We start from the raw sequence: 72,089 nt of genomic DNA, 5'->3' as shown, positions 1-72,089 counted from the left end.
AGTTTTTTAACAACATTTATGATTTCAACATTGGATTTTCCTCTCAATTTCAATTCTTCCCGGTCAAAGTAATTTCCGGGTTTAAGATAAGTTCACCTTAGTTTCAAATATTTTCTCTCTTTTATACACCAGGGAGCAGTTAAAATAATAGATTTGACCCTAAAGGTGACTGGAAACAGGCACTTTCCATCAATCAATACAGTGTCCCTTTGGAAGACGAAAAAAAAATTGGCCATTAATCATAGCCATTTCAGTTTTTTGTTTATTTTAAAACATACCACACGTGTGTGAAGGTACAGTAGTTAAATAATAGGAATTATACTGCAAATTAATAAAGATCAAATTAAATATACACCATAAAGAATCAGAATATATTGTGTGGAATAGTATTATAAAATTACATAGGGAGATTTGATAAGACATTTTTCGAGTGAAATCCCGATAGCTGAGTTTTATTGAGTAAGCTTGCAGGAATAACTGTAGGCTATCTTCCTGTGTCCCGTTAGGACCGAGATGTCTGCCCATGTTGCAAGCCGTAATGTCTTCTTTCTTGGGCCCACTCTGTCACGGCAGTTAGTTTCAAAAGATGATTAAATTAAATAATGTATTAATAATTATTAGGATGGTATTCATTTGAATAAACGCCTCTCCAATAAAACATCACTTTGAATAATAACACCCCCCCCCCCCCCACAACCAAACTATCTAATAAACGTCCATCCACATATTTATAATAACACAATTATACTATTTGTAGTAGAATTCACCGCACTGTTATCTGCAATTTACCAAGCATTTGTTATTCTTTTTTACCACTTTTCATATCTATGAGAGGATTTCATTTGATTATAAATGTTACCATATTATTAGAACTAAAAAATTTAACATATATCCCTCGAATAAGCACCTCCCTCAAATGACCTCCACCTCCCCAAAGGGCCCTACTAAACAATAAAAACTATACTTTAAAATGTTATTAACCATCTAAAACACTGTGAAACAAAGTAGTTTAGTTTTACGAATGTCAAGCATTTTCAATAATGGTAACCGACAGAAAATGTATAAGGAGAACATTATCATTCCGAGAACCATCGTCTACACTTCCTAGAGGGAGAGCGAGCGAAGCGAGCTCACCCTCTAGTTATCTTTAATTAAGCTATATTGCGTAAAAACAATGGAAAAGGTTGAACCGTGATGAGTAGAGAAATCGTTTAGGAACTTTTTATATAAATAGAAATAATAGTTGAAATGAATGACATTTTTTTTGGAAACGATAAATTTCTTTGCTGTGGAAGTATTCACCCATTAGGATAGACCTATATTAATTTTGTGTGGCAAAAAGATAAATTGTCTAGGTAGCTAGCTTTACAGTGTACTTTATTCTTTTTTAATATTTGCAGACATAATTGTCAGCGAAACGTTGGGGCCTGTCATCCAAGGACTAAAACCAATATCCAGTTTCTGTGGGAAGACAAATGCACAAGGAGACGATGCTACGAAGGCCAGCATCAATGATTTGGCAGTTAAGCCAAAGGTTGAACGTCCTCGGCACAGGATTAAGCTACCAGTTTCACCCAAACCAGCAAAGAAAAGTTCAAAAACGATGGCGCATTCAATCCAAGGTGATGACAATTTTGTAAACGAGGACAAGTTAAAAAAGCCACCCAAAATAATCGGCTGGGCGAAATTCTTTGGCAACATCAAAACAAGAGGTGTATCTGTAAAAAATAAGAACTTTATGCAGGACAACAATAGACAGGTACTGTACGGGGTTCTAGGACACCTACCCCCTAGACAGTTACCCCCCGGATGTTTACTACCCGGACAACGACCCCCGGACAACTACCCCCCGGACAACTACCCCCTTAGGAAAACTACCCCTTAGGATAACTACCCCCCGGATAACTACCCCCGGTCAACTACCCCCGGTCAACTACCCCGCCTCCCAATCCAAAAGTAGACAAATATATAGGACCGGTTTCTGTAAAAATGAAATCATCTGTTTTTAACGGGTGTTTCGAAACTAGAGACCCGAGACCAGAGACCTGACATGAGACCCACTACGAAAAGGGAGACCTATATTTGGGTCTCCCTTTTCGTATATTAGGGTCTCCCTTTTCGTATAGTGTTGTCTCTCTTTTCGTATAGTGGGGTCTCCCTTTTCTTATAGTGGGTCTCCCTTTTCGTATATTTGGGTCTCCGGGCCCATTTTGTATATTTGGGTCTCCCTTTTCGCATATTTGGGTCTCCCTTTTCGTATATTTAGGTCTCCCTTTTCGTATATTAGGGTCTCCCTTTTCGTATAGTGGGGTCTCCCTTTTCGTATAGTGGGGTCTCCCTTTTCGTACGTGGGTCTCCCTTTTCGTATATTTAGGTCTCCCTTTTCGTATTGGGTCTCGGGTCTCTGGTCACGGGTCTCTAGTTTCGAAACATCCGTTTTTAACCGATTATTCTGTTTAACAGCACGCTAGACCCTAGATGTGCTAGATTTAAAGTACCGTATTTATTGAAAAAACGGCCTGGGCTGTTTATTGTTTAGGTGGTTTTTAGGTGGACATTTATTGGAAGAAAGTTGTTTATTCGATGGGAGGGGGTATAATCTAATGGAAATAGACGCCGATTATTCCATATGATGTTTCATGGGAGTGACATGGTCACCGTTTATTTGAGGGGAATTTATTTAAAGATCGCCGTTTATTCGGTGAGTGAACATTGAGGTCAAATATCAAAAGTGATATTATTCTTCAAGTGTACAAAAATACATATATGACAAATTTGAGACAAAAATTAATTCTTTTAAGACCAGTGGTTATCGAACCATTGTCCTGACGCAAAAATTATTATTATTATTAGCGAACCCAGTCTTTACAGTAAATACAGGGAGTACTATATAATACGTTCGACTATCCTATGATCATGTGTGACAATCTTCAGTTTATACCAGGCTATATTTATGTTCAATCTTTTACTTTTGTTTACAATAATGAATAGTAATTCGTCAAAGTAACGAATTAAAATATAGTTATTAATTCCTATTATACACTGTTGCAGAGTCAGGTTGTTGAATGGTCTGGGTGGTAGTTGTCCGTCCGGGGGGTAGTTGTTCTAAAGGGATAGTTGTCTGGGTGGTAGTTGTCCAGGGGTTAGTTGTCCTAAAAGATTATTTTCCCTCGGAGTATTGTCCAGGTCCAGGAGGTAGTTGTCCTACGGGGAGTATTGTGTCAGAGGTAGTTGTCCGCGGGGTAATTACATGGATTAAGCTACCAGTTTCACCCAAACCAGCAAAGAAAAGTTCAAAAACGATGGCGCATTCAATCCAAGGTGATGACAATTTTGTAAACGAGGACAAGTTAAAAAAGCCACCCAAAATAATCGGCTGGGCGAAATTCTTTGGCAACATCAAAACAAGAGGTGTATCTGTAAAAAATAAGAACTTTATGCAGGACAACAATAGACAGGTACTGTACGGGGTTCTAGGACACCTACCCCCTAGACAGTTACCCCCCGGATGTTTACTACCCGGACAACGACCCCCGGACAACTACCCCCCGGACAACTACCCCCTTAGGAAAACTACCCCTTAGGATAACTACCCCCCGGATAACTACCCCCGGTCAACTACCCCCGGTCAACTACCCCGCCTCCCAATCCAAAAGTAGACAAATATATAGGACCGGTTTCTGTAAAAATGAAATCATCTGTTTTTAACGGGTGTTTCGAAACTAGAGACCCGAGACCAGAGACCTGACATGAGACCCACTACGAAAAGGGAGACCTATATTTGGGTCTCCCTTTTCGTATATTAGGGTCTCCCTTTTCGTATAGTGTTGTCTCTCTTTTCGTATAGTGGGGTCTCCCTTTTCTTATAGTGGGTCTCCCTTTTCGTATATTTGGGTCTCCGGGCCCATTTTGTATATTTGGGTCTCCCTTTTCGCATATTTGGGTCTCCCTTTTCGTATATTTAGGTCTCCCTTTTCGTATATTAGGGTCTCCCTTTTCGTATAGTGGGGTCTCCCTTTTCGTATAGTGGGGTCTCCCTTTTCGTACGTGGGTCTCCCTTTTCGTATATTTAGGTCTCCCTTTTCGTATTGGGTCTCGGGTCTCTGGTCACGGGTCTCTAGTTTCGAAACATCCGTTTTTAACCGATTATTCTGTTTAACAGCACGCTAGACCCTAGATGTGCTAGATTTAAAGTACCGTATTTATTGAAAAAACGGCCTGGGCTGTTTATTGTTTAGGTGGTTTTTAGGTGGACATTTATTGGAAGAAAGTTGTTTATTCGATGGGAGGGGGTATAATCTAATGGAAATAGACGCCGATTATTCCATATGATGTTTCATGGGAGTGACATGGTCACCGTTTATTTGAGGGGAATTTATTTAAAGATCGCCGTTTATTCGGTGAGTGAACATTGAGGTCAAATATCAAAAGTGATATTATTCTTCAAGTGTACAAAAATACATATATGACAAATTTGAGACAAAAATTAATTCTTTTAAGACCAGTGGTTATCGAACCATTGTCCTGACGCAAAAATTATTATTATTATTAGCGAACCCAGTCTTTACAGTAAATACAGGGAGTACTATATAATACGTTCGACTATCCTATGATCATGTGTGACAATCTTCAGTTTATACCAGGCTATATTTATGTTCAATCTTTTACTTTTGTTTACAATAATGAATAGTAATTCGTCAAAGTAACGAATTAAAATATAGTTATTAATTCCTATTATACACTGTTGCAGAGTCAGGTTGTTGAATGGTCTGGGTGGTAGTTGTCCGTCCGGGGGGTAGTTGTTCTAAAGGGATAGTTGTCTGGGTGGTAGTTGTCCAGGGGTTAGTTGTCCTAAAAGATTATTTTCCCTCGGAGTATTGTCCAGGTCCAGGAGGTAGTTGTCCTACGGGGAGTATTGTGTCAGAGGTAGTTGTCCGCGGGGTAATTACATGGGGGGGGGGGTAATTCTCCGGGGGTAATTGTTCCTAGGGGGTAATTGTCCGGGGGGTAGTTGTCCAGGGGATAGTTGTACTACGGAGGTAGTTGTCCTAAAAGATTATTTGCCCTCGGAGTATTGTCCAGGAAGTAGTTGTCCTACGGGGAGTATTGTGTCAGAGGTAGTTTTCCGCGGGGTAATTGTCCGGGGGGTAATTGTCCGGGGGGTAATTGTTTCTAGGGGGTAATTGTCCGTGGGGTAGTTGTCCAGGGGGTAGTTGTCCTAAGGGGTTGTTGTCCTAAGGAGGTAGTTGTCCGGGTGTATTTGTCCGGGGGGGGGGGGTAGTTGTCCTAAAGGGGTAGTTGTCCTAAGGGGGTAGTGGTCCAGGTGGTGGTTGTCCGGGGGGTAGTTTTCCGAGGGGTAAATTTCTAGGGGGTGAATATCGGGATACGACTGTACGGACATACAATAGTACCATTTCTTTTTTTCTGTTATTCATAGGATTTAGTACATCTCTCACAATCAACATGATTTTTCTCAACTGGTAACCAGATCCTAAATTGATTTTTTATTGCCTCATTCGACTGTTTTATGAATTTTATATACATTTTACAAGTAATTTTACATAGTGTAATGTAATTACATTTTTGCGTGGTAAACAATTAACGATTCTTTCCTAAGAAGAACATGGTTATTTTTTAGTAGACATCCCAGTTCCAGGAAAATCAACTCAAAATATGACAGATAGTTTTGAAAGTTTTTTTGAGAAAATAGTTGAAGATATACCGAAGAAGTAAAAACCATCACTTGCTGGTGATTAAAGCGATGATGAGAGCGATGATGAGGATGAAATATTTTATGATGCACTTCCAGGTACTTATTACAATCAATCTAATTATTTCTCTTATTTTCACAAGTTTTTTTAAAACCCTACATGGATGTAATAATGTACAAAACGTTACAATGTTTGCATTTTACAGACTTGAATGACATTATTGATGTAAATCAATGCATCAGTGGTTCTAAAGATATTTAAAATCATGTGCAAGAAGATGTAGAAAGTACAAGAAAGGTCAGTGAACTGGATGTTAGCATCAAGGCAGCAGCTGCAGCCATTGAGATCTTTGGCAATAACATACCTCTTGACGATAGTACCCCAGATGTTGTCGTGGTCACTAAAAAAGCGAAGTATTACATTGGAGATGTTGTCCCTTATAGCCTTGCCATCATCAATAGGGACAAAGTTAGCAAATAGTGTAATCTCAAAAAACATCGCCACTTCCAATGATATCACCAATGGCATTGACAAAAATGCAGTGGATGAGTACATCTCCGGCATTATCTCAACCAGCATGAAGACTGTCGATGTAATAAACACCTTGATTGACAACACTATCTCTGAAATTGATATTGACGACACTGTGTTCAACTACAAGATTGACAACAATGTCTCTGATGTCAAGATTGTTGACACCTTCCCCGATGCCAAGATTAAATACGCCGTCTCAAACGCCAAGATTGACAAAACTGCCTCTGATGCCAATATTGATGACCCTCTCACCGATGGCAAGATCGACAACACCATCCTTGATGTTGAAATTGACGACACCATCCCTGATGTTGAGATTGACATCAATGCAGTCAGACAGGTCTCTGAAATTATTTGCTACAGCATTTATGTTGTCACCATTGACAAGGCAGATGGAAAGAATAATAAGACTTTCGAAAATGCCGTTCCAAGCTGCAAGCCAAGCGAAGGTGATTTATTTTATTATATAAAAATAAACATACATTTTATTATGTTTTTTTATTTACTAATACAAATAGTACTATATTATTAAAAACAAAATGTCGACGTTGTATTAATTCCTTTTAGACAATTTGGCTGGCGATTCCCCTGCTAACCAGAATTCTACAGATGTATTTTCAGACGGCTTTTTCGCAGACTTCGACGAGGCATCCGTAATATCGGTCACCACAGAATACTGGCAGAGGAAATCCAGGATGCTACAGTTAAAGATATTGACAGATGCCATTGCCAATGATGCCAGTTCCAATGACACCAGCAATAAAATGCGAGCAATGGCAGTGATCTTGAAAAAAAGATCGTCAGCAAATGATAAAAAAAGACAGAGTTTCAGTTGACAATACTTCACGCCACATGTTCCTCTGTGCATTGTTATGCTACAAACACTAATCAACGAGCAATATAATACAGAATCAACTACTTATCAATATTACTGCAAAACCATTGGATTTTATAACTCTATATTATGTTTTATAACCAGAATGATACATATTATGTCTCATATTATATCAAATGCTTCAAAGATTTCAAAGATTTTCAAAATATTGCATCTGCGTTTATTATTTGCCTTTGTATTCATTCACATCTGGGACTACACATTTCATCAGTTGATGCTCGGGTTGATTATGAACATGGTGATAATAATAATAACGAATAATTATGATACACACATTATATCTAGAAATATAGATGACAATGTTGCAACAGAAAATGAAAAATAATAAATCTAACAATAGCTCAATAAATACATTAATTTATCTTTAAACAAAATAAAAGGATGTATTATGATATAAAGATGCGTTTTAAGTTCTTTTAAAAAAAAAGCAATAGATTGATTTAGTAATATGTCGAGGGAGAGAATTTTAAAGAGAAGTAGTAGAGAACAAATACGACCTTTGTCCATATGATTTGGTGTGTTCTTATAGGAACAACCAGTATGTTTTGTTCAGCCGAACAAAAACAAGCAAGAGGGGTGTAGGAGGAAAGAAGATCAAGAAGATAGGTTGTTTAAGAAGTAGGGCTTTAAATGTTAGTAAAAGGATCTTATATTTTATACGGGTAGCCAATGGATGTTATATATGATAGGAGATATGTGTGATGATCTTCTAGTAGTAAACGACAAACAAGACAATTGGGAGGCATATCTGGATGCGGCCGTATTTGCTTTAAATACTAAAATTCAAACGACGACAAAATATTCACCTTATTTTTTACTGTATCATCGAGAACCCAAAATTCCTGCTGAATATACTGACGAAGACCTGGTTTGGATAAGTAGGTCCTATTTTGGTCTTAAAATTACACTTGTGCATTTTTATTATATATATGTCTTCCTAAAGATTAGGCTTTTGGTGCTTGGTTGGTGCTTTCAACACGTATAGGTGAAAACAGTTCTAGTAGTAAACGACAAACAAGACAATTGGGAGGCATATCTGGATGCGGCCGTATTTGCTTTAAATACTAAAATTCAAACGACGACAAAATATTCACCTTATTTTTTACTGTATCATCGAGAACCCAAAATTCCTGCTGAATATACTGACGAAGACCTGGTTTGGATAAGTAGGTCCTATTTTGGTCTTAAAATTACACTTGTGCAATTTTATTATATATATGTCTTCCTAAAGATTAGGCTTTTGGTGCTTGGTTGGTGCTTTCAACACGTATAGGTGAAAACAGTTCTGTCTGGGGAGTGCTGCTTTTCGACTTTTGCAAGTTAAAATCCCGAGTTCATGTATTTTTAAAATAAACATAATTACCGGTACCGTTTCACATTAGGTCTAAACTATACGTAACTAGAAATGAACTGGAAATGACATGAATGTTCAAAAATGTACTACACGTCACCTACACGTCACCTACTAATTTATCTATACGCATGTGTAATGAAAACCATTTTTGAGAAAGGGGACTGGTTGGGAAAATCCCAGACAACAATTAAAACATCAAAGGGACCGAAACTCGATTGACATCGTATTTATTGTTTTCTCATGATATACAGAAACCATAGTTAATCAACATCCATTTATAATTACACGTTTACAGAAAAATCGACGCTGAAAAGGAGTCTAAATTTGCAAATGAATTGACCTATATCAAACTGTCTGAACCGTTGGTGATATTGTAACCGTACCGATAAAAGGTGTGCTTTTATAAATTACTATATTTTAAAGTTATTGTAAACCGTCTTGATTGAGTCCAGAACAAAGAATCGTCTTTTGTGTATGTTTTTAGGTATGTAGGATGACACGTAATAACAACTGCGTACTTAATCAGAGTAGTAGTAGTCCAGTCAATCTAATGATATACCCACCACAAATTGCAATAGTAACAAAGCAAGTATTTTTGAATTCCATATAAAGTGTAGAACGACATACTAAAAGTCACCAAAAATCCAAGCATTGGGTCAGGGGTCAGAGGTCAAAAAGGTCATTTTAAGTCAAAATTAATATGCCCCATTAATTACATTTAACCATTTGAAATACATTATATACAAGTGTGATTTATGTCATCCGAAAGCTTATTAAATTTCATATTCAGTGATATCAAACTTAGTCATAAAATTATATTTAGCATGTCCTTTTTTGCGGAAAAACACAACATAATGTGTCAATTTTGGCTAAAAATGTTGTTTTCGCTGTAAACAACAATGGTATACACACAGGGATACCCTGGGGTGAACATTTCAGTCCAAAGCGATACACATGACCAGCTCAAGATGCAGATGAGTTCCTGTTCCTTCTGGATGATCTACATTCCATTTTTTCCAGTTGGAATTTGTGTTGCCATGGTTACAGTATTTATATTGGGATGTGTAAGTATTTTAACGATTTTTTAACCAGTAGAAATACAAAGATGTTCAAAAGCAGTTTGACAATTACCTCCATGTTGTATGACGTTTGGACCATCTGGGCTAGATTGTCACAGACCTGGTGTTTGAAAAGGTTTCTATGATAAGCCTCAAAGAAAACCAGAGGTTTGACAAGAGATTTAGGAATGAGTACATCCAGACCAAATCTGCGCTGAATGTAATGCCTCGCAATAGTATCAGGGCGTTACTCCAGCAGCGGCCAACATAAGAACTTATGGCCACACGTCAGGAACACAATAGCAATGGAAAAATCCATTTGGTTACGACTCAGAGACTTCATACCTATTGACACGGGAGTTACTGCAGGTGACTCGGAATATTGGCAATGTGGTATTAAGCATTGAATATTTTGGACGGATGTTAGGCCAGAAAGTCTTGCAATGTATTCAAAAAGATCCTGGAAATAAAGTACATACAGGCAAATATGTGTGCATCGATCCTACAGTTCCAGAGGAGACTCGAGGTGACAACAAGGAAGTTTTTGAACATGAACTTTGTTATCCACCAGAACTTTTTGAAACAACCAACTTACAATACTTTCAGCTAATAAATCAACATGATGCCATGTGGAAACAATGAATAGTCTAACACATCCAACTCACTGAATGATGTCCAGTAGGCCTACATTCTAGATGTTAGTGCTCTACTGCACAGCATTCCATGGAATAGTGTAGAGACTTATGATGCGATCTGTAAAAAATATTGCTCTGCCATCATAGTCTTTGATGATTATGAAAGCGGCTCATCCACCAAAGACGGCGCACATGGTAAGGCGGGTCAGGTGGTAGTATCCCTGTACATTTTACCAGTGACATGTTCCACAAAATAGGATCACTTTCTGTAACAAACACAAATTTATAAATCTTCGTAATTAGTATTTGAACAAAATGGCAATGAGTGAATGCAGCTGCTGATGCAGATGTTATTTCGGATAGTACAAAAAAAACATTGAATCAGCAAACAGGAAAACATCTGTCATTATCCGATGACACGGATCTATCTAGTGCTCTTCTGCAGTCAATCATTCAAACATCTTGTGATAATCTTTAGACTGGAATTGAGATGCTGGACTATCAAACTGGTTCAAACAGTACTTTTGAGAGACATCTGTGATAACCTTCTGTTTGCTCATGCGATACTGGTGACAAAACATCCAGAGTTTCCGGAATAGGAAAACAAGTGGCTCTAAAAAAAGCTTGTCATTGCACTTATTTCTGACATTATGCTGTAGTCTTCAGATGCAAACAAGCTACAAAGGATGACATTGTGGTTGCTAGAGAAAATGATTTAGTGTGTCTGTACAATGGACGACCTGAACAACGTGGAATGCCTTTGACTCCATCCCATCTACAAGTACAACCTCGCATATATAACTTCATAATCGTACCACAACCAAGGTACATAACATCATGTTCAAGTTCAAGTTATCTTTTAGCAATGGAGTGGGGTTGATATGTGTACCGAGGATTGGGGATGGAAGATCAGATGATGGAAGCATGGTTCCTCTACACACAGACTTAAAGCCAGCACCTGAGTATCTCCTTGAAGCCTTCAGGGGTAACTGTAACTGCATGTGGTGAATGCAACGGCATTGCACTGAACTGATACCCGAACAAGAAAGTGATACTGATGACATAGTTGTGAGTCTTTTTCTATTTGAAGGATTAAACAATATCATCCCACACGGGGCAATTCAAATAAAAAGGTCTGGATTAAAATGATCAAAATATACAAAAATATCACAATACACATGAGTACAATATAACAAGAGTCAAAGTTCAAGAATTTAAGAGTCGGGTGGCAACTGGCAAAAAAGAATTTCTTTTACGGTGTGTTCTACATGCCGGGCATCGAAAGCGACGCCCATGAGGCATGAGCTTGAAATCACTGAACAAGGCATGGTTAACATTTTTTAGAATAGCTCTACATTTTTCTAGAGTTTGCATGTCACAGAAGGAAGATAAGCTACGAAGTTGACAACCTATTAATTTAGAACTTAAATTAACAATTCTTTGTAGTGAGTTTCTCTCTTTGACCCTAAGACCAAAAAACCAGCATATAAAGTAAAACAGTTAAAACGTTCTCAAAAAAGGAATTATAAAAAACCCTGAAAATTACTTTATCGACATTAAAATGGTTCAGCTTCCTTAACAGATAAAGTCTCTGGTGCCCTTTCTTTACTATTGCCTCTGTATTTAATTCCCAGCTGAGATTGTCCTAGGTATTTAAAGAAATGAACAATTTTGCTGGTTTGTCCTTTATGAGGGATACCAGAGGGCTGCGTCCTTTCTCTTTCCTACAATCTACAATCATCTCCTTGGTTTTGGTCACATTGAGTTCCATCTAATGCGGAGCCATGACCGTCCTGTGAATTTTTAAGGAGAGACAGCAAGACAGTGTCGTCAGCAAATTTGACAAGATGACTATTGTCCTGTTTGCTGCGACAGTCATCCGTGTATATAATATACAGGAGAGGAGAGAGGACGCAACCCTGGGGAGATCCAATACTTGTCATTACGTACATTCGCTGATACTAAAATCATCAAACATCTATCTATAGTAAATCATGAGTTGATTCCAAATTATCAAGACTCATTAATTAATCAGCAATAGTACATACCGCTAATGAATTTCAATGTTCTTCTAGTTAGCATCATTTTTCTTATTTCATGACGATACAATAGGTACAGGAAAAACATTATTTGCACCAAATACTTCCAATATATAAATAAACATAATTTAGTTTTACGCTTTTAAAAGAAAATTTGAGTTTTCGTAAAAGGTCATTGACCTCTATAGTAACATAACAACTGTTGTATCAATTAGTTTTTAGAGTACGGTAAGAAATACATATTATACTCATTTGTTGTTATTTAGATGTTATTGGCATAAATGTTACCTCTAAACACAAGTTTCATCAAATGCATCGGCAATTATGGAATAAGACATTGCAGTTAATAATTTTGTTAGGAAAAATTTGAGTTTTTGTAAAAGGTCAATGACCTGTTGACTTCTAGTTACGTATAACTGTTGCATTAATTGTTTTTTTAATGTATATTAGTAGGATATATATACTATACACATTGGTACTAAAGCTATTTAGATATGATTATAAAACAATGGATTATAGGCATAAACGCTACCCCATACCACAAAATCGTTTACATTACATTTGATCAAGAATCAATTTCAATAAGAATAGTACATCATTACTTTTAAAATTCTCCTAGTTAACATCATGTTTCCTATTTTATATATCGATAGGTAAAAAAAAAAACACAATTTTGATTAAATGCATCCACAATTATGGCATACGATATTACAGTTAATCATTTTTTTATGGAAAAAAATGAGTTTTTGTAAAAGGTCAATAACCTTTTGACCTCTAGTTATATAAATAGGTGTTATATTTTGTTTTTTTAAATTGCATATTAGAAAGAAATATATATTCTACACATTGATATCAAGATTATTGAGATTGGATTTTAAAACCACAAGTTATGGGCATAAATGTTACCCCCTACCCCAAAAATATTTACGGAATAAAATCGCTATATAGTTGTTGAGATTACGTAAAAATAATGTGTTCCAATGCTTCAATTTTCGGTGACTTTTAATATGTCATTCTAAAGTACATTTGGAATGAAAAAATCAATGTTTCATTACTATTGCAATTTGTGGTGGGTTTACCTCTAAATATCACTAGATTGACTGGACTATAGTAGTAGTAGTAGAGTAGTACAGTAGTAGTAGAGTAGGAAAATAATATTGTAAGCGATATATACCTTTTGAATGTAGGCTAATACAATAGTTATTTATTTAAATCGTAATAGACCTATATAATGAAATTTTAGGTCTTGTAATTTTGTCAATAATGGAAGGAGTGAAGACGGTCTTTTTTGGTTTTATACACCATCTAGCCTAAGTGTATAAACAATACTTTACGGCTAAAATGTCATGTCTGCTTTATTTTTTAGTAGATACAAAAGTAGTTATTAGTAAAATGCAATGCAAGCACGCCAGGTCATTTATATTTACGCACGCATGATGTAAAAGTGGTTACAAAGATTATAAAATCATGGGTAAATATACATTCCGGATCATACTACACGGAAACAACAGTGAGCTCGTAAACAAACCGCATTTCGCCGACAGTTCATTTTTGGTAGAATTCATAAAAGTTATAATTTTAAGAAATATAGGCTATTTTTTGATTGATAAGGAAGCTAACTAAGTAAGTTAGTTGAATTACTGGAAGCCCTACCATAATGAAGAGCGCAACAAAGCATCATCTGTTATGTGTAGTATTTATAGGTAAGTATAGCCATAACTTATAATTTTGATCCACACCCCAGATAGAAACAGAATGTAGCGTGATAGACCTATCAAATCTCATTCAATAATGCTGTGTACAGTTACTTAGCCCTACTGTAACCTGAGTTAAGCCATTACTCGATCACATACACTTTACACGCACCAACAAGTCATCATTAATTCTAGGGAATATTGTTAGACTAACTACAGGTTTTGTAAATACGTCTATGAAGAAAATAAAAGTAATTTTAAATTGAAATTTATTTTAATTAAAATTGGGTTTAGATAGATATCTAGGTATACATAGAAAAATTATTATTTAAAGGCGACAATGTATATGCTTAAAGATGTGTTTGACAACAATTAATAAAGATGAATAAATTCAAACCTTGAATATACTAGTTTGTGATTTTAATAAAGTTATTCAATTTTTCTGAAACAAAGATGACAAATGATTCAAATATAAAGATAAAAAAATAAACCGTTACCTTAACTAGAAACTAAGTAAATTTGAAACCGTGCTTCCGATTGACTATTTTTTTCTTTAGTTTTTATTTCCATCCAATGGTCAAAAGTTCACTCTTCCCTGATTAAACAAACAATATATTAAAAAAATGTATACAGTATCTATCTTTAGAGATAGACCTACATTTCTAGCATTAAATATGGTTCGAAGTGATTTCATAAAATGATTGGCATCAGTATTAACAAATAATGAATGTAAATATATATCTACAGCAGTAGGCCTATCGTTTCTGCCAATGGTGGAGGGAACGGCACCTGCAGAATGGTTAGTAAAAGACAGCAACGGTTACCTGTGCATGAAGATGAAAATGGCAGCCACTATTACTGTACCTGAAGAAGTATATGGGGTAGGCATTTATCATTACAGGTATTAGTATTACGACGGTATATCACAATAAAATAGAAAGACTTTCTCAATAAAAAAAAATCATGGTTTATTCTATTAAGGAAGCATTAAAATTGTCATTTATTTGTTTGTATAATTATACATTCAGTGTTTGTACTGGGTCAACCTTTCGGTGTTTATATGCTATTGAAATTGTATTAATGCTATATAAAAGCTGTACACTGTAAATAATAATAGTATTTGTACCCACTTTTCCACACAATTAGCCTTGAACATGTTTAGATATGAAACATTTTTGGGTTCTAAACACATTTGAAACATGTAGGCCAACTTAACACATCAGTGACGAGTTGATTGTTAAACATGTGGAGCAATATAAAGACACGGTTAGGTTTTCCATGTGTGGAGCTCATGTGTGGAACTTTTTCTCCGCTACTGTAAAATCGTATGCACGCAACGCTAAACACGTACCTACTAAACATGTTGACTGCTAAAATGAGTGTTGGAAAATAACATGTAGCTATAAACACGTTTAGGTTAAACACGCTAATGTAACTACGTGTTTGTTTAAAAAGCTAAATGTGTGGAAAATGTGGGTACAAAATACATGTTTAAGATCTAAACACTATTTACATTGTACTAACTGTCGAATATTCAGGACTAAGAATCTACTCTGATATGGTTTTTGCAACTTTATATTTATTATTTTATACGATACGTTACTTTTCTACTTACCACTTTCCGATTTATTCATGTTAGCAACAATTTATTGAAAAATACCTTTACAGACAGATATAATCAAAGTACCCCCCGAATCTGACACCACCTACTCCAAGTGTCGAGGGACGTATGCATCTTTCACATTGACATTTAAGGATTTAAAGGCGTGGGGTATCCGACTAGATTACACAATGTATGGGTTACAGTACAAACTAGACAGCATAACGATTGCAGACTCAGACGATTTCAGTCATTATCCTACAGAAGGCAAGTCTTCTAATTTTGTTTTAAAAATAATGGAGCTCAGTCGAATTCAGAGCCGAAAGTATTACAGTGTCAGCACGCATTAAACTTTGCTAAATTCGTGTCATATTTTTGTCCAAAGAAAATAAATATAATTGTATTCGTAATGCATGGGTACAAAATATTATTTAACGGAAATTTGGAGATCAGGAAATATTAAAGATGTATTGTCCCCCAAAAACATGTAAAATGAAGATTAATTAAATCAGACTTTGAATATGTTATTTTGTCGTTTTAATAAGGTTTATCACTTCCGTAGAATAAACAATGTTTTCACTTATAAAATGACAAAATAAATGGTTAAATTTAACCAAAAACCAATTGGCTGGCAGCCAATTTGACAATTTTTTGCTTTAAATTACAGTTTTTTTTCGATAAATATTTTTTTTTTCGATCCAATTTTTAATCAAAGTAGATAACTACTATGTTACATTAAAATGGCACTTTCAACATAAATTTTTGTTTAGAATTATTTTTTCAGGGGGAAAATACATCTTTACAAAATATTGAAAAAAGTAAGCCTATTATAGAAGACGCTATGATATGACGTGGGCAATAAAATAACATAACAAAATTACCACATTTTACCTTTGCATATTGTTCCAATTAATTTCACGCCTAACGAGTGGATCCCGTACCCCTTCTACCAATCTCTGTTTGAGTGTGGAGTCCTGTAAATGTTTGAGAGCATTCTGTTCATTGGGGAAAGAAGCTTCCAATAATCGCGAATAAATTTTCATTAACTCTAAACTATATTCGGCCACACTTTCATAATCCAACTGATTACGAGAATAAAACAAAGTATTTAAAGCCGATACGGATTCATCTGGAGAAAAGGTAGTCTGTAACACTTGAATGGCCTTTTTAACATGTTTGCCTTTACCCAATATGGACATTTGGTAATGTACTTCGTCTTTAGCCGATCCCCCCAAGTGACTTACTAGGGCATCATATTTTACGTCCCCACCTAGATTATAATGTGTACAATATGTCTCAAAATCTTCGAGCCATTCCCGCAACGTGACATCCCCAGGGGATTTTGGACGACCCCTAAATTTAGCCAACTTAATAGGAGGAGGAACTTTTTGAACACCCACACCTTTCAACACATCAGTAAGCGCAGCAATCATACTATTAATTCCTGTGGTCTCAGTATCGGGTTTCTCAGCTTTCGCCATATTAATATACACAGATGATATAACGAGTTTAAATCGAGAATATACGAACAACGATCATTCATAAACTAAACTATAAGGTACTATATAAACAATTGATCACAGATAACATATCAACAATATATTTTAACAGATCCACACTTTTCAATGATTATAATTCCAAGCAAGAGTATTGTATGTCACACATGTCACACCAATTATTAGAATTATCAATTTAAATTATATGGTCAACTTCCCAAATGTTAAATTATAATCAACACATTCATAAGTATCAAAATTATAATCAACACATTCATATATAAGTATCAATGTTCTTATCTTCTTATCTCCATTCATAACTTGAGAGCCTAGATTCCGGTAACTGGTCCTCTTCGATCTTGATGCTTGATGCTTGGTACCCTGCTCGCAGCGCCACGCTGCTGTTGAAGCCTCTATCTTATTGAGGCCTACTAAGATAATAATGTGACCATTATTATTAAGTAGGGGCTAGGACCTACTATTGATTATTTTAAATGGTTTGTATCTCACCTTAAAGGGGCAAGTTTATTCTCTATGTATAGTGTACGCCTATATACATTTAATATATATTATATGAATTTCTGATATTTTGATCAAAATTGTAGATTCGACCTCTGTTTTAACAAGCAGTGACTTCACAAATATAGACGTTGGCTATTATTAGGCTACAGTTTAACGTTTCAAGTTTCTGACAAGATTCTTACTCTTAACAATTTTAAACTTTAACCCTATGTTCAATATACATCTGATCTAGATTACGGTAAAGGTAAGTAATTACGCATCGTTATTATTTAGATAATCAAATTGAAATTACTAATAATACTTGGAAGTAAAATACTACTGAATATCTGAATTCCATTATCAAAGTTAAATAGTCTGGCATTTACATCTTTTGTGTAATACGGTAATGTTGATACCAGATTAATATAGAGTTCTGTAATTGTTATTATTTGAATATACCGTAATTGTGTGTTTTTTTATGGATTTACAGTGCAAGTATGCGAAAGTGAACCTAGCGGTATTGACCAAATAGGAATAAACACCATCATTGTAGTGGCTGTGGTAACTATTACACCAATTATCATGGGTATTATTTTTACCATTCGTCTCAACCGAAAGAAAAATAATCCATTTAATTATCAGGTTTCCAGCACGATATAACAATATATTTGGCGGGTTCTAGGACACCTACCCCCTAGACAGTTACCCCCCGGATGTTTACCACCCGGACAACTACCCCCTTAGGACAACTACCCCCCGGACAACTACCCCCCGGACAACTACCCCCTTAGGACAACTACCCCCTTAGGATAACAACCCCCCGGACAACTACCCCCTGGACAACCACCCCCTTAGGACAACTACCCCCTTAGGATAACTACCCCCCGGTCAACTACCCTCCGGTCAACTACCCCTCGGTCAACTACCCCCGGTCAACTACCCCCCGGTCAACTACCCCTCCCCCCAATCCAAAAGTAGACAAATATATAGGACCGGTTTCTGTAAAAATGAAATCATCTGTTTTTAACGGGTGTTTCGAAACTAGAGACCCGAGACCAGAGACCTGACACGAGACCCAATACGAAAAGGGAGACCTATATTTGGGTCTCCCTTTTCGTATATTAGGGTCTCCCTTTTCGTATAGTGTGGTCTCTCTTTTCGTATAGTGGGGTCTCCCTTTTCTTATAGTGGGTCTCCCTTTTCGTATATTTAGGTCTCCCATTTCGTATATTTGGGTCTCTATTTTCGCATATTTGGTCTCCCTTTTCGTATATTTAGGTCTCCCTTTTCGTATATTAGGGTCTCCCTTTTCGTATAGTGGGGTCTCCCTTTTCGTATAGTGGGGTCTCCCTTTTCGTACGTGGGTCTCCCTTTTCGTATATTTAGGTCTCCCTTTTCGTATTGGGTCTCGGGTCTCTGGTCTCTGGTCTCGGGTCTCTAGTTTTGAAACACCCGTTTTTAACCGATTATTCTGTTTAACAGCACGCTAGACCCTAGATGTGCTAGATTTAAAGTACCGTATTTATTGAAAAAAACGGCCTGGGCTGTTTATTGTTTAGGTGGTTTTTAGGTGGACATTTATTGGAAGAAAGTTGTTTATTCAATGGGAGGGGGTATAATCTAATGGAAATAGACGCCGATTATTCCATATGATGTTTCATGGGAGTGACATGGTCACCGTTTATTTGAGGGGAATTTATTTAAAGATCGACGTTTATTCGGTGAGTGAACATTGAGGTCAAATATCAAAAGTGATATTATTCTTCAAGTGTACAAAAATACATATATGACAAATTTGAGACAAAAATTAATTCTTTTAAGACCAGTGGTTATCGAAGCATTGTCCTGACGCAAAAATTATTATTATTATTAGCGAACCCAGTCTTTACAGTAAATACATGGAGTACTATATAATACGTTCGACTATCCTATGATCATGTGTGACAATCTTCAGTTTATACCACCAGGCTATATTTATGTTCAATCTTTTACTTTTGTTTACAATAATGAATAGTAATTCGTCAAAGTAACGAATTAAAATATAGTTATTAATTAATAGTTGCAGAGTCAGGTTGTTGAATGGTCTGGGTGGTTAGGGTGTTCTAAAGGGATAGTTTTCTGGGTGGTAATTGTCCGGGGGGTAATTGTCCGGGGGGTAATTGTTCCTAGGGGGTAATTGTCCGGGGGGTAGTTGTCCAGGGGGTAGTTGTCCTAAGGGGGTTGTTGTCCTAAAGGGGTAGTTGTCCGGGGGGTATTTGTCCGGGGGGTAGTTGTCCTAAAAGGGTAGTTGTCCTAAGGGGGTAGTGGTCCAGGTGGTGGTTGTCCGGGGGGTAGTTGTCCGGGGGGTAAATGTCCAGGGGGTGAATATCCGGATACGTATTTGGCGAATCACCAAGAAGTATGCCAACATTGTAATGCATTTATATTCGTTTTGTTATATTATGTTAATTATCGATTAATATTGTTGATACTCGCATTTAAAAATAATTTATTTTAAATATAAGAATACATCAATACATTTTTGCGTTTTGTTTAATATTATTAAAATGACCTGACCTGACCTGACCTGACCGATCCATGTAACTGCATTCGTTCCTTCTGCACGTTTTACCATTTATTGTGCATCCGTTTGTCACGACCATTTGTTTTATTTTATTTCAATAGCAACAGAAAAACAAGTGATAACATTTATTCAAAATATAATAGCATGTCATTCTTTTTTCCAATGAATTGTAAAATGACATCATATTTATATATAAAATAATATAACATTCTATTCTATTCTATACAGGTTTTTATATGGCGCCCTACAAAGAACAGAGCGCCTAACAATACTAAGTAATTAATTAAAAAGAAAAGGTTTAAGTTGACGTTTAAAGAGGGGTGCCGAATTCGCTCCTATCAAATGAACAGGTAGCGCGTTCCAGATCAGCGCGGAGCGGCGACAGAAAACGCATTTTCACCAGCTTTCCGATTAGATCGTGGAACGAAAAGTCGGGTGGGATCATTATTAGAGGAGCGAAGTCGACACCTGTAATTAAATGAAAGCTGATCACGGTTGTCATGTTGTATTTAAAAAATGAACACTATAATTAAATGCATTCAGTCAAATAGAATCTCACGACACCCAAAATGTGGGGAGTCACTGGTGCGGCAAATTTTGCAAAACTTTACGAGTAACTAAACTAGTCGTATTTTTTTTACGGATAAGACAATTAATTACAGTAATTGTCTAAAAAAACCTTCATTATATCATATATACTGTCATATTTGTGGTAAACATGATCAGTACGTTGAAGAAACAAACAAAAACACTCTCCGCATGAGAATTCTGTATTTCATTAGTATAGGCCTACATTATCAAAGTTAATAAATCTCATTTACTCAACATAAAATATATACATTTTGTTTACATTTAATTAATACAAATGGTTTGAAAAATGTTGTAGTATAGTTCTGATTATAGCAAGTTCAGTGAGTGAATACTATTTTAATTGTTTTCGATTGATATTAATGTACTAAATAATGTTATATTCAAAATATATAATAAACGTGTAAATGTGTGTTGTATTATAGCACAGCCACTGATCATAACTGAACCCTCTGGGAGACCAGTCTTTGACTGCAGAGGTTATCCAGTATAAATAAATAACAATGTCATGTGCCTTATTTTTCATATTTCTATTTATATATTATTATATAATGATTTGTAACAGAGGGTTTCTACTTATAAGCTGTGCTTCAGCGATTCCTCTTTCCATTCTTTTGTTTTGTAATGATTATTTGTTTATGTTTTTGTTGTAAATTGAAATAAAGAAAGAAAGAAACAAATAATTAGTTAAGCACGACTAAAATATGATATGAATTTTAAATTTAAATTTAAAGAAATATCAATGTAGATAAACATCTAATAGTAATAACATAATAATTACAATGAAAATTAAAAAGAGAGGTGAAAGGAGAATTTAGGAAAGTAGTGTTGACGAAGAAGATCAAGGTCTTTAAATATGAGAAAAGACCGTTCCAAAATGTACAGATTCTATGAAATAATACTGAGGATTGAAAAAACGTATTCCTAAAAAGGTTGACCTGAAAAGAAGATCACATTTGTGACGGTATTTGAGAAAAGAAAGAAGAAACATCAACATCGATAACTGTATTACTTGGTTTGCCCATACTCTGCAAACTACAGCACAGTATTCTGTGACACGAATCATCCCAATAAGAATCACAATAAAGAAGCATATTCTGTAATTTAACCCAATTCTCGGTACTGTAGATTTCCCCAGTATCATAAGAATTATATTAATTTGGAATACAACATCACATGTGTTTTAAACTTATCTCCAAGTATCATCATCATACTAAGCATTAACCAACCTTACGTGATACAGGCAACACATGTAATACAAATAAGACACTACCAAATATCCAAAAGAAACTGGGCAAAAATGTCAGTATATTTAAAGGCGATAAGTAGTCTTCTTAAAACCAGTAATTTCACTGTTCAGTTCATAAATGAGCTGACAACCTACTACTTCTGCGTAAAATCCCTTACAATTGTTCTTTCTGAAGCACTGCAGAGCACATCGTATAGGAGAATTAGTCTTCCCAACACTAACAGGTAACTTCAAAGCTTGAAAAATTACTGGATCTTACAAAAATAGATATACCAATATAAATGACAATAATGAATCGTACTGCAAAGGGATAGCATTAATTTCAACTCTTTATGAGATGTGATGAAGCTAACTCGACCACACAATGCAACATACACATTGTCGACTTCACGATTGAATAAAACCTTTATGTTTTAAATAATATCAGTATAGGCCTAAGTCGAATTTAACAATCAAGTAAAGGTATTATCTACAACAATCTGTATTTATTAAGAGATAATTTAATGAAATAAATATCAAGAAAAATCAAAATACCATATTCACAGATGTATCCATCGTTATAGCGGGTAAATCGAATATGGGGATCTACATCTTTCAGAAAGGCTAATTCCGACATTAGTGTCGTCGCAGCATACTCATAATTAGGCTTATTCGGATGACCAGATTTCCATGGTGTCACCTGGGTGTTCAGAGTGGTACGATCTCCCTCACATTTCCAGCTGGAGTCAACGTCACGGATCAGACCAGGTTGACGCAAAAATCCAATTCCGTACCTTGTGTTGCTGCTACATTTTGGTTTATTAAGAATATTTAGTACAAACTCAAACTCATCAGGTGTATTGATACACACAAGGTAGCCACCAGATGCCTTGCAGATGTCTTTAAGATCCATCCATGTTTGTGTTGACAAGTCAGTTAAATGATTTACACTGTACATGGATAAGTTGTATTGGGAATATGAGCATTCTGTAAAAAAAAAACAAGTGGAAATTAGATTATTAAAGTTATTTTCAATGGAACAAGGAGCAAAAACATTATTTTTTTCTATAACATCAATAATTGATTTGTATTGTTCTGTTATTTATATCTTTATTCAAAGAACTGTTCCACATAAAAACAAAACAAAAAAACCATCATGAATATTTATGTAAATAAACACTTTCAGGTAATAAATATATTTGTTAAAAAAGGCTGGTTTCTTACCAATATTTTCTCCTTTGATAATGCTAATTGTGAGCTTTAAGAAAACTAAACAGATAAAATTAAACATTTTTTAAATATATTCTTTAAAACGATGACAAATGGTAGTCACAGCAGCGCAATATCAAATGATTTTGCAGTACCGTGTGCAGTTTTTTTGGTTCGTTAAAAGATGACTAAATATCGTATCGATTTTTTATAGGACGCAACGCAAGGACGTACGTTGCATATAAGATCATTACGAGCAAGTTGTAATAAAAATTGTCGCCTGTGATTGGTTTATCCACTGGCGTTGTGTTTAATGTAATAGTATTTTTAAAGCTATTATAAGAATGAATTTGTCAATTTTAAATCTATTATAGTTCTTCAGAATGAATTATGACTTAGTTTTTTTTTTATTTATGGAGGACAATGAGTTGTAGATATACATCATCATCATTATATCATCATCATCATCATCATCATCATCATCATCATCATCACATTACTACAATTATCAGACGGTTTCCCTGATCTGAAGTAATTGTAATTAATGCTAAGTAGGGCCTACATAAAAAAGAGAGAGAGAGCTTACAGAGCTTATGTTCACAATTTCCTAGCTTTCTGTCGCAAAGCTACTTCCAGTATTTAAACAATTATCATTATTTCTGTGCCAAAACAGTTATTTTTTTTCGACCATTTCAGCGACCAAATTGAATTTCAAGATCATTTGTACTATTACACCCATATTAAATGCATAGTTATAGTGTTCATTTTGCTGATATATGAGTGCTTAGCATATTATCATAGTGATGTTGGTCTGGAATTTGCTCTTATACTCAGAGATCTATTTGCCGCATTATGTACTCTTAGGTCATTATTAATAATGTGTCCAAGGTACTTCACTTTGTCAAAAATTGATTATTACATACAAATACTTCAGGATCACCATTAAGTTTGCGTCGTTTTGGACGAAATAACATGCATACAGATTTTTTAAAATTGTATATGGTAACATGATTAGACGCATATTCCTCATGTATCAACAAGCCCTGCAACCCAGATAATGACGGGGAAAGTATCACCATATCTTCTTCTTTCTTTCAAAAGCAAAGTAGACGTATTTCCGAAATTATAAGTAATAAACATAGTTTGTTAATAGAAGGATAGACACGACTAAATCTTGGAATAAATTTGTTTCTTAAATCATTATAAAATAAAATGAAATTCATCCCCAACAATATTATTTTTATATATAATTTACACGTTCTCTTATGTGTCTTTCTAAGCATTCCCATCTCCCCTTTTCGATTTCAAGCTCTAAAATCCCTAAACGTAATTTGGTTAATAATTTTCTTTGTTTAAAATTAATAATATTGGTCGAATGGTAACTTAAAGATATTTCTTTTTTATAAGAGAAAAGAACATTAACATATGATGTAAACATTGTTGAATGCATTTTAGTTTTTCAGTATCACATAAGCGTAACTTAAATTGTTTCAAAAATAAACTTTTACTATGAACAAATTGTTGTAACCAGATATAACCAAAACCAGTAGAAAAAATAACTGCTTGACCTGTTGTACCCAACAATTCTCATTACGATTAAACTTGAAAAGTTAAAACTCATTGTACTTAAAAATAAATCTATCATGAATATGTATCCAAAATCTTACAACTGTAACCAAACAATCCAAAAAAAGTGGTAATCTACCTAACTCGGAAGTGTTTAGTACTGTCTGACATTCCCCAGATTTTACTTCCGTATGTTAAAATAGGAAGTATTTTCAAATCAAAAATATGGTTCCATGTATTAATTGGTAGTAAAGATAAGATTGCTTTTTGTTGATTGTGTTGTATTGATTTGTTCGATAAGCCATTTGAACTAAAAATAACACCATGGTAATTATTCGAATTAACAATTTGTAATTTAATATTTTTATAATTCTATTTTTCAATGTTCCTTAAGATTGCGTCTATTTTTGAAAGCAATAATTTTGAGATTGTTTATTTTAACATCAGAGATAATACAGCCATACATATTCAATTTCTTATTTGGATCATCATTGTAAAAATTATAAAGCAAATGTGACATGATACTGTAGAAATAAACATAACTTTTATCAAACGTTTGCAAGAATTAAAAATTATAATAGAAAACGAATATAAAGGAAGATAACAAGAGATATTAGTTAGTTACTGATAGCATTTTATTTAGACTGTATAGTTTATACATATGAGAATAAAAACAAGAGAAGAAAACAGTTAATTAAAAATTGTACATTAACAAAAGGTCACATTCTGTTAAATAAGATAAGAATAAGATAAAAATATGAATTTTTATTATTCACATTGAAATGAAAATTGTTTTTGTTATACTGTAGTAACAAGTTCAATTTGCGAATACTTTAATTAACATTCAGAAGTATCACAATATCACAATCGATATAACACTATTTACCCGATGTTGCTCTGCAATAAAAAACAAATTATTGATAGGAAACAACCATTATTTTGCTGCAGCGCAAAATAAGTGCTTTACTATTGAAGGTGATAGGCCTATTTAATATATTAATTTTCATCCGATTTCTCTCTTTAAAACATTATAATAGTTAGCTATATGATAATTAACTCCTTGGGTTATGTGATCGTCATGACAGTTTGTTCTTTTTGGCGTTCCATAGATAAGATTGCTCTTATCTAAGCATCTATTCGTATCACGAGATACATCTTGGCGCGCGTGTATTAACATTTCCGGGAAATTTAATCCCGGAACTGATTTTAACACCAGTTGGCCGTGTAAATCATTGTTTGTTAAAAACAATGAAAAGAAACAGAATGTCCCAACAGTTAAAGAGTCAATTAAATGATATAGGATGGGGCCGTCCGGATAATTGGATGAATGGGTTTGGAGGATGTGCATGGGACTAGCCTACCAAACCATATGATTGTTATTGTCCTTTTCGGAGCGCGGCACTCATTATTTAACAGATCCTCAACCAGTTAGAAAAAAATAAACATAATTATATAACGGTTCGTTTCGTAGGTGCCTTAAAACTGACGACAGTCGTATGTTGAACTTGAGATACTAGCAACACATTATAAAGGAAATAACATTTCCTTCATAATTGATTTCCTTCTATCTGCATGCCTAAATTAATACGGCCCCTTGGAAAGTGGAGAGAATTGGTTCATCGGTGGCGTGTTTCCATTGAAGAAAAATAGTTTCGCTAGTTCAGTTCTGGTCAGCTAAAATAAAACTATTTTCTGCTTTTAAAAACAAGAAAAAAAAAACCAAAAAACAAGGGACCATCGCACTCTACCCAAACACACATCACCCTAAAGAGAATAGTCATTAGCCCATCCCATTCCGTGCTTAAGTTTCAGATTTAATAAATAATACACTATTAGCGTTTCATAAGCATCGGTGGTGTTTTGTTTTCCTTTATTATTGATGATTAAATCGTTCGGCGCTTTCTCTTTCCCGGCCCCTGTTGTTGCATTTATATGTCATAATGGAAAATAAATACTTTTGTATTTTCTTAACATTTGGTATGTAGGTTATAATCTAGTGTACAGTAGTAGGTTATTTTGTAGTAAAGGCCTAGCCCTAGGCTATATAGGCTAGGCCTTTTACTGGGCAGCACTGAAGCGAGGAGGGGCTATCTATGAGGTAAATGGTCATTTCGCCCTCTTTTGAATGACTGGTTTGTGCATGGAGATATAACTATTACCTCAATGGTCTGTGTAATTATTAGGCCTATTTTCTTTCAGAGAGTATGGTCGTCGTAATGTACTTAATTTTATGCTATTTTTGTTGCATCTGATTTTGATTCTAATATTTGATTATTATTATTGTAGCATCAGTTGTAGTACTTGGAAGTTGTGTGAATCCAGACACCCCACCTAAATCAGGCAACTGGACGTTTAAAGACTGTATGAAGATGACTTTTGGAGCAAGATTTACAATACCTGTAACTTATAATAATGGAACAGTAAGTATCTGTACTCTTCCTATGGCTCATTTCATTTAATTCGCAGCCCTAAAGTTTCACAATTTTACAATTACAATTATTTTTACAACCTTAGTAGGCTTCAGTAATTTCTCCTTCACTCAACGTCAAGGTACCTCGAATAGCATGCACCTTTAATTAGTTATCCGCATTCAGCGGATAACTCCTTGTAACTGTATGAAATCATCTTTTTTTTTTTCTGTATTATTCTTTCTTTCTGTCAATTTTGTGTCTCGCGTAACTCAAAAACGTGTAAACATAACATTTTATAACTTTGTCAACATGTGGGCATTCACGTGAAATTGTGCACCTCCTATTGTGAATGACGACAGAGTTGCGTTTTTACGAATTTCGCGTATTTAATATAGATCGAAAACCATATAACAATTTAAATTGAAACTTAACAAAAGTTTAATTTATATCTTGCGCTAACTAACTGTGGGGAAAAAATGGCATGTTTCACACGAAGTTACGCGCGCATGCGCGTTTAAAATTTCAAAATGAGAAAAATCAATTTTTAATCAACTTTCTACGCGTTTCATGTCATTTTGAGCATGTCAAAAATTCCCACGCGTGCGCATTTTTTTACGCGTGCGGTGCACACGTAGCGTTAAGAACAATTTTTTTTGCGTGATTTATGTTTTTCCACCCTTTTCTAGTAATTTTACCAATTTCTAAACATTTTCGACTTAAAATTACGTCATACGGGCACGTCGAATTGGATAATTTATGTGCGTTTTTGATGAAAAAGTTCAAAAATTTGTCAAAATTTGTCAAAATTATACCTTTTTTTAAACAGTCGTAGTTTCTAAACTAAACGGTAAAAGTTATTTTTATTGCATATTCTGGAAGTTGATGAGTTGTAAATATCGGATCATGCATTAATATGGCTAACCGGACATTGTGACGTCACTGTATGGCCACGCGAATACAAAATTTAGGATTTTTGTATCTTTCGTCATAGCTCATCACATTTAATAGAGCGCATCTACACTTATCCGTTTTCCATTTTCACCCCGATTTTGATATTGTCTAGGTCAATCAACTGTCTTTCGCATGAGTTAAAAATATTTTAATTTTTATGACGTCATCATGCCTAAAAATTTAAATTACATGTTGCATAAATTTCATCTTTACAGTAAATTTTAATCTGTTATAGCTTGTAAGAATGAAATGTGATAATCACGATTAAAACGTTTTCTGGAAGCTATTGAATTGTAGATACGAAATCATGTGAACATTTTGCCAATCGGATGTTGTGACGTCATCATATGGCCAGTTAAATAAAAAAAGTCGTATTTTCATCTTTTGCATTATAATTCATTACATTTAAAAGAGCGCGCATCAATATTTCACGTATTCAAATTTCTTATACATGCTAATATGTTGTTGCTGAGATAATTTCCTTCCAAAATTGCTACCTTCGGGTTTCATTTTGAAACCGTCAACATGTTAAAAATGGGAATAAATAGTGGGTCCCGTAATTTCACCTATTCTACACTGTATGTGATGTATACAGATTATACTGTGTATACTATATGACACAAAATAACAGAATTCAGCAATAATAACATAATCATATTCTTCTTCAGGTCATAATGCCATAATCTTTTTTCTGTGTCCAATATTCCAACGTATGACGTGCACGTGGCGTTTGTCGTGCGGATAACTAACTCGTCAAAGTGACGAGTTTCATGTCTAGTTATCCATTAGTTTCATTCATTTACAGAATAAACGCTTTTCAATAGTGATGTATAAAATAAATGCATTATACAGTGTTTAATAGGTTCTTTTGTAATGGTAAATAATGTAAATATTTAATTTTCTTTTGTTATTATCTGCTTTTCTTTAGAAAATTAAATATTAAACTGTAGTGATAATTTTAACCATTTAGTTTAATCGTCGTTCTACATTCGCTGACAGGTTGAAACTGAAACCAAAAACCTATAAAAGTTGAATATTGATGCAAACAGTTAATAAAATGCACTTGTCAATTGTATGACCCACTATACAACTCTCTCTCTCTCTCGGTGTATCATACCTTATGAATACCATGACCCACCCATCCGTCAAATATTTGACTTACTTTAGGTGACCATAACGAACCCATTTTGACGCACTGTGAACATGTTGTTTATGATATGGTGGGTAGTAAAGTGACGGACATTGACACACCTTTGTTCATTGATGTGACGTACCATCTAGGTTTTTTGACGCACCCCTGCGTCAGTAATTATTTTAAACGACGTACCTCTCCCGGGGTTGTATAATGGGTCATACAATTGACAAGTGCATAAATATAGGAAGACATATTATGTGTTTTTTGTAAAGTAATGTTGAATATTTGTTTTTATTTAGTGTTACTTAAACATCAGAAGCCTCAAAACTATAACAATTGGTACCACATAATCCTAGGCTCTAAATGTAGCATTAATCCCTAATCAACTTCAATCCAAAATTATAACTAAATCGAACCATCTAATACTAAACACTCCTAGTATCTGGAGATTATTAAATTGCACTATCTTCCTAAGGGTGGAGCCAGTTAAATTTTGTAATGTTAGTCTTACAAAAATAGACACAGTATATAAAGAAGTTGTTTATAATTTTATTTTAGATTTAAAAAAGGAGCACACTCGTAGCATTCTATGGATCCACCTCTTTATTGAGTGTAGTGTAGTAGGATCGTTTATTTAATTTATTTTGTTTGTTTCTCTTGCCATAGAACAGCACCGTTGATGTTGATTTGGCAAGTTATGCAATGTTTGATGAGTCTACTTGTGATGCTCAGTCTGCTAAACTCCTACTTCGCTTCTACTTATCTCCGAGTGATTCAAGACTTCTCTGGAAGTTTATTCTGGATTTTATTAAAGATGGTGGCAAATATAAACTAGATACGGTCACACTCCAGTATGTTGTTGACAATCATTTTCCTACAAATATAAAACGATCAGGTATAGCATTTTATTATTTAATAATAAAACGCTTTTAAAGTAAAGTTGTAAATTACACATTGTTCTGAAATTATTCAGGCTATGTAAACAAAAATTGTGTTGCCCAAGTGCATGTATTAATTGAAACATACAGTAGGGTTGATCGGTCAAATCAAAATTTGTATTTTATTTTGATTTTTATTAATGACAATGACATGAATTCTTCATTAAAAAAAAGAATTAATAATTATGCATTGCGGGAAAAATCATTCATGCATTGCATGCAATTTTAATTTTATCTAAACAAAACTGTTCATCAGAGAAGCCCTTTTTGAATGCTTGATTTTAAAGAAAAACTGATTCTAGACTTATTTAAGTCAGTCCGTAACATTACAATTTTGTAATGTCTTACTGTATATCATTTGGTCACTTTTTTTTAAATATCAGGACAAATGTTTAATGAGAAAACGAAGGACTACCAACCGTCTGCTGAGATTGGAAGTTACATTGGTTGTGATAAAGTGGAATTCAATCTTGGTCTTAGTCCTATTGGAGTCAGCATGTTTAATGTCAAAATGCAACCTTTTGCACAGGCTGTTTCAGGTGGTGGTTATGGAACTAGTAAGTTTATTGCATACTTTGGACATTTAACTTTGTCTTAATTATAATGTTGATGACACTGACAGTATAATACATATTTTACAACACTAAAAAAAAAATCGGAAAGGAAAGGCAATACAAGCTACAACAATAACTTTATTTTGTGGGGTCCTACAACAGTAACTTAAATTTAATTAAAATTGAATGCATGCATTCATTCATTGAATAATGTACTATATTTAAAACATTTTGTTAATAATAATAGGATTAAAATGTAAACTACCATGACTCAATTGTAATAATAATAAATGAAAACTTATATAGCGCCGGTATCCTCCACCCATGTGGCGCTCATGGCGCTTTGTGCATTAACAACGTGCGAGAACATCAGCGAATAGCGACGTCTTTAGGTTGGTCTTGAAACTGTTTAGACTAGTTGAGCATTTAACTGTTGCTGGTAAGCTGTTCCATACACTTGCGGCCGCAACGTAAAAAGATCTCTGACCCCACTGATTTTTCGCTCTACGCTCTTGAAGAAGGTTTTGTGACAATGATCGTAGGCCTCTGCGGGATGATTCGTAACGATCCACAAGGTCAGATAAATAAGCAGGAGCACTGTCATTTAGGATCTTGAATACAAACAACGCAAGTTTGTACTTAATACGTTGTTGAACAGGCAACCAATGCAAATCCATCAGGACAGGAGTTATGTGAGCGTTTGATTTTGTATAAGTTACAATTCTAGCTGCCATATTTTGAAAGCGCTGCAAACGTTGTATTTGAGATTTTGGTATGCCAAACAACAAGGCATTACCAATGTCAATTTTAGAAGTGACAAATGAGTGTACAATCAATTCAGCTGTTTTCTTGTTAAGATTACCGCGAATACGACCAAGGTTCCTAATCGATATGCATGCTGCTTTGGATACAGTTGTTATTTGTGCTTCCATAGTGAGATTACTATCCAGCATGATTCCCAGATTCCGGACCACCGATGAGGGAGCGATGTTAGAGTTTCCGATTCTGATTGTGTGATGTTGATTTTGGAGATGTTACATTTAGACCCGACGATAATAAACTCTGTCTTTCCATCATTCAACTTTAGGTAATTTGTTGTCATCCAATTGCGAACATCTTCTATACAGGCTTCCATCTTACTGATTGCTGCAGCAACATCCCTTTGCACTGGATTTACTGACACATAAATCTGTGTATCATCTGCATAGAAATGGAAATGTAGACTGTGTTTGCGAATAATGTCACCAAGGGGAAGCGTATAAATGGAAAACTGGCCAGGCCCAATTACTGACCCCTGTGGTACACCATATTCCAGGCAAGCTTCATCTGAGAATGCATCATTGATACAGACTAGCTGACGTCTTCCTGTAAGATATGACTGGAACCAGTTAAGAGCAACACCATTTATGCCAATGCGATTTCTCAGACGGGTTATCAGTCTTTGGTGATCAACTGTATCAAACGCTGCTGACAAATCCAACAACACCAATAGCGTTATTTTCCCATCATTCATTCCTTGTAACAAATCATTCTGTACCTTTAAAAGGGAACTCTCCGTGCTATGACATGCACGATATGCCGACTGGTAATTCTCATTTAAATTATGCTTTTGAAGATATGGAGTAATGCGTGATGTCACTACACGCTCCAGAGTCTTTCCAAGAAAAGAAAGATTCGACACCGGGCGGTAATTTTTCAGCGTGTTATGATCCAAGTTTTGCTTTTTTATTAAAGGACGAACGTGAGCAATTTTCAGTTCATCTGGCACTATGCCGGTATTAAGAGAATGGTTAATGATTTCCGTTATTATTGGAACAACTGCGTCTATACACTTCTTCAGTATAGAAGTAGGAACTGGATCTAACCTGCATGATTTTGTTGGTGATTTCATCAGAATGTTGCGGATCTCATCTTGAGATGCTGGTGTAAATGTTGTGAGATGCTGATGAACTGCTGTCACAGGCTCATTAAATGACATGTCATCAATCTTGAAGTCGTCTCTGATGATCTTGATCTTGTCTGTGAAAAACTGACAGAACCTGTTCGCAAGATCTAAGTCAGAAAGACTATCTGGGAGAGGTGATACCTGGCGATGATGAAGGAGTTGGTTAACAATTTTAAAAAGTCCTTTCTGATCTGCTGCATGTTCTTCACACAAGCCAATGTAGTAGTTGGCCTTTGCCTTTCTTACCATGGAATTTACATTCCTCTTCTGTGCAATGTAAGCTTGACGATCTATTTCCAGATGAGAGATTCTCCATTTCTTTTCAAGCTTACGCTTTGTTCTTTTCTCAGCATAGATGTCACTGTTATACCAACTAGTGTTTGGTCGGACCTTAACTGTTCTCTTTTTCGGTGGTGCGTGTTTGTCAAGAAGTTCACTCAAAGTGGTGACATATAGTCGTACTTTACTTGATAAATCAAGATTTGAGAGCGAAGTTCCGAGATCAGACTCTGTGATATCTTTACATAATGTCTCAAAATTTATAGCATTCCAATGACGAGTTTCGATGGATTTAGTGATTACGGGTGGCTTCTTGATAAGGAGATTACATGTGATTGCATAGTGATCTGATATACCATCAATGACATTAAGGTTTGAGAAAACAGGAGGATCAGATGAACGAGTGATCAGCAAGTCTAATGTATGACCATGTTGGTGTGTAGGTGTAGACACATGCTGTTGAAGACTGCTTGCTACAAGTAGATTCCGAAAATGAATTGCATCTGCATCATTTGGCATATCCACATGGATGTTAAAGTCTCCAACGAATAGTATGGGAGCCGGCTTCAATACATAGTGATCAACCAAAGTTGAGAATTCTTCAGTGAAAACATTTAGACTGCAACCCGTTGATTTGCTTTGAGGACGATATACTGCTACGAGGAAAACTGAGGATGCATTGCTGACTATTTCCACATTTAGCAGTTCAAATGATTTTGGTAATAATCCCGTGTCATAACATTTAACCGCTATGCTTTCCTTGTAAAGAAGTGCAACTCCACCACCTCTTTTAGTACCAGCACGGGGAGCATGTTTGAGAGAGTATCCGTTGGGTGTAATATTTCCTATAACTGATGTGTCTTCTGAATTGTCACATGAATAGTACTGTAGGCCTACTAAGTGAATATTAGTGACCTTTTTTCATACTGTAGTTGTAACCAGAGAAACATATGTTATTAGTATGTTATTGTGCTAAAAGACCTCAAATACAGTCAAATGGGTTTATGTACTTTTGTAGAGACAATAAAAATGCAATCTTTTTTTCTGAAATTATAAACAAAATGAACAATTTAAATTTATGTTATTAAATGTAATAAAAGTAAGAATTACACTATACTGTATTTATCAAAAACAGATGAATTCTTTAAAAAAGTTTATAATAAAAGGTATTACTATACTATTTATTGTCATTTCAGAAACAGAGTGTGAAGCACCTCCTGCACCCATACCAACTGGACGCAGCCCAACTGAACATATCCCGACTGGGCCCGGCCCAACTGGACCCAGCCCAACTGGACCCAGCCCAACTGGACCCAGCCCAACTGGAACCCCAGCTGACAGTGGAGGTAGTAAGACAACATTGATTGTGGTATGTGTTGTAATTGCGGTTGTGGCTGTCTTATTGATTGTTGGTGGTATTTTATTTGTTGTCTTACAAAGAGGAAATAAAAATACTTATAAGTACACGGACATAAGATATTAGTTAATGATTACTAAATAACTTAAGCTCTATCTACACTTTTAAACTAATTTGACAAAATAAGTGTGACATGCCTAAATTTAGTAGTGATATGACATCATCAGGTCCATATTTGGGCATGTTATTGTCACATAAAGTTTGATAGTGTAGACAGAGATTAAGAAATGGTGAATTGTTGGAAACAATCTATTATAGACATGGTGATGATAGCATTGTATATTGGAAGGGGATGTGGTTTATTGGGTGAAGGGTGGGTTTCGTTGCAATAAAGAGACTGTAAACAGTAAATTTATAGAGCAAGATTATTTTTTAATGTACTGTATTGTAAATGATTGTTTTTTAAGCAAAGGAGAGGAGAGAGCAAAGGATAACATAACATAGGAGAAAGTTAATGTATATAAATTGGGGTTTTGTTTCATTGGAATTTATTTACAACATAACATTATTGTTGAAGTGAAAATACTAATTAAAGAATATTGATTCTGATTTCCATTTCTCAATTTCCTACCAATATACTAATTTGTATACACTTACTAGATTACTTTTAATGCATTAAGAGTATTGTTGAAATCAGATAAATATTCGTAAACTTTTAGGCCGAAATGGCAGTTTCTTTTTACTTCAACTTTAACTAACAAATCAAATTGATGTAGTTAAGGTTAAATCAAATATTTGCAGTATAAAATTTTTAGCAAAATGTATTAAATGATATTAAATTAAGTTGTAGAATATTAATAAGCAGGGTACACTAATCAATATTAATATCCTTTTACTTTCACTTGAAACTTGCAAATTTTCTGAATTACACAAGTAATTGATGCATTACAATTTAACAAAACATGTGCAGTATTAATAATTAATAACAATTGTATTAATGATATTAAATTAATTTGTAGAATATTAATATGCAGGGTGAACTAAAAAAACTAAGGGAGCTCTTAATCATCGTAAGTGTTGAAATTACATTAATAATTTGATGATGTATAATATGCCTCTACATACAAATGTATAGTATTGCATTATTTTACTTATTGTACCTTTTAATAACAAGTGTTGCTATTTAATACGAGTGATCTGTATTTCACGTGATTTAAATTAAAATTGATATGCAAGCAGACCTCCAAACATTAATATCAGGAGGCCCAAAATATAGAGAGTGCTACTAAACAAATATATTACATAGCCTATGTAAATCGTATATATCCTCGAGAACGATGATATTGACTGTGTAATTTTCGCGTCCCCTGTCATTAAACATATAGATTCTCGAGTACGATGATATTGACTGTGTAATTTTCGTGTGCCAACACTCGCGTTGCCGATAAATAAACAAAAGTCATCAACTCGATCTTGAACTCGGGTGGAATTGTCACTTCATCGCAAGACAACGCTTCAACCGCTGCGCCACGAAAGTTGCTTGAAGAAATTAATCATCTAAACTATTTAAACTATGCATACATACCGCCCTCATTTGTTATAAGTCCACCCTAAATGTGATGAAACACCATTTGTGATTGGTCAATACTCACAGTAGTAACCTAGTAACTAGTACGCGCTGAACATCCGGTGATTCGGCTCCTCGAAGATCGAGAAGAAGACGAATTGTTTATTCGGCCTACCTGATTATAATATTATTATTTTTAATAGGCTTATTGATGGAAATTCTTCTGTTAATTTAAACGACCTAGGCCTAAGTGAATATTTTATTGCCAAGGAATCATTAATTAGTAATTATCTGTATATTATTCTTCGCAAGGTAAGGTGTCTAGGCAGGCTTGTTTAAATACAATACAAATACTATAGGATAGGAGGCCTAGCCTAGCTTCACCCAACCCAGCAGACTTGTTCTTGGCTATATAATATAACAGATATTGCCTTTTATATCGGTTAAATATAAGATTTGACATCCCCTCGGGAATGTCAAATCTTATATTTAACCTCTAAGCAGTCAATATCTGTATAATATCAAACCATAGAGTGTGCTATTAATTATGTATTGACTGGTAAGCCAAAGGCTGAAAATACGATACCAGCTTATTATTTGATATAAATAACAAAGCATGAATTTATTGTAAACATCTTAGTATTGTTTTTATGTTTTTAATAGTATAGCATAGTAGGTCCTAGTAGAAATTATATTTTTTAAATGCATATCAGGATATTTTTTTTCTTAATCTATTCTTGCCAATGCAGTTGCGTTTTACGAAACATGCATATTCTCTTTCATAACTTTAGCTCAACCTATTTGCATGCTTCTTTGCATTGTGCAAAGGTGACGCGTTTTGCGCGTACGTCAACTTTGTATTTCTTTAACAGAGTTGACGCACGGATGTGTTACTTCCGTGCGTGTGCGTCAACGTTGGTTTACTCCGTAAAACTGCCTACCTCACGTAGGTGCTAATAATAATACTGTATAATAAAATGTGTATAAATTATAAAATATTTTCCAAGTTGTTAATATTGCTTCTTGCCCTATTCCATGTATTTAATATTATTTAACATTACCATTCTTTCGTTGCTTATTTTATTAGTTCTATTCAACCAATAGCTCAGTCGCATACTGTTGGTTATATTGAATTTTTAAATATTAAAACGATGGTAGAAGATTGCCTTCGATTTCTTTATTCTTTCATTAAACAAATCATTGAAAGACCTTATTTAAAAAAATCCTTTATTAATAATTGTTTAAATGCACATGATCTTGACTAAAAGAATATACACATACATAGACCATGGAACCAGTTTGGTACACAGATTTCCCCAACAGTAACATTTAATGTATACACAATCTATCGGTATGGAAACATTCTGAGACTACAGTAACAGTATCGATTTAACAGATGGCTAGCTTTAAGTACATACATCCTTCATAGACTACTTACCCCAAGTCTCAATAGTAATTACAATGAGCTGAAGCTGACTGTTTTGTTTCCTTACAGTTCTTTCGATACCCATCAGCTGCAGCTCTATTAAAGTTTCGTTCACACTTTCATTTTTCATTTATAGATGGTATACTTCAAACTCGATCAGTATAAATGTTGTAATTGCGGTTTTGGCTGGGTTATTGATTGTTGTGATATTTATTACACTCACAGTAATAACGTTTATGTGTAAACCCCTAAAGGACCCCTAAATTTACCTACTTGTGTTGAACCAAATAATTATACTGAGACTGAGAGATTGGAATGTTCCGTTCATCGCAAATCAATACATTTGTATAAACGTATATTAAATCTATCAAAGTAGTATTTTAAAAAGAAAGGCGGCCTGTCTTCAACATTATGATGCTGTAGGCTACTCGAGCTGTTTAACCGGTGTTCAACTATTAAAAACAATTATCGTAGAAGGAGATAGGAAAATGCGAAGCATCCTCGTATTAATGTGTACGGATCAAGATAGACATCTATTAGACAGTGTACAGTAATACCACGATCGGAAAACACCCTTATTTTGGGCACACGTTGAACCTAAATTCGTTTTAATTGTAAATAACTAATTATCTAACTCAATTTAATTAGTTAACAGGGTTACATCAGGTGCTTGAATTCAGTACCGAAAGTACCATCAAGTAAATAGAAGTAACGTGGATAAGTGGAAAGTGCATAATAAAAACAAAGAGAAAGTTCATGCATGAAAGATGGGTAAACGTCCTGTTTACTTCAAGGGTTTTCACTTCATCGTAACGTTTTATTAACTAGTTGTAGCAAAAATACTAATTGAAAAAATAATAATAGATAGATTTCCATTTCTCAATTTACAACAATACTAATTTGTATACACATAGTACTGCATGAGTATAATATTGAAGTAGAATTTAAATATTCGTGAAAAAGGCGTTTTGCACACATCGTGTGTCATACTTATCTTTAAAAAATGCTGTGATAGTACCGTAATACCATACTGGCATTACTAATAAAACACCTAAATGTTGTACTAACAAGACACCTTTTTTACTTCCATTTGAACTAGCAGATTTTCTGTATATTGAAATACACAAGTAATACACTTTTTCTTTCATGGGAGTACATTATTGGTAGGCCTACCTTTATTGTATTTTATAAGAATGCCTACATACAAAGATTTATAGCCTACTATTTACTCATTGTAATAACAAGTGATACTATGTAATCCGAGAGATCTGTATTTCACGCGATTGCATTGAAAAGTGAATTAAAATTAATATGCGAACAGACCTCCCAATATCTTTAACGAATGGCATATCCGGAGATAATATTAAAGAACATGTCCAAACTATATATTATAGACAACGCTATATTCTTTTGAAAATATCAATCTTAGAGGGCGCTATTAAACGATATTAACATCTAAATAAATGGAGCAGGGGTCGTCAAACACACGGCAAGCCTGTGGTTCTTTTATGGTCAGCCTGTGGTCCGATGGCGCTAGACATTTGGCCAGCCTGTGGTCCCGAGGGCGCTAGACATTTCAGTCAGCCAGAGAGCCATAAGACAGAGAGAGATGTAATAAGAACACTAGAGGGCGTACTCCAGACTGAAAAGTGATTCCAACAGGAGGCGATATTTTTTTACGCTCAACGAAACTTCCAGCTAGCCAGAATACTGTTTTCTGATTGGATATTTATGTCACGTGAGATGTTCAAATCACTCACGCATGCAGTTCGCGTCAGTAGGTAATTCCTCCTCGCACTCTCCGACCGGTTGCGACTCGCACTGCTCTTTAGGCTAGCAATTTACGTGTTGTAGGAATCGTACATTTCAACTGCTCGCTGCCTGAGAGCATGCTGCCTGAAACAACTACTAGCTCCTTGCACAACAGACAGAGGCTTACAATTTCCCGCATTTTTATCGTGTCGCCATCGTTGAAATTTTTTTTCGTAACATTTATTGCTCTTTTCTATGTACAATGTTTGAGATAAAATAATTATAAATAAGAGCGGCTAAACCCAAAAAGCGGAAACTTGTGAAGGGTTTTTTGGAAGTATTTACTTTCTCTCGCAATGAAGTAATCTAATTAATTAATTTAATTTCCATGGAGGAATTCGCCTCTCTAAATGTTTATTTACGTTTCGCGTACGTTTCATGCATTAATTTCAATTTCACGTGGAAAAACATGATTTATGCGAAGCGATAAGCAAGTCGCGCCGCGGTAATCTTTTTAGGGCCTTCATGACGGCAACATCGGGTTGGCACCCTGCGATTTTTTTTTTCGTACATAAGTTGGGGTACCTCATGAAACGTCACAAAACAAACATGAATAATTCATCAGTTAAATTTTCTTGTTCCGTGTGCACCCAAGCGGATAGCAACAAGAAGTGATTACACAAGTGCGGTACGATTCTAGGCCTATCTCCGCTGTGGTTGCCGCATGGGATTTCATAAAAGAATAGCGGCGTTTTGTGTGGATTGTCGAAATAATCAGCCTTAGTTTATGGTGTTTTTAATATAATTTATTACTAAAGAATTACGCGTTTCTTATGAAATTATAGTTTCTATTAATACTATTAGGCCTAATTATTAGTCTCTAAACCCATGTCTATTCTAGTAGTAGTGTGGGTGTGTGTGACGTGGGTATGTGTTAGGTATGACGACACAGTCCGAGTAATAAGTCAGCAAAATTAAACAATAAAAACATTACACAAAAATATATTTTTTATTCTCGTGGGTCTAATCTTCCCATCTCGTGTTCATATACGCGCATTTTTAAAGTTCCTTTGAGTACATGAATATTGTTTGATAATAAAATAGCAGAATTAAAAAATTACAGTACACAAATTATACACATTTTTTATTCTTGTGGGTCTAACTAGCGTTTTCAGTCGCCGTAATTTAATATTTATTACCGATTTAATCGAATTTATGATTTGCCCCGAATAGAGGTGGTTTTCACAAATTGTTTAACATTATATATAAACATACGTCGTAGTGTATCGTTACATGTACTGTACTACTTCAATCGACTACGACGGTGATAGTTTCAACAAAGTATTACATCGCAATGTTTTACTGTGTTTAGTGGTATATTATTTGTAAAACATGTTAATTAATATTTCGTTACAAAATAAAGAATATATTTAAAAATTGTTCCTCTTTGCACCCATCCTCTTCCCCATCTCTCAACCATAATGTTACATACAAAACACAAATTAAGTTTGTTTAAATTTGACTTAAACAATTGGTCTCATTTTGTGACAACTTTCTCTTTCGGAAGTAATTCCCAGTGTGCTAATTTTAGTTGAGTACATAAATCACAGTGTCTATTTAATCGTTCCTCTAAACGACATATATTATTGTCCTGCATTATTTTACATTTGAAATCGCCAATTTTTTAACGCTGAAATTACTGTGTATTCGAGAACCATCTGTGGGAACGACCTAGATGGTACGCGAGCGAAGCGAGCGTACCATCTAGTTAATACAATTTCAATAGCATATAAACACCGAAAGGTTGACCCAGTACAAACACTGATAGTATATACAAACAAATAAATGAGAATATTAATTCTTTCTTTAATAGAATAAACCATGATTTTTTTTTATTGAGGAAGTCTTTCTATTTTATTGTGATATACCGTCGTAATACTAATACCTGTAATGATAAATGCCTACCCCATATACTTCATCAGGTACAGTAATAGTGGCTGCCATTTTCATCTTCATGCACAGGTAACCGTTGCTGTCTTTTACTAACCATTCTGCAGGTGCCGTTCCCTCAACCATTGGCAGAAACGATAGGCCTACTGCTGTAGATATATATTTACATTCATTATTTGTTAATACTGATGCCAATCATTTTGTGAAATCACTTCGAACCATATTTAATGCTAGAAATGTAGGTCTATCTCTAAAGATAGATACTGTATACATTTTTAAAATATATTGTTTTGTTTGTTTAATCAGGGAAGAATGAACTTTTGACCATTGGATGGAAATAAAAACTAAAGAAAAAAATAGTCAATCGGAAGCACGGTTTCAAATTTACTGAGTTTCTAGTTAAGGTAACGGTTTATTTTTTTATCTTTATATTTGAATCATTTGTCATCTTTGTTTCGGAAAAATTGAATAACTTTATTAAAATCACAAACTAGTATATTCAAGGTTTGAATTTATTCATCTTTATTAATTGTTGTAAAAACACATCTTTAAGCATATAGGCCTACATTGTCGCCGTTAAATAATAATTTTTCTATGTATACCTAGTGATCTATCTAAACCCAATTTTAATTAAAATAAATTTGTAATTAAAATTACTTTAATTTTCTTCATAGACGTATTTACAAAACCTGTAGTTAGTCTCACAATATTCCCTAGAATTAATCATGACTTGTTGGTGCGTGTAAAGTGTATGTGATCGAGTAATTGGCTTAACTCAGGTTACAGTAGGGCTAAGTAACTGTACACAGCATTATTGAATGAGATTTGATAGGTCTATCACGCTACATCCTGTTTCTATCTTGGGTGTGGATCAAAATTATAATTTATGGCTACTTACCTATAAATACTACACATAACAGATGATGCTTTGTTGCGCTCTTCATTATGGTAGGGCTTCCAGTAATTCAACTAACTTACTTAGTTAGCTTCCTTATCAATCAAAAAATAGCCTAATATTTCTTAAAATTATAACTGTTATAAATTCTACCAAAAATGATAACTGAACTGTCGGCGAAATGCGGTTTGTTTATGAGCTCACTGTTGTTTCCGTGTAGTATGATCCGGAATGTATATTTACCCACGATTTTACAACCTTTGTAACCACTTTTACATCATGCGTGCGTAAATATAAATGACCTCGCGTGCTTGCATTGCATTTTACTAATAACTACTTTTGTATCTACTAAAAAATAAAGCAGACATGATGTTAACATTTTAGCCGTAAGGAAATGAGAAATTTTGAATTTGAAGTTATCCAACTATACGGTAAGGTAATCGCGTTGATGTGGTGGACATTATTTACTTTCTTTGACAATTTTGGCAAAGTCTACATTTACGACTCTGATTCTCTTCCCATCTTTTACGGTCAGGACTTTCCCATTAACGTCAGGACTTTCCCATTAACGTCAGGACTTTCCCATTAACGTCAGGACTTTCTCATTAACGTTAGGACTTTCCCATTAACGTCAGGACTTTCCCATTAACGTCAGGACTTTCCCATTAACGTCAGGACATTCCCATTAACGTTAGGACTTTCCCATTAACGTCAGGACTTTCCCATTAACGTCAGGACTTTCCCATTAACGTCAGGACTTTCCCATTAACGTTAGGACTTTCCCATTAACCTCTAAAACTGTGAAGGGTCCTGTAAAGTAAGAACCCACATTTTCTCCTTTAATGTTCCATTTCCTTTGATTGCGCACGAGCACTTTTATTCCGGTTATAATCAGCGTGCATACAATTTCCCTCCACTCTTCCTCACTTGCGCCGATTGTTTTGGTTTGATGTTCTTTAAAACTTGGTCTTTTGTTGTTTGTACCGTTGCTTTTTTTGCTGCCTGTTTTTTTTCCGTCGGCATTGACGTTTTTGGTATGTCTGATAGCTGTATAAATATGGAAAAAGATGACATTATAATAAAAAGATGTGTAACTGACGTATAAATGCACAAGTGTAATTTTAAGACCAAAATAGGACCTACTTACCCAAAACAGGATTTTGTCGGTATATTCGGCAGGTTTTTGGGGTTCTCGTTGATACAGTAAAAAGGATGAATATTTTGTCGTCATTTGAATTTTAGTATTAAAAGCAAATACGGCCGCATCTAGATATGCCTTCAAATTGTCTTGTCTTCTCAAACATCTGAAATAGATAATAAAAATTACATTGTGGCTTAGAGTGTAAATACATCTTAAGTTATGGATTACAATCTTTGCTATAAAAATGTGTTTTTTACTTAGTGTTTTATTTTGTTGTTTATCTGCGGGTGATAGGCTGTTGTCTTCTTGTGCTCGATACCCAGGATATCATACAACCGTTTGTTTATCATACACACCAAATTATATATTTCATACTATCTTCATAAATCCAATTGTGACACACAAAACAGGACAAGTGAATGGTGTCTGGTTCTTTTAGTACATGAACAACGAGGAATACAAACCCTGTGTTAAAGAATAAAGTCGGTATAGCAAAGATGTAAATAACAATCGAAATGCTAAACATTATACTATTTGTATTTAATCACGATCTATAATAATCGTTAACAGTTGGGAGTACCCATTAATTGTAAACAATCAGAAAACATACCGAAATATTATATTAAACACAAAATAAAATTATGAAAACAAACAATTCAATTAAGATTATAGAGTCACTACTTTTGACAAGCTTATATTCAGCCTACACTTTAACAGTGCAACATATTATAAAGGTCTAGGACAACAAACCCCCTGGACAACTACCAACCGGACAACTACCACCCAGAAAATAACCCCCTGGACAACCACCCTCCTAGGACAACTACCCCCCGGACAACTACCCTCTTAGGACAACTACCCCTAGGACAATTACCCCCTAGGACAACTACGCCCTAGGACAACTACCCTCTAGGACAACTACCCCCTAGGACAACTACCCTCTAGGACAATTACCCCCTAGGAAAATTACCCCCTAGGAAAACTACCCTCTAGCTACCCACTAGGAAAATTACAATTGGCCCATAGGACAACTACAGCTTTGGACAATTACAATTAGTAACCAAATTAACAAGCTGCTTCTTTGGTGCCAATTGTATTGTAAAATCAAGTTGTGTGTGCAGAGGGGACTACGAGGGTGTTGTACCACAATTTAACAATATTTGACGTGAAATTATTAAAATATCGGTGTTGTACTTTCTTTCTCAAATACCCGAACCTCACCAATTAGATGACGGAATGTCGTTAACATAGGTCTCATCGGCGCAATTCTATTGCGAAGTTCAATGTTGACTATGCCTCGCAAAAACTGGTTTATTAAAATTCGGTCCCTGTCTGGCATTGGACCTCTGCCCATGATGGTTTCGGCTCGCCTCAATTTGGAATCCAATTCAATTGCGAATATGGATCCGCCTTCATTAGGTCCTTGGAACCGAGCATAGAAATTAGCGAGTGGGTCCCCACTGCAAATATCGCCAAACTGCTGTTTAAATTCGGCAAATGCTGTCTGGGGATTTTGCCATTCTACTGGGATGTTCAAAACCAATTTTCTTGCTGAGCCCCCTAAGTTCCTTACAATTGTTGCAAATTGTAATGTCACTGGCATGGTACTAGCTGATAGTAAATACTCCATATCTCGAACCCAGTCCTCTATTAATATACCCCCTGTTGTTCCTGTGAATATTGGAACACTTTTCAGTTGATGCACTGGGTTGTATGGCATATACCCAGCACCCACATTATTCCGCTGAATTGGAGTATATACATTTGAAATATTATTATGACGTTCGCTTACCCTTCGTGGTGTTGAATGTGATGGAGTCCGTTCAAAATGTGATGAAGAAGAAGTATCGTTGACCATGTCTACAATTGTGTAATCCATTCTATCGCTATTTTCCGTATAATGAATTAAAAAAATAAACTTGTCCGTACAATTAAAGAAACAAAATTAAAAATCTGCTGTGTCAATGTCTCGGTAGAACCTCCAATTTGTAGCACTCTTTATATAAATGACACAGACTGTTGTTATATTCTCTCAATGGTACTTTATTTACACTATATACAGGTACACAGAGAGTGATTAAGTTGTAGCTATCGGTTCAAGTTATTTCCAAATTGTGTTAATCTACAAGAAGTGTTAATTACAGAACATACATGACTATTAAGGAGTAGCCCAGTGAGGTGACTTATCAGTTCAGTGACCCTCCTTGTCCCCTCCCAAGAGCTGGTATATCTATTAAGATCACACCCAAGTAATCATTAGTAAGTTATTACCAATTCCATAGAATAAGGCAATTAATTATTAGGAGTTGACACCTTAGTGGTTACAGCCCAGGTCTATAGTCTACATTAGTTAAGTATGGAAAACCACATGAATTCCAGGAGAGTGAGTGACCTGCTACATACATAAGATTTGTAGTCTATTTTGTAATAATTACTGTGTAGCGATATTTATTTTTTTTAAACTTCTAGGACAAACTATGAAAAACGATTTCCCCAATTGGCGCAGTTAGCTATGTTTTCATAATATGAATACTAAGAAATGTATGAACCTGTCGGGGGAGAGAGATCGATTTTCAAATCGTCTAATGTAATCAATTGATTAGTGTAGATTTGTTTTAAATCTAAAGTAAAATTAGGAGGTTCTTGCTGTAGAGTACGAATTGTAATAAAATATAAGTAGAAATGTTTAAGTCATAACAACATCATGGATATAATTTATTATTCTTTAGGATCTAGAAACGTTTGTTATCCTATTGTGGAGTGGGGAGAAAATGTAAAAAACAAATCAGTTAAAGTTCTTCTATGAAGTAGTAACAGCCAAACCAATATTCCATTATTACTGGACTTGTAGTAGTAAACGTGTAATGTCATTAAACAGCATAACATAAGCTCTTACGTTAAAACATTTGTTTTGAAAAAGAAAAGAGAGAACAAAATCGGGTCAATTTTATCGATATTAAGGGGCTGCTCCAGTCCCACTATCTTACAACTACCCTCTAGTCCAATTGCTATGCACCTATGACAACTACCCCTCTATAACAACAACACTCTCTGAACAACCACACCTACACCTTAGGTTTAATCATTACGATCTTGTAAAATTTACTGAACTTCCAAAACATAAGGAGAGAGATTGATCTTAAATGAAAGAATGTTTGATTGACTGGAGTTCAGTAAGTTTTACAAGATCGTAATATTGTAACCTACAGAAAGGTGTAGGTGTCATGATATAGGTGTGGTCGTTCAGAGGGTGTTGTTGTCCTAGGGACATAGCAGTTGTCCTAGGGGGTAGTTGTCCTAGGTGGGTAGTTGTCATAGGGGGTTGTTGTTCTAGGTGGTAGTTGTCCTAGGGGGTAGTTGTCCTAGGGGGTAGTTGTCCTAAGGGGGTAGTTGTCCGAGTGGGAGTTGTCCTAATGGGGTAGTTGTCCTAGAGGGTAGTTGTCCTAGGGGGTAATTGTCCGGGTGGTAGTTGTCCTAGGGGGGGGGGGGGTCATTGTCCGGGTGGTAGTTGTCCGGGTGGTAATTGTCCAGGGGGTAGTTGTCCGGATACGGATATAGGCTATAAATCAATAAATACCACAAGGTCATCACTGGCTGTACAATATGTGCATTGGGTGGACTAAAGTTAACATAGCTATAACTACTGTACTAATTACATTCAAAGATCTCTAACATTAATTTAATTGATAATCATAAAGCATTGTATCAATTAGGCCTAGGCATTATTACCACGAATCAATTAATAATAAGTAATAAGAAGTACACGTAATATAAAATATTGATTAATGAACACTCTTCATTAACACATTTACTAAGATGATTTACATTCTGCCATCAGAGACTATAACAAGTGCACTAATTCTCTGATATTCTTAGATCAGCCACAAATAATAAAACACTATAGTAACAAACCTATTTGCTATCCCAACCCATAACTATGATTAAAATAATTAAAATATGAATGAGATAATTTACTCACCCTACTGGTAGCTAGAATTCTATAAAATATTTTTTTTAAAAGAGTGTATTATTCAAGATGTATTTAGGATGAATACAGTACAGTACTACGTAATTGTTGCTTCTCTTCCGAATCTTGGAATGTGTAACCAACCAAGATGATTAGCCTCAAAGCTCCTCCAAGGTCCCGTTGCCATGGGGATATTTTAAAAAAGGGATTAAACCATTTGTAAATAAGGTGTTATTCTATTGTGACCAAAAACACATGTCGCATAATACTGAATCATGTCCATATGGCTCCACATTATTTTTGTGAAGTAATATTTTGTTCACCATCTGTTAAGTCGATACCTATTAAAGTTTCAAAAGGACCGGTAACCTTACAGAAAATTAATATTTACAAAAGTTTCAAATACAAAATGTTAAAAAATGTTATGTAATGTAAACGATGCAAATGTAGGCCTGTTTCTAAAACAAAATCATACTTTAGGGTTACCTTATACCGTGACGTACCTCAATAGGTTGAACGTGTTTATAATCACAGATTTATTTTTTTTTTCATATTATCTGGCATTTCTCACATATCTTTATCTGATTCATAAAAGGTTGTGGACATAAATACATATAAAACAAAACATTGATTCATAATTTTACCGATCTTTAGATGAGCTAAAAAAACCTTAGTAATAATTTAATAATGTTATATATTTCCTTACTTTAAAATACCTACCCATTGTTTGCCCTGACCCGCAATAAAAACCTTTACAGAAATGCACTGTTTGGTTTTGTCTCTGTGGCCACCAGTCGGCAGATCAGGTCGAGCTTCCCTCAAGATTTCTGAACGATATAATGCAGCGCGTGATGTTCCACCAAATTTACTTTGTGATAGAGGTAGTCACATAGACAACGTACCATAACAAAATAAGTGTTTCTATTTATATTAATCACTATTATTTTTACATGAATAGGCCTACTATGAACAACTACCTTAAAGTGGAGCTCCACCCAGAAAATTACTATTTTTCATACATTTCAACTATTATTTAAAAATATCATCGCTTATACTTCATATTTTTTTGAAATTTTTTTCAATGAGTACGATTTTCTTGAAAATCACGCCTTTTTGCGTTTTGGGGGGATACCTTGTAATTTCCTATTCTTTTACATGCAAAAGGGGGGTATATTTGAATAATCCTAAAAAATTCATTTCTTCACCAAAAAAAAAATGTAAAATGAATATTTATGTAATTTTTCCAGATCTTTCTATTTCTGGTATTTTTATCACGTATACATTGCGCAATTTTGCGTAAATAGACACTTTCCCCCGTTCGGGTCCAATTGGGTTTTTTATTTTGCTAGGGAATACGATCACGTGACATTTTTCACAATCACACTACACTGCAGCTGGCGATCTGTTATTTTGTCGCGATGTTATTTTTGACGGGCGAAAAGTATATTAAAACATTCTGAATGTGACCCTATTATGTTTCACAGTGTAATAATGTGATTATGAGACTATTACTAAAATGTCAAATTTAACGAGATTTGAGAAAGACGTGGCTATATATTCAATAAAGCTAGGCCTAGGCCTACTAGAGTGTAGGTATGTACCGATGCTGCGTGGCCTCTAGCTAGGCTAGGCTGACAGCAGTGAAGTTTGTTTTGCTGGCACCCGACCTTGGCCTACCCATGGGCCATGATAGGGTGCCTGAATAGTTGCTTTTCAGTCAGGTCTAAGCTTGCACATCGCTTTACTACTCTTGTTTTGTATACTATAGGATTTTGTGTTTCACAATTCTTAATGTGCGAGAAAACCCAGGAACGATAAATGGGGCGAAACGACCATGCCTATGAATACATAGGCCTATAGACAAAAATTCAAGGCTAGCTAGGCTGAGCAGACGCTGAGCTAGGCCTAGCCCTAGCTTAAAGTTAAAAGCAATCTGATAAGATTATTATGCTGTTGTTGTACAGTGAAAATCATGAGGTTACATGTAAATTATACTGACATTCTTATCAGAAATATTACTTAGGCCTAAACAAATCGTATTAACTAATTGTGTGTATAAAATTTATTCCCCATTTTTCGACACATAATTTACCAAAGGGGAGACATTTCATCAATGCGTTGACCGGCGACTAAAACGCGTCAGTCGCTAAGTGTAACGCGTTTTGCGACGTATTGTAAACTAATAACCCCTAAGTTACTGAAAAACTGTAATGTGTTAAAAAACACTATTTTCTGACCAATTTTTTAGAAATGAGTTTTTGGAAAATATTTCCGTATTTTTCCTGTTTTTTTTTATGTAATCACTTTCAATTAAACATACTTAAACATAATATAAGCTGAGAAAGTCTGAGTGTAGCTCCACTTTAATGTTAGTGCTAAGTACGTCTGTATGCTTACTCAGCTGGGTTACGGTACATTTTTGAAGCTGATAAAACATTTAATACTTTTTATATGTAAGCTCCTACCATGGAGGTATAAAATAATGTTATACCTCCATGCTCCTACCAAAACTAATACTAACTGTACTTAGCCTAATAAATCAAAATGTCACCGCCTATAGAGAAAGTAAGGTCCAATGGCATTGGTTAAAACACCTCCCACCCCCTTCCAAATAAAACCATCTCACCCATGGACCAAAATTGGTGTGTGAGGACATAACAAACAAAAAAAACTGACAAAATATCAGGTCGGAATGGTCATGTCAGCCCCCTTTTAAAGTTACCCCCTCCAAAACACGTTTAATTTCACCACATCTCACCCATGAATCAAAATGTGTACAAACATTGTAGTGTGTGTCCAACCATAACAAATTAAACATTTTGTTTTCGCGCCGCGGCTTTAGACAGCTATATCTCCCCAGAGAGGACTCATTCAGAAGCTATAGGCCTATCAAGCGAAAAGCTATTATCTACGACTGACAATTTTGACATTTTGTGAACTCGATCTAACTGGTCCAAGCTCTTCTGGACGCAATGTACCCGACTAAATCTAAAGCTAGACACGACTAAAGCTTTTACGGAACAAACTCAATACTTTCGTAGTGAGAAATCAAGTAATAAGCTAAAATGCCCCATGTGTATTTTATATAGCCAACATTTTGATATTGTATCACATGGAACGCCTTAGAATGGTTTCAAGAGGGTTGGAAACGCTGCAAAACATACAAAACAGTCACAAAGAACGTCATCTTCGACATGTCTTCGAAAGCAACGTCTTCGGAAGCATTGGGATGCTCGGAAATGTCACTCAAACAAAGTTCAAATTCAAGAAAAGATGTCAACCCTGTTCTGCTTGGTCGGTTAGAATGCTTAGGCCTACGTATAATGTATGTTTTATTCATTCATATACAAAGTACAGTAAAACCCAATTGGATTGGCTCAGTGGGCTTGTATTGAGGCTATGGCCTACTTAATAATTTGAGGAAAAAAATTTTTTTTTAGTTTGAGAGAGATTATTTAAAGGGTTAGATTCTTAATATTTAGAACGAGTTTTATTATTCTTGTTTTTCATCAAGACAAGTTCATCGTTGATAAAACTAAGCCGTCAGACAGATAGATAGATGCACTATTAGACTAAACTACGATGCCACATACATTCCAACATCAAAAACACTAGGTAAGAGGATGCATCCTCTCACCATATTATATATAACATCCATTGGCTACCCGTATAAAATAAAAGATCCTTTTACTAACATTTAAAGCCCTAATTTTTAAACAACCTACTTATTTCTTGATCTTCTTCCCTCCTACACGCCTCTTGCTTGTCTTTGATCGGCTGATCAAAACCTACTGGTTGTTCTAAACATTCCTCCTATGGACAAAGGTCGTATTGTTCTCTGCTACTTCTCTTTGAAATTCTCTCCAAATCAATATATTGCTACTTTTTAAAAAGAACTTAAAACGCATCTTTTCAACATTTAATACATCCTTTGATTTTGTTTAAAGAAAAATTAATCTATTTATTGAGTTATTGTTAGATTTATTATTTGTCATTTTCTGTTGCAACATTGTCATCTATATTTCTAGATATAATGTGTGTATCATAATTATTAGTCATTATAATAATTATAATAATAATAATAATAATAATAATCATTATCATTATTATCATCATGTTCATAATCAACCAGAGCATATAAACTGGTGAAAGTCCCAGATGTGAATGAACACAAAGGCCAGTAATAAACGCAAATACAATATTTTGAAAATCTTTGAAATCTTATATTTAAGCATTTGATATAATATGAGACATAATATGTATCATTCTGGTTATGAAATATAATATACAGTTATGAACTCCAATGGTTTTGCAGTAATATCGATAAGTAGTTGATTCTGTATTATATTGAACGTTGATTAGTGTTTGTAGCATAACAATGCAGAGAGGAACCTGTGGCGTGAAGTATTGTCAACTGTGTCTTCTTCATCATTTGCTACAATATCACTGCGATTGCTAGCCTTGCTGGTGTCATTGGCACTGAAATCTGTGCTGTCGTTATCTTCACCGGTAGCATCCTGAATTTCAGTCAGTGTTCTGTGGTGACCGATATTACGGATGCCTCGTCGAAGTCTGCAAAAAAGCCGTCTGAAAATTCCTGCTTGTGGTAAATCTGTAGAATTCTGGTTAGCAGGGACATCACCAGCCAAATTGTCTGTAAGGAATTATTACAATGTCTTCATTTTGTTTTTAATAATATAGCACTATTGGTATTAGTAAATAAAAAAACATAATCAAATTCATGTTTATTTTTATATAATAAAATAAATCACCTTCGCATGACTTGCAGCTTGGAACGGCATCTTCGAAAGTCTTACTATCCTTCTCATCTGCCTTGTCAATGGAGACGACATAATGGCTGTAGCGAATAATTTCTGAGACATACTGTCTGACTGCATTGATGTCAATCTCAACATCAGGGATGATGTCGTCAATTTCAAAATCAAGGATGGTGTTGTCAATCTTGCAATCGGTGAGGGGGTCATTAATCTTGGCATCAGATGCAGTTTCGTCAATATTGGCGTTTGAGGCGGTGTATTTAATCTTGGCATCAGAGAAATTGCTGTCAATCTTGTCGTTGAACGTGTCGTCAATATCAATTTCAGATAGGGTGTTTTCAATCAAGGCGTTGGTTACATCGACAGTCTTCATGCTGGTTGAGGTAATGCCGGCGATGTACTCATCCACTGCATTTTTGTCACTGCAATTGGTGATATCATTGGAAGTGGTGATTTTTTCTGAGATTACACCATTTTTTGGGACGACTTTGCTAACTTGGTCCCTATTGATGATGGCAAGGCTATTGGGGACAACCGGGGGGACAACATCTCCAATGTAATCCTTCGCTTTTTTATTGACCATGACAACATCTGGGCCCGCATCTGGGGTACTATCGTCAAGAAGCATGCTATTGTTAAAGACTTCAATGGCTGCTGCCTTGGTGCTAACATCCAGTTCACTGACCTTTCTTGTACTTTCTAAATCTTCTTGCACATGATTTTTAATATCTTCAGAACCCCTGATGCATTGATGTTCATCAATAATGTCATTCAAGTCTGTAAAATGCAAACATGTGTGACATTTTGTACATTATTTCAGTTTTTTAAAAAAGAGAAAATAAGAGAAATAATTAGATTGATTGTACTAAGTACCTGAAAGTGCATCATAAAATATTTCATCATCATCATCGCTCTCATCCTCATCATCACTCCCATCACCAGCAACTGATGGTTTTAACTTCTTCGGCATATCTTTAACCTTTTTCTCAACAAAACTTTCAAAACTATCTATCATATTTCGAGTTGATTTTCCTGTAGCTGGGATGTCTTCAACACGAGAAGCCTGTAAAATTAAACGATGAATAATAAAATCAGCTTACAGTACTGGTTTTGGTGCAACTGGTGGCTTAGTACTGAAACATGTCCATGTTCTTCTTAGGAAAGTATCGTTAATTGTTTACCACACAACAATTGAATTACATTATTCTATGTAAAATTACTTGTAAAATGAATATAAAATTGATAAAACAGTCAAATGAGGCATTCAAAAATAAACGTTATGATCTGGTCACCAGTTGAGAAAATCATGTTGATTGTGAGAGATGTACTAAATCCTTTGAATAACAGAAAAAATTAAAATATGGCACTATTGTATGTCCGTACAGTACCTGTCTATTGTTGTCCTGCATAAAGTTCTGTGTCATATTTTTCACAGATGCACCTTTTGTTTTGGTGTTGTCAAGGAGTTTCGCCCAGCCGAAGATTTTGGGTGGCTTTTTCAACGTGTTCTCGTTTACAATATTGTCATCACCTTGGATTGAATGCGCCATCTTTTTTACACTTTTCTTTGCTGGTTTTGGTGCAACTGGTGGCTTAATCCTGTTTCTAGGACGTTCAACCTTTGGCTTGACTGCCAAATCATTGATGCTGGTCTTCGTAGCATCGTCTCCTTGTGCCTTTGTCTTCCCACGGAATCTGGATATTGGTTTAAGTCCTTGGATGACAGGCCCGAACGTTTCGTTGACAATTATGTCTGCAAATATTTAAAAAGGATATAGTACACCGTAGAGCTAGCTAGACAATTTATCTTATGGCCACACAAAATTAATATAGGTCTATCTTAATAGGTGAATAAAGAAAAAATGTATCATCATGTCCAAAAAAAATCTCAATCATTTCAACTATTATTTTTATTTTATATACAAAGTTTCTAAATGATTTCTCTACTTACCACGGTTCGTTGGAACCTTTTCCATTGTATTTACGCAATAGCTTCAATAAATTGATAATAGTTACGAAGACACTTCGGAATTTATCGCTCAGTATTTCATACACAGTTGATATATCAAGCTGCAGATGATTTGTGTTGGAACGTTGCTATAGCTGTTGTGCTGGGTACCTAGCGCGCAATCATGCTACCATGCGACGCGATGAACGCGTTGCGCGGTAATTAAGTACACGAGCAACATTGTCACTGTAAACATACATATTAGTTTGATTTGTCATGGTAATGGTCCACTTTTAAAACTGTAATCGTTATCTGTTATCATAGATATTTGTATTTATTAGACCTAAAAATAAACTAAAATAAATATTTCATACATTACTAAACAAAAAACACGCCATTTTCGCTTTTTCAATGTCCTTTATGCCATGAACTTCTTACCACTCGGAGGTCCAGATGGTACGTACGCATACACTTAGGAGGTAGGCCTATAAATTGATTTCTCCGACTGAAAATGGCCTGCGGACTCACCCCCCACCCCTCCCCAAATAAAGGCAACAAGGGCCACTTTCTTAAGCCTCTATGCCTGATGTTTCCAAAGTTTAAGATGCAATTTTTAAAGATCTGCATCCTAGTGTTCAAAATTGTCTTATCTCAGCCCCAACCATAAAGCTGGTAATATTTTGAAGTAATAAGTGCATTTTCTGGGACCTAACAGTTAGCTCAGTCACAACCATAATATTTTGTTTCATGTTTTGAAGTATAAAAAGTCCCATTTCAGAGACCTCCAACTCTATTTTTCTCCATTCCAACCACGGTTGTCTGGTTCTGTAGACTTGTAAATTCGTTCAGAGTATCAATGTATAATTGCAATTTCCGGGGACCTATTTTTCAAAATGTTCTTACAGATCCGACTACGGCGTGCATTTACAATTGCTAATCCTCCAAGTGCTGTTAATTAGAAAATGGCCGAAAAACAAATGTTTAAGTATCTTATAGATATATCCCTATTGTTATAATATATAAACGCAGTCCTTCCTATGCTTAATGCATAGGATTACGGTGTCTAATAATAAATCAGTTAATTTACATTTGTACTGTTATAACAATATATTACAACATTGGTGGTGCCAGTGGGGAGGGGTATAGGGATAGGAGATCATGGGAAGGGTGAGGGAGTCTGTCCCCTCCCCCATCCCCTCTCCCCAATTGGCTATTTTCGGGAGTATATGTAGACGATATGATGATATTTCCTAATATAAAACAATACCCCATTGAGTGCTGTTTCAAGGATTTTCATTTTTAAAAGTGGCTAAAACTACCCTTTACCAGTATAATATTGTCAGAACTTCTGGGTGCCCTCCAATTGATGGCCCAGCCAATTGATGCTAGCTGCGCTCTCCCCCCCCCCCCCCTCCTCTCATCGGGAAAATCCTTGCCCCATCACTGGACTACAATCTATTACCGTATTTATTCGGATAAATGCTACATTTAGAAAAATCGAATAAACGCCCCCCCCCCCCCCATAGGACATCATTTGGAATAATCTACGCCACTGCACCCGTGTCCCCCGCCCCCATTGGACATCATTTTGAATTTATTTCCTCGAATAAACTCCTCACGACGATTACACGCCCCCACTACCCTCCTTAAAAATCAACCACCAAGGGCATTTATTCAAATAAATGCGGTAATTTCACTTTCATCTTGTCAGTATCTCATCTTCCATCTATTGGTAGGGAATTGAGCATGTGCTGATGCCGTGGCATTCTTAAAAAATAGTGGAGCAGCAGTCAAAACCATATTCTGCAACTGCAATTCATTTTACTACAACCTTATTTACAGGTACATCTAATCAACTTTAATAGTTTCTCTGGTGCTGGTAGTATTTGTCATCAATACTTTCCATCCCTAGTCTGTGGGTTGAAGAGTATTTTCTATCTAATGCTATAATACCTGGTAATAAAGACTCACGAAATGGAATTTTGCAGCAAGGGAATAGATTTGCTTTTTGCAACTTTCTCAAAGAAAAGTAGGCTGTCTAAAGTCCCCATTGACTTCCCTCCATATATACGGTAGCTACCAATGTCAAATTCCTGATGCAATGTTTTCTTTTTTTTTTTGGAAACCGTTTGGTTTACAGGATTTGACATACAACTCCAACTGTGATGTGATGATTTTTAAGACCAACACCTTTTCCTAAACCAAATTTACTTACGGCCCATAATTATAGCCATTAAACACAAGAGTTTACTTTGCCTTCACATAAAGTAACAAACATACATGGTACATAATAAATGTCTTGAAATGTTGCTGTTTCGGTCCAAGAGGTTTGATGTAGCAGTGCTCCCCCATTGATAACATACATTGGGCAGTGAGATGAAGGTTTCTGAGTAGTCTAGCAGTGTGTATGGAGTCAATGGAGTAAAAGAGGGCTGCAGGAAAAGTACAAGGTTCTTTTTCAACAAATGATGCATTGTGTATGACTGTCTCACATAGCCATCAATGATGAAATAGTATATGTGAGGGAATGTGCACTGCTTCTCTATTGATGAATATGGTTGATTTTGACCCATGTGTAATAATTATTATGTTCTTTCCTCTTAAATTAATATTCTGTCACGGTTGCTTCATTCATTGATTTAACCGTATGTTCTCGATGAGGGAGCACTGTGAATGCATGTAAAGTCTTTCCTTGGTGTGAAGCTCTGTAAAAATCAATTTGCTTTTTATACATGGAATTCAGGGATGTGATACTACATCCCATCTATTTGGTATAGGAAAAGGTGTTAGTCTTAAAAAGTCATAACACCTGGGCAGTAGTATGCTTACAAACTCTGTAAAACCAAACGTCTCCAAAAAAAAAAAGAAAGAAACCATCGCATCAGAGGAATTGGCATTGGTAGCTATATACTGTATGGAGGAATACGTTCAGGGAGAAAGTAGCAAAAAGCAAAACAGCACTTGAAATAAAGTCTATTCCCCCAACAACAAATGCTGCATGTCTATTACCATGGTACAGCAGTGGATAGAAAATACTCTTCAACCCACAGACTAGGGGATGGAAAGTTACAAATGGCGTGATGTGTCCATTGACGACAAATTTACCACGAGTACCACCGTTTGTAAAAAATACCACAGCATCATCACATGCTTAATTCCTACCTATAGACAGAGGATGATAACTGGACAATGAAAATGAATGGATTAATAGATTGTAAGATTGTATAATTCTATTGTTGTGACAGTACAAATGTAAATGAACTGTTTTATTAGACACCGTAGCCCTGCATTATGATGCATAGGCCTACGTTGTCTATTATTATAACCGTGGTGATATCTTGATACTTAAAATGTGTGTTTTTGCTGCTAAATAGCACTTAAATTAATATGTATATTGCAGTTTAAATGTTTGACAGTAAAGAAATATAAAAAGCATTATAAAAACTGCTATCAAGTGGTAATTAGATATACAATATATGTTTTTTGTTCATTTTTAGACATTTTTTGCCATTGACGGCCATTTTGTTTAAAAAAACCTATTTCCCCTACCTGGATTTTTCTAGACTTTTAGTATGTTCATATAAGGACCTTATAGAAATGCATTGTGGTGAAAAAAATTCTGTTGCAATTTTTTAAACCTTTTACTGATTCTGAGCATATCTTTCCTGTACTAAACAGTATTGACCAACTTTCGTCTACACATGAAACCATAGCATGTTTTTCTGTAGTGTTCATAAAAATTCATAATTTGTGACAAACATCTGACTAAATGCTTCTTATATTTTTGTTTTGTACAGTAGGCCAGACTATATTTACACAAAATGTTTACTACTGATTGTTAAACAAAAATATTTCTAAAAAGGATAGATTGAAAAATTGTGTAAAACCGGAATATAAGTGAGATGCGCCGGGGTAGAAAGGAATGGAACTGTAAGAGATTCTGACATGACCTTTACAGCCTTATTTTGTTCATGTCTGACTTTTTGGTATTTAATATATGTACTATACTTCTATTAGACAGGTTCCATTTCTCAAAAAAACGGCCTAGAAAACGAATCAAGAGGCATTTTTGGGTAGAAGCTGGGATCCACTTGATTTAGGATATTTCGACCTCGCTGATTACGAATATGGCGGATCCCAAGCGAAATTCGGCCATCTAAGCCCTTAATTTGCATAATTAAAAATGGCGGCCATTTTTTATAATTACCCTATATTTCAAGAACCACTAGTCACAGATAATTAATTTTGGTCTCAAAATGTTTTAAATATATGTTTTTAAATTCACTTTAATGACACATTTTCTCAAAAAATGGATGCAAGTCTTATTTCTGACATTTTGACCTTTGACCTTTATTTATCGTATCTCAGTAACCAATAATCGAAATAGGGCTCAAATTGTTCAGAAACTATACATTCATATTTATTATAATGAAATGTTTTTACAAAAAATGGCCGATTCTACAACTATTGACCTTTGAACTATTAGTCAAATATAATAATATAATAATAATATAATTTTGAAAATTGTGGTCTTATGAATTTTTTTTTCTTTTTAAATTGTTTAAAACATGTGTGTTTCTATCCAGTCTAATGGCACATTTTGTACAAGAATGGCCGATAGTATGGTTATTGACCTTTAAACTACAGCATAGGCCTACTGTATACTAAATATAATATAATTGCCTAACTATGAAATTATCTATACACAATAATAATTTTATATAGATTTAAAAAAAATTTGAACACGCAAGTTACATTTGTTGAAATTTGAAATTTGAAATTACCTGCCATCAATATGATGGAGTATGATTATAGCTTTTTAAAAAGAATTTGAACACGTAAGCTACATTTGAAAATTACCTGCCATCAATATGATGGATTATGATTATAGATTTAAAAAAGAATTTGAACACGTCAGCTACATTTGGAAATTTGGAAATTACCTGCCATCAATATGATGGATTATGATTATAGATTTAAAAAAGAATTTGAACACATCAGCTACATTTGGAAATTTGGAAATTACCTGCCATCAATATGATGGATTATGATTGTATAGTACCTGCCATCAATATGATGGATTATGATTATAGATTTAAAAAAGAATTTGAACACGTAAGCTACATTTGAAAATTACCTGCCATCAATATGATGGATTATGATTGATAGATTTAAAAGAAAATGTGAACACGTAAGCTACATTTGGAATGAACATGTTAAGGGCATCAGTTTAAGATCATTCATGCAAAGGTTTCCGTCATCTTTAGCGTTGTTTACAGCGGCATAAAGCTGTACATGGTAGTTTTGACTTCTTGCACCTACATCTATTGGTTATGCATCGTGTCTTGCATCCACAATAAATCATCTCTAACGAACCAGTAGGAATAGCTTCATTTTTCAGAAGCACTGGTTGAAGTTTACCATTAGATAGCTCCCAACCAAAATCTGTTGGTGATGGCAAATGCTGGATTGGCGATACAGCTTTTTTCCATACGAGTGCTTGGAAGTGTGCTCTTTTTATATGTTGGTGCACTGCATCGCTTGTTGGAGGTAATGCCTCTGGGGTTTTTTTTTTAAAAGCCTAACTTCATTGGTACTCTTAACTTGACCAACACCGTAAACGTAGCAAATGAATCTTTCCGATTTCATAATAACTTGGTCACTGATAGGTTTTCTCCCAGGTCTTTAATTAGTTCATATTTTTTTTGTTAATACTTCCCATGCCGATGCCTTTGAGTGACCACTTAGATATGAACAGGGAAGAGTTAAATTACTGTATGTATGTATTAATGTAATTTAACTCTTCCCTGGATATGAGGTAGTATCGCATCCACTAATAGTGTGGAATGGAATCAGTGCTTTTGCATAACCCTCGGGCAAGGCTTGAAAAATGTCTTTTATATCATAGATACTTTCTTTTTTTGGATGTCTCTGTCATCATCCATTTGGATACCATGCTTTGGTAGTGAGACACTAGAATCACTAGTACGTCTGTATCCCTAGAAGCAACTACAACTGTGTCGTATCGGACATTGGCAGCATGACAAGTCTCGTGTCCGATTCTTCATGATCTGCGACCAGAGACAACGTATTCGTGTAGACTTTTGATGATTTAACAACTGATTCTTTCATAAATCCACCAGCTGTGACAATTTCTTTGTCTATAGGAGCTTGACGAATCAACTCCTCTGATAGTAATCGTGCCAAATCTGCTTTATTATCTTGTAATGCCAAAAAGTTTGACCAGCAATTTGGCAGCGGTATTTCATATTTTATTTGGTTCATCTTTGTCTAGTGGTGTCCTTTATCGAGTTTTAATTTAGGCATGCCATGTTAAAAAAAAACAAAACCAGAGGCATTACCTCTAACAAGCGATGCAGTGCACCAGCATATAAAAAGAGCACACTTCCAAGCACTCGTATTGAAAAAAAGCTGTATCGCCAATCCAGCATTTGCCATCACCAACAGATTTTGGTTGGGAGCTATCTAATGGTAAACTTCAACCAGTGCTTCTGAAAAATGAAGCTATTCCTACTGCTTCGTTAGAGATGATTTATTGTGGATGCAAGACACGATGCATAACCATATAGATGTAGGTGCAAGAAGTCAAAACTACCATGTACAGCTTTATGCTGCTGTAACAACGCTAACAAAGATGACGGAAACCTTTGCATGAATGATCTTAAACTGATGCCCTTAACATGTTCATTCCAAATGTAGCTTACGTGTTCACATTTTCTTTCAAACCTATACAATCATAATCCATCATATTGATGGCAGGTAATTTCCAAATTTCCAAATGTAGCTGACGTGTTCAAATTCTTTTTTAAATCTATAATCATAATCCATCATATTGATGGCAGGTAATTTTCAAATGTAGCTTACATGTTCAAATTCTTTTTTAAATCTATAATCATAATCCATCAAATTGTTAGCAGGTAATTTCCAAATGTAGTTGACATGTTCACATTTAAAAAAATCTATAATCATACTCCCATCATATTGATGGCAGGTAATTTCAAATTTCAAATTTCAACAAATGTAACTTGCGTGTTCAAATTTTTTTCTAAATCTATATAAATCATAACACATCATATTTGATGGCAGTGAATTTTATAATTTTACTAATTATTATTGTGTATAAATAATTTCATAATTATGCAATTATATTATATTTAGTATACAGTAGGCCTATGCTGTAAAGGTCAATAACCATACTATCGGCCATTCTTGTACAAAATGTGCCATTAGACTGGATAGAAACACACATGTTTTAAACAATTTAAAAAGAAAAAAAAAATCATAAGACCACAATTTTCAAAGTTATATTATTATTATATTATTATATTTGACTAATAGTTCAAAGGTCAATAGTTGTAGAATCGGCCATTTTTTGTAAAAACATTTAATTACAATAAATATGAATGTATAGTTTCTGAACAATTTGAGCCCTATTTCGTGTCTCTCCGATTATTGGTTACTGCGATACGATAAATAAAGGTCAAAGGTCAAAATGTCAGAAATAAGACTTGCATCCATTTTTTGAGAAAGTGTGTCATTAAAGTGAATATAAAAACATATATTTAAAACATTTTGAGACCAAAATTAATTATCTGTGACTAGTGGTTCTCGAGATATAGGGTAATTATAAAAAATGGCCGCCATTTTTAATTATGCAAATTAAGGGCTTAGATGGCCGAATTTCGCTTGGGATCCGCCATATTCGTAATCAGCGAGGTTGAAATATCCTAAATCAAGTGGATCCCAGCTTCTACCCAAAAATGCTTCTTACACCATATTTCAGAGGAAATAGAACATGTCTATATGTTTTTACCGATTTGGTATGGATGACGTGTGCTGCAATTAACGTGAACGGAGTCACTTTAAGAGGGTCTGACAGACCGTTCCTACCTGATATTTTGTCAATTTTGATTTGTTCATATGTACTCACATACCACTATGTTTTGATAAAATTTAGTCTAGTTCATGGGTGAGATGGGGTGAAATTAACGTGTTGGTAGGGGTAACTATAAGGTACCTGAAAACCAACCAATGTTTGGTTATAAGTTAAGTCCGTCCCTTTTAACTGCGTACACGGCAATCACAGATATTTTATGGAATGCTGGTGTATTGTTTCATCTTTACACTGACAACACCCAAATTCTGTTCTCACCACCACTTCACTCGACGTGGTAGATGTCATTATCACACCCCATCTAAGGTTGTTAAAAATGTGGGCGTTTACAAATGTATAAGCGGTGTTGCACCTCTGTTTATCAAAGATTTTCTCATTAGGTATGAACCAGATAGAAGTGGTCTTCGCTGATGTTACCATGCTCTATGTTCCACGCGTCACTACCACCTCTGGTGATAAATCCTTTTCAAAATATGGACAACTCTTGAATAACTCAAGCAATTTTCGTCAATCACCAACACTCTATTCTTTAAGAAAAAAAATAAAATTACATCTCCTAATCGAATTGCCTGAATAGCCATGGTAACGCCTCCTGTGGAGGACCTGTATTGTTTATTGTGGGTATTATTTTGCTTTTGATGTTCTTTGTAACATTTTGTAAGTGTAAAGCGCTATGTAAATAACGCTCTTAATAACAAAAAAGTAATAATAATGATAAATCGAGTGCATCATGGAATATACTACAGTAAATAGTCAACAGTAAACAATAAAGTAACCCATGAAACACCAAGCTAAAATGCAATTCTAAATCAATTTATTCTTAGTTTAAGTATTTATTTGAAATTGTAAAAAAAAATAATATTATTATAGGCCTATAAAAAAGTTTCCAATTAAAACTACTAAACAAAATGAAATACCGTTTATCTCTTTAAAAAAATTATATTCTTCACAATATCAATGAATCTTTATATAATAATTATAATATATTTAATATACTATTTCACTAAATATACATCATGTTATATAATATTACACAGCAGTCACAAACATACAATGTTTTGGCGCGCAAAAATTGAATGTGTTCAACTTGACTTATCTATCTTCTTTTTTTATTTAGCATTTATAGATATTTCAAGCATGTTTACATGTTCCTTTCTCCTATTAAAATAAGCCTATACCAATACAACCAACTTTTTTTGTGCTCAAACAGATTTACAACGGGTAAACATCGAATCAAACCCCGGTTGTGTAATCAGATGAAAAATCAATTAAATCGCGTATGAAACATATAAAAATTATATTGGACAAAGGTAAAGTTGTAACCAATCACGCTAATTTAGTAGTCAGTTGTACCTGGATATGATTCGGTTCAGCTTGTCTACACTATCAAACGTTATGTGACCAAAAAATAGATGTGCCCATTGACATGATGATGCCATATCACTACCATATTTGGGCACATTACACTTTCTTAATTAAAAAAGAAATTGTATTAACAAAAAATATATGATGTGACCATATATATGGACATGATGATGTCATATCACCACCACATTTGGGTATCACTACATAACCATGTTTGGGCGCATCACACTTTTTCGTCAAACTACTATTTGATAGTATAAAAAGAGCCTTAAATACAAGTATGTGTGAACAAAGCTTAAGTTATTTTAGCAAAATTTGTTGGTTAAAGACGTATTGTCTCACCTATTTAAAATAAAATATTAAGTAGTGGTTGGCCTACATTAGGGCATTTTAAGGAAGAATAGAAGAACCGGAACGGAAACAATCCACGAAGACAACAAAAATAAATGTAAATCTGTTTGATGACCATGTACCTTTGCAGAGGGTAACGCACCTCACCCCGTCTATAAATATTACTGCATAAATTTACAAGAGTACTTGATGTAGGCCCGATAACAAGTAGATATTCACTGTTGTGTATGGTAATTAAACTGGCGATTCCTGCGCTTGCGCCGTACCACAAAAACGATAGTTACCACAATTGGTACAATAATTACAAGAGCCACAGCAATGATGATCAAGATGGCGACCACTTCACCCATTCCACTGCTTGTTGTACATACTTGCACTGTAAAACAAAGACAACATACATACATGAATGTATTAAAACAAAAATTGAATGATGTATTTTAAAAAAAAGTGCCATCACCAAAGTGTTACATTTTTCCAAAAGCTTGGATCCCACTAGTGACAACACAAGGACGTAAGTAAATTGACCAATCACCAATTTGATGGATCATCCTAACAGTCGCTTGTGACTTCCTTGCTTTAATAAAGATAGTACTGTGTCCATTTTACATTACTTGTTGTTTGGGGTCGTAACCTTCGTAACCACCATTTTTTTCATTATTTTATTTAGGACTTTATAATTATATAATGATAATAATTTCGACTTTGTTTTGTATTTTACAGCTTGTTACTTTGTTTCTTTTCTTCAATAAGGAAAGAAATAAAATAACGTTATAACTTACATTCACCGAAATCTTTGGTTGTTACATCTTGAACATACGGTTGAAACTTAACGTTGCTGAGAGCAAGTTTCACACCAGAAACATCAAAAGTCACATTGTCACATCCGTAATAGTTTCCAACATTAGTCTTTGGGAGGTCACTGTTGCTTATTGAAGAACTTGCAAAACCAACTATGATTTGAAAAAAAATATATATCATACATATTCTAGTATAGACTTTTATCGTTGCCTGGGTTCAAAATTCCTTAGATGGTATGTGCTATGAGTAGTTTGGTGTGTTATCATTTGGGCTAATGGAGAAAGTCACAATTGTATTGGATGATGGAGATATTATGTGAATGATTTAAATTTCCATTAAACTGCATGAGATAAGATTGGATGGTTTGAATTTTGTACGAATGAAATATCGAGTGTATGGTATTATGTTTTTGGCTGGATTGACTTTCCATACCCAAGACGTTTGATATTTCCAGCTAAAACACCTACCGTACTTTACAGACAAAACATAACAAGGCCAACAGCCATAAGTCGCGTGCTAAAACGCATAGTGATACCGGACCGACAGACAGACCGACAGACCGACCGACAGACCGACCGACCGACATAGTGAACTATAGAGTCGCATCCACGCGACTAAAAATAAGGACAACTAGAGACTTAAGACAATTTTCCACTAAATGCACTTAATTCTGCTACTACTGTATCTCCATATGACATTACAATGTTCAATGCCATTTTTGTAATATAAAGTGGAACAGATGTATCGGAGGGCAGTTTCCTGGGATAGTTTTCCGAAATAAGCTTTCCCCATGGTATATTGTTATGGGAAGGTTGTCCATAATTATAATGTCTTCAGCTTATTCCCGGAATTTATAAATAATTTCTTAAACTTCAGAGTCGTGCATTTCTCGAAGTTTTACTCATTTCTTTTTATAAATGCGCCTTGAGCACTCTGGAGTGGTATGTGCGCTATAAAAATCTTATTATTATTATTTATTATTATTATTATAAAAGTGCTTTGATAAAATTAATCAATACTTCCTTCTAAACTCGAAAAATGTGAATAAAAAATGAAACATATAAGTTGTAAAAATAAACAGTTAACTAACAAAGATAACTGAATGACTGAAGGTTGCCTTGTATCCCACAGAAACATTCTCAATGCAGCATAAAAAATGTAGTTGTGTGCAATATATACCTGATAATTCTAAAAGTTATAGTAACTTGTGACCTTTGTAAACAATAAATAGGTAGTAGCCTTAAGCCTAGTATAAAAGATTACCATTTACTGTCGTTCTAACGATATGCTTGAGAACAACGACAATGAACTGTATTCAACAATAATACTGAATTTCAAGACGGTGAACCATGAATCCTGTGTGTTTAGTTGATTTTAAAGACCAATAGGCAATGCATGCAATAGACTTAGTTAAAAATATTTGGATTTAAAATGCCAAACCTTCGGCTAATAAACTATATCATGGTTCGCCATCAATACAAACATCGTAAATAATGGTGATGTACGGTATACTCTCCGTGATTTGAGAGTGGAGATTGTTGATGGGTGACGATTTCCACGTGAGAGGACGTCTGCTTGAATTTTACATACGCAACTCGGGCCTTCATTAGGTTTAATCAACGAGTAACGATGTATTCCTTTATTTTAAAAGATTTATAAGATCAATCTTTTTACATGTTATCATGAGAAACAAGAATTCACACAAATACCTTGGTAAATGATCTCTACCTAAAGATCACAATGCAGCTGGTATTTTTGCAAAATAATAATACATGTTTAGTGTTGGAAAAATAAAATGTTCTTCCATCAAAGAATACAAAACATTCATTATTCTGTTTAATAATAGTATAGCTGTTCTACAATAAACTTTTATGTTATAAAATATATTAATCAAACGATTAAATATGAATGACACTTAATGTATCTATTGATGGAATAATATCGTTATAATGGCATTTATTACACAATAGATGATGTTAAAACTCTCCACTGAAACAGCGTTGTGAAGTTGTTCAAATATTCGCCCAACGTATATGAAAGACTTTCAATGGGTCACTTCTATTATATCCTGTGCAACCCAGCTCCAGCTACCGACTGAATAATAATGAGGTCATCACGTGTACGCGTTTGCTTTGCTTTCACACATTTTGATTTCAATAGTTTCTTTCCAATAAGATCAATTTAACTTTGGTGGTGGTAAGGGTGGATCCATTAAACGTTTATTTCGCAAACTTCAGGACTCGCACTCATGCTTCCGTAAATTGTCGGAAATAATGTGTGAATAACATGTATTGTCTGAGAAAGCAAAGTACTATTTTTTTCAGGATTTCTAAAGGATACTACTTCATACGCGGAATAGATTGAGACTCAGGTTGCCAAATCTTGATTAGAAATGCGCACGGGCCAGATATATGACATGATACACATTATTTGGATATTCGTATTCATGGACAAAGATTTAATCTTCGAACTTTAATTAAGATTCAGGCATCTGAAGCATGCCAGTTACATTGCATTGATAAGTTTTCTACAATTAACTTATTCAACCATATTACACTTCACTCACCTTTTTTGTATTGGCAAATAAAAACACTGTAATGAGTACGGATGTAATGAGAGTTTATCAATAAGTAACCCTGACATAGTACAGTAGTTACAATTACCACCAATGACTAATCCGTTATGATATACGAATATCTAAACAACTAGAGAAGAATAAAAACCTTACTTGCTGTATGACCAGGGAGATGTTCGTCGTATGTATATCCAACAGATATTTTATCGAGTTGGTACTGTGATCCCGATTTCTTGTAGTCAAATCCGACCGTCCAGTAGTTACTAAGTGTCATGAAAAACTTTAGTGAGAAGGACACTGAATCCCCTTCACACTTAGAGTAGTCGGTAGGGCTTGCGGAGGTGGGTACATACACGTCTGCCGTCGTCTATGGAAAAATGTATTAATTAGCATATTTTTCTATTTAAATTTCATGTATTTTTCTCGAGATTTTCATGAGGCAAAGCACACGATCATGTTGTAATGTCTGCTTACTGAAGTAATTTCATTGAAGCAGCAGTATATCTAAGCTTGATTCCTAGATGCAACGCAATCCATCGCTTGTCAAATTACTTACGTTACGCTTACGTCGGACTTGCATTGCGTCTCTATAATTGGGAAACTAATGCTTGGTTCCCACTAGAGACGCAACACAAGGACGTAACGTAACGTAAATGAGTTGACCAATCACAAGCGATGGAATATTCGAACTGTCGCTTGTCATTGGTCAACTCGCTTACGTTGCGTTTATGTTCTTGCGTTACATACTAGTGGGAACCAAGTCTAAGTATTATATTGGTGATGCGTGTGAAGCAAGATAATGTTGTTTTACCAGCGTAAAAATGACAAACAGCAGTTCGGATAATCCATTGCTTGCATTGCGTCCTGGTGGACCAAATCTTTATTATTGTAAGAATCCTATCAAAATGTTAATTGTCCTGTAATAAATTATCATTCCTTAATATGAACATTCTAGAATAAGATGTTTTGATTTAAGAAACCAGGTATAGTAATTAATAAGAACAATCAGGAACATTCCAGAAGTGCTATTAATAGAAACTGTAATCCAATAAGAATAAGAAATCTAGAAAGATAGGAACATATTGTATAAGGGGAAGTATGACAATTGGGAGAAGGATTTTTGATTGAAGCATTTATTTTGAAGAAGGTTGGATATTAGAGGTTGGATTGTGAAAGTTATTGTGAAGCTGTTGTTCAAAGTGCTTACTGGTTTGTTTGTGAGTTATTTTACAACTTTGTGGATTTTGTGTGTATACTTTTATGTCACAAGGGAGTTCCTAAAGTATTTCCACCGCTCGGAAACATACGTAAGAGGAGTTCGTGACATGTCCAAACACTTAAGTATTTCAACCATGATTTATACCTGTCCAGCGGAAGTCGAATATGGAATAGTTAGAGTGGCGCCCATTTTCATCTTCATGCATATTCTACCTGCCTGGTTAGTCACTGTCCATTCTCCAACAGGCGCCTTTCCCTCCACCACCAGCAGATAACTAATGACTTTACAAAAATAGAAATTAAACATTTATTTATTTATTTATTTGGAATTACACCTTTAGATCGGTGGCACACTTAGCACAAAGGTGCATCCTTCACAATATAAAATATAACAATTAACAGAAAAGTAAAAAAAGGCAAAAGCAACTATCAACCCCTATCCTACCCCCCCCCCCCCCCATTTACATCGATACATACAGTAGATCATTACTTTACACAATGAATACAAAACAAGATATAGTAAAAGTGTATAAAATAAAATCAAATCAACTGATAAACACAGCTTATTACGAAAAACCCCCAACTCCTCCCCCCCCCCCCACTTTTTTTCAATTTACTTAATGTAGCAATGTAGATAACATAGTTATTGAGTCATGGAATTCAGTGAATCATTTCGAAATTGCCATGCTTGTTTTAGGTATCTTTTACAAAAACTATCCAAAATATTTTCACACTCTTCATCAATTAAATTATCTGAGTATCCCAAAATATATTTAAGTTTGTCATTTTCAGGAGAAGTATAAAAAGTATCAAACATATCTTTGCTGCCATTTCTATACATATCCACATATAAATTAAATAATTCCTGATTACGTATATTATTTAAAGCTGGACAATTAAGGATGAAATGATGGATGTCTTCGTCCGAATTTGTACCGCACAATTTACATTTTTTATTATTATCAATATTCCAATTTGCAGTTCTATCATTCAAAGGTAGAGTATTTGAACGAGCTTTAAATTTTAATGCAGCACCTTCAAAATTAGTTTTATCAATTAAGTAATTTTCAAGTCCAGGTTTTGATTTTAATGTTTCATAGATTTGGAGACTTGATTTATTTTGTAATTCAATTCTCCATTCATCTATCATTATATAGTTAAGTTTTCTTAAGATTTCAGAAATTGGAAAGTAGACTTCTTTATAATTTGAGAGAGTGGTGAAAATATTTTTGGATTCACAATTACACTTCAAGAGAATATCGTTTATACAAGATAGAAACTTATACCTTAAGTCTTTAAATTCACAATTAAGTTGTAGCATTCCAATAAACATAATTTTTGGCCATCGATAGTTTTCCATCTTTATAATTCTATGGAAGTATTTCATACGAAGAGCGTTATGAATCTCGTTAATTGGAGACCAACCAAGCTCTCCGTATAAGGCGGCACAAGGTGTATTTCGAGGTGCTTTTAAGATATAACGCGCCATTTGGAGCTGGAGACGCGCAGCTCTAGTTTATCTATATCTATTCTACTTAAAGAGCACCATACTGAACAACCATAGTTGATAGATGGGAGAACTATCGATCTCCACACAGTATCTCCATAATATACTCTGTTAAAGTTATCAAAGCTACTGATAATTGATTTAACGTACGCTATTAATCTTTGACCTTTTTTTATAACATTCTCAATTTGTATATGGTCATTTAATTTACGAGAAATATGTACACCGAGATATTTATATGATTCAGTTTCAGATATAAAGCCATTACCTAATTTCCATTGGTAATGTACAATATTTAATCAAATTAATGTTGTTTTGAAATTGTATTAATTCGCTGATTTAAATTATTGATTTGGACATCAAAAGGATCTCATATAAAAATAATTATGGCTGCAAAGGTAACATGCCTACTGAATGTTGCATTGTTCATCCCTAAACGTTTCTATAGTGAATATAAACTTTTTTCTACGAACGGGACAGGGACACTCAACATGATAAATGTGACGAAAACGGACGGAAATCACTATCGATGTTTTCGATCGACAATCTCCGGGCGCCTGGTCAGCAAACCCGTAACGTTACCTGAACAAGAAACGTATAAAGTGCTGTTCATAATTCTCTCGAGCAGTAAACTACAGTATCTGGCATAATGAAGCCTATCTGGTATTGATATTTGTTTTTAATTTGAGTGCACTTTCAGTGACTCGAGGTTTATTTTCACACTTACCACAGTCCCGCACCTCAACCCCGCCCCGTCCCCCACACTTAAGGTATGCACCAACTCATTTGGATGTATCTCTGCGTCTTTTTGTTGTTGTTGTTTATTTTTAAACAGAAAGAAAATATTAATGTTGTTTCGTTTACCATAAATAAGACGTATTAACGGATATTCAGTAATCGTCATCACGTGTATGCTATAAAATGGCAATATATAACCTTGACTGCAGCTGGCGAACCTGATCGTATATAAAAGTAATACCATGGCGGTATCAGGCCTAGTTATACCTCCATGGTTATACGAGTTATACTTACCGCTAATAACCGCAAACAATATATGGTGCTTCTCTGTCAACTCGATCATGATTGAAGAACTGGAATTGAATACAATTTTATATTAATATTTCTTGAAATCACACTGCATGTATGGGTTATGAATGTTCTATGGCTATAACCACCAAAATATCTGTACCTGTTGTGGCCAAAGATCACACAGTTTGTAATCGTTGTGGTGTACTATGTACACAGTGTACTCTATGTAAATCTATATAATATAGTTATATGACCCGATTACCGAACCGAATCAAAAGAAATGTCACTATCAGAATTATGTTTGTATTGGTTGGTTGGTTTTGTACAGTAGGCTACGTCATACAAATAACTCAGCCCTCACATATAATTATACATGGTCACACAATTATGGTTTTTGTGATCTGAGCATTAAAGGCAAGGGCAAGTTTTATTCCATATTCAAACAGACAATTTAAACTCAGTTAATTCATTGTTTATCAGAATAATTGTGTAGCTCTGTTGTATTATTTAAATGTATTTTATGTACCTTTAACTAATTTTGAGCAATTGTATATGTCAACATGAATTTCCTTTTGGACAAATAAAATGAACTATGAACTATCAATGTCAGAGTCATATTATTATACTGTATATAAAAAAGTTAAAGTTAAGCCCATCTCGAAATCAAGCCTAATGGACTTCTTTTCAAAATAGTTAATTGAATACACACCCTCTTTAGTTTGCAAAAGTAATCTCGAAAAGAAGCCCATCTTTAAGAGGCCCACCCAAAAGTAGTAAAAAGGGGCTCCTTTTCAAGGTTTTACGGTATATTGCTCTTACCAATGTATAGTAATACCGCCCCTGTTTTACAATTTAGGCAAAAGTAATCTCGAAAAGAACCCCATCTTGAAAAGAAGCCCACCCAAGAGTAGACCTACAAGAATCAAGCTCAACTCAGTAGCAATACGTACGAACACAAATTAGACAGCTTTTGTAAAGCTCTATCTACACAAAATGTGATGTACCCATGGACACGATGACATCATACCACTACCATATTTGGGAATATCATTACCATATTTTGGCACATCTTTTTTTGTCAAAATAGTTTGATAGTGTAGACAGAGCTTAAGAGTATGTACAGACAAATAGTGCCAAATAACATTGTGATAGTAATCTGATTAACTTCAATAAAGAATCAAGAAACCTTTTGTGGGGTTTTGTGTAATTTATTTAACGATCACTGGTTTCTTACACAGACAAATGTTAACATGCAATATCGGACCTACTGGTTTTTATTGTAGGCCTATTGCATTCTTCTATTGCAAGTACTGTACTGTGCATTTTACAGACAAATTTACGACTTTTTTAAACCAAATTTTTAAGAGTATTCTATGTACAGTGCAAACAAAACAATCTATTTTTAGCAAAATTAAAAAAAAACTCATTCATTGGGTAACAATTTAAGCATAATATACAAACAATGTGTACAAATACAACACAATAGTTTCAACTGTGAACATTTCAAATATAAAAATTCTCGATCTATGGTTTTGTGTAGTATCAATTTATGAAAATCTAATATGCCTACAATTACGTGGTAATGTGCATGGCTGATTCATATTCAGATTTCTTTGAAGCAAATGGATGGCGAAGCAAATCACATGCATTGGGAGTGTCAATAGAC

At 34.8% G+C, this 72,089-nt stretch overlaps 3 protein-coding genes and 1 long non-coding RNA gene across 5 annotated transcripts in view; 1 reads left to right on the top strand and 3 right to left on the bottom strand.

Moving 5' to 3' along the window:
• The first annotated feature begins 26,489 nt into the window (after window positions 1-26,489).
• LOC140049408 (uncharacterized) lies at window positions 26,490-36,806 on the top strand. Of its 2 annotated transcripts, XR_011845248.1 has the most exons (6): window positions 26,490-26,648; window positions 26,958-27,091; window positions 29,835-30,063; window positions 30,490-30,663; window positions 34,081-34,927; window positions 35,023-36,806. XR_011845248.1 is itself a non-coding variant. In XM_072094287.1 (5 exons), the coding sequence occupies exons 1-5, from the start codon at window positions 26,612-26,614 to the stop codon at window positions 34,365-34,367; spliced, it is 861 nt and encodes a 286-aa protein (XP_071950388.1). In that variant the 5' UTR covers window positions 26,490-26,611; the 3' UTR covers window positions 34,368-36,806. The 2 variants fall into 2 exon arrangements, 1 of the variants encoding a protein (XP_071950388.1); XM_072094287.1 differs by having other exon boundaries at window positions 34,081-36,806.
• Window positions 36,807-41,503: 4,697 nt separating this feature from the next.
• On the bottom strand, window positions 41,504-47,061 carry LOC140049486 (uncharacterized). The gene is made up of 4 exons (XR_011845274.1): window positions 46,952-47,061; window positions 43,230-43,437; window positions 42,979-43,135; window positions 41,504-42,878 (listed from the first exon to the last, which is right to left on the bottom strand). It is a non-coding gene; the product is annotated as an uncharacterized lncRNA (long non-coding RNA).
• A 15,393-nt stretch (window positions 47,062-62,454) lies between these two features.
• LOC140048843 (uncharacterized) lies at window positions 62,455-70,636 on the bottom strand. The gene is made up of 6 exons (XM_072093645.1): window positions 70,584-70,636; window positions 70,427-70,485; window positions 68,033-68,169; window positions 66,823-67,036; window positions 64,076-64,246; window positions 62,455-63,672 (listed from the first exon to the last, which is right to left on the bottom strand). Exons 2-6 carry the CDS (start codon window positions 70,473-70,475, stop codon window positions 63,512-63,514), a joined length of 732 nt encoding a protein of 243 aa, XP_071949746.1. The 5' UTR covers window positions 70,476-70,485; window positions 70,584-70,636; the 3' UTR covers window positions 62,455-63,511.
• Window positions 70,637-71,610: 974 nt separating this feature from the next.
• The window catches only part of LOC140049401 (lysosome-associated membrane glycoprotein 1-like), a 10,643-nt gene continuing 10,164 nt past the window's right edge, over window positions 71,611-72,089 (bottom strand). Inside the window, exon 8 of the mRNA XM_072094274.1 lies at window positions 71,611-72,089. This exon is cut by the window's right edge and continues 960 nt beyond it. The gene's annotated coding sequence lies outside the window, so the exon portion shown is untranslated.

This window comes from Antedon mediterranea, chromosome 5 (assembly GCF_964355755.1).
Source record: "Antedon mediterranea chromosome 5, ecAntMedi1.1, whole genome shotgun sequence".
In the NCBI taxonomy this organism is placed as follows: Eukaryota; Metazoa; Echinodermata; class Crinoidea; order Comatulida; family Antedonidae; genus Antedon; species Antedon mediterranea.
This window is presented reverse-complemented; position numbering and strand designations above follow the sequence as displayed.

Coding starts and splice junctions, on each gene's coding strand:
- LOC140049408 (XM_072094287.1), top strand. CDS start 26,612: ATGGAAAATAAATACTTTTGTATTTTCTTAACATTTG. Junction 27,092..29,834: donor TAACTTATAATAATGGAACA/GTAAGTATCTGT, acceptor CTCTTGCCATAG/AACAGCACCGTTGATGTTGA. Junction 30,064..30,489: donor TACAAATATAAAACGATCAG/GTATAGCATTTT, acceptor TTTAAATATCAG/GACAAATGTTTAATGAGAAA.
- LOC140048843 (XM_072093645.1), bottom strand. CDS start 70,475: ATGATCGAGTTGACAGAGAAGCACCATATATTGTTTGCGGTTATTAGC. Junction 67,037..68,032: donor ATTCGACTTCCGCTGGACAG/GTATAAATCATG, acceptor ATTTTTCCATAG/ACGACGGCAGACGTGTATGT. Junction 63,673..64,075: donor AACCAAAGATTTCGGTGAAT/GTAAGTTATAAC, acceptor TTTGTTTTACAG/TGCAAGTATGTACAACAAGC.